At 48.4% G+C, this 71,741-nt stretch overlaps 2 protein-coding genes across 2 annotated transcripts; both read right to left on the bottom strand.

The window, feature by feature from the left end:
* Window positions 1-15,306: 15,306 nt before the first annotated feature.
* Window positions 15,307-34,706, bottom strand: LOC136486807 (protein transport protein SEC23 E-like). Its single transcript, XM_066483830.1, has 12 exons — window positions 33,747-34,706; window positions 33,498-33,671; window positions 33,046-33,207; window positions 31,671-31,813; window positions 19,121-19,196; window positions 18,863-19,035; window positions 18,711-18,792; window positions 17,692-17,769; window positions 16,756-16,917; window positions 16,413-16,676; window positions 16,027-16,131; window positions 15,307-15,802 (listed from the first exon to the last, which is right to left on the bottom strand). Exons 1-12 carry the CDS (start codon window positions 34,596-34,598, stop codon window positions 15,656-15,658), a joined length of 2,418 nt encoding a protein of 805 aa, XP_066339927.1. The 5' UTR covers window positions 34,599-34,706; the 3' UTR covers window positions 15,307-15,655.
* Window positions 34,707-58,807: 24,101 nt separating this feature from the next.
* On the bottom strand, window positions 58,808-59,392 carry LOC136488957 (uncharacterized). The gene has a single exon (XM_066485722.1). The coding sequence runs from the start codon at window positions 59,390-59,392 to the stop codon at window positions 58,808-58,810; it is 585 nt and encodes a 194-aa protein (XP_066341819.1).
* Between the last annotated feature and the right edge of the window lie 12,349 nt (window positions 59,393-71,741).

The following is a 71,741-nucleotide window of genomic DNA, read 5'->3' on the forward strand; positions in this document are numbered from 1 at the left end:
GATGAATCTAATGGCTCTCAAGTGGAGCAAGTTGATTCAAGTGTTGTAGGAAAGGAGGATCCACCATGTGAAGCAATCAAGCAATTGGCCATTGGTGATATTAGACCACAAGAAGATATAGTCACTGAAGTGGAGGTTCCTTAAGTTGCTGCTGCACCTATTTTTGCTGACGTACCTGATGTTAAACAGCAGCAGACACCTGCTGCAACACATGCATGCGACAGTGCCGCACTTGAGAGCGGTAGTGTCATACCTACACAGTCAGTAGCAGCTAATTTGACTCTAGCTCATGGACAAGACCTACAACCCATATTTGAGCAAGAAAATGATGAAGGTATAGAAGATGAACAAGAGGCCTTTGAGCATCCAAGGCTAAGGTAAATAATACAATGGGATTATCCCATTGACAACATCCTTGGGAGTCTTTAAAAGGGGGTAACAACTTGTTCATATTTAGCAATTTTTTGCTAATATTACTCGTTTGTTTCATCTTTGGAACCTCTTAAGGTAGAACAAGCACTTGGAGACCTAGATTGGGTGATGGCCATGCAAGAAGAGCTCAACAACTTCAAAAGAAACCAAGTGTGGACCTTGGTGGAACGACCCAATACCAATATCATTGGCACCAAGTGGGTCTTCCGCAACAAGCAAGATGAGAATGGAGTGGTGACAAGGAACAAAGCAAGATTGGTTGCTCAAGGTTTAACTCAAGTAGAGGGCTTGGACTTTGAAGAAACATATGCACTGGTGGCAAGGCTTGAAGCAATCTGAATGCTTCTAGCCTATGTCGCTCATCACAATTTGAAGCTATATCAAATGGATGTGAAGAGTGCATTTCTCAATGGCCCTATTCAAGAACTTGTCTATGTTGAGCAACCACCGGGCTTTGAAGATCACAAGTTTCCCAACCATGTCTACAAACTCCAAAAGGTGCTCTATGGGCTTAAGTAAGCACCAAGAGCATGGTATGAATGCCTTAAGGAATTCTTGCTTAAACAAGGCTTTGAAATAGGCAAAGCCGATCCTACCCTTTTCACTCACAAAGTCGACAAAGATATATTTGTGTGCCAAATATATGTCGATGACATAATATTTGGTAGTACTAATCATTCTTTTTGTGAGGAATTTAGTAGGATCATGACCAAGAGATTTGAGATGTCTATGATGGGTGAATTAAAGTTCTTCCTTGGATTTCAAATCAAGCAAGTGAAGGATGGAACTTTCATTAGCCAAACAAAGTACACCCATGATATGCTCAAGAAGTTTGACATGGTGAATGCCAATCCTATCAAAACTCCCATGCCAACCAATGGACATATAGATCTCAATGATGAAGGGAAAACCGTGGATAATAAGGTATATCGCTCCATGATTGGCTCTCTACTTTATTTTTGTGCATCTAGGCCCGATATTATGCTTAGTGTGTGCATGTGTGCTAGATTTCAAGCTAACCCGAAAGAGTGCCACTTAGTGGATGTTAAGAGAATCTTGAGATATTTAGTACACACTCCTAACCTTGGCTTGTGGTATCCTAAGGGCTCTAAGTTCGATCTACTTGGGTATTTGGATTCTGATTACGCCGGTTGCAAAGTAGATCGAAAAAGCACCTCAGGAACATGTCAATTCCTTGGACGGTCCCTAGTGTCTTAGAGTTCTAAGAAGCAAAATTATGTAGCCCTTTCCATCGCCGAGGCCGAGTATGTTGCAGCCGGTGCATGTTGTGCTCAACTACTTTGGATGAGGCAAACTCTTCAAGATTTCGGATGTCACTTCACCAAAATCCCACTCTCGTGTGACAATGAAAGTGCCATAAAGCTCGCCAACAATTCCATAAGCCACTCAAGAACTAAGCACATAGACATCAGACATCATTTCTTGAGAGACCACGAAACCAAAGGAGATATCAAAATTCACCATGTGAGCACCGAAAAGCAACTAGCCGATATCTTCACTAAGCCGCTCGATGAGTCAAGGTTTTGTGCTTTGCATAGTGAGCTAAATATACTTGATTCTCGTAATGTGGTTTGAACTATAGCACACCTTGATTGATGAACTAGCATGGATAGGAGAAATGAATTGGAAATGTTTAAATATTGTGCTTCAAAATGATTTATCGTAAGAAATAAGTGCATTATGGTCATTGTTTGTATTGATTATTTGCTGCTGATCATAGTGTGCTTGACATATGTGTCCATATCCTATATGTATATAGCCATTTACTAGCTAAATCTTGCTATTCTGGGGAGTGCAGCTGTGCCGCGCCTGCCTTGCGGCAGTGCCGCACTTTGAATTCCAACTAGAATTCGGCCCACAATAGCCTGTTACCGTGGGGCCTATCTCTCCTTATCTTTTCATCTAGCCCTAGGGTAACCCTCTCCTCACTTTTCACCTGACACCATCGCCCTTTTCTTTCTCTCACGTGCGACAACGCTGCCGTCGCCGCCTCTGGCCAGCACCGCCACCACCTCTGGCAATGTCGTGCGCCGTCAACCGGTTCTCTCCCGTGTCACCGGTGGCCGCTGAAGCTCTTGGGCAGAGCCGTTTCATCTCTTTCCTCCTCAATCCGCGTGAATCAAAGGTGAAACCCTAATCCTTCCCGATCTATGCAATGTGTCGATTCTAGTTGTCTTGGATGGTTGATTGGAAAGTAGATAGTAGTTTGGATGTTGCTTTAAGGATTGATTGAAGTAGAAATCATGATTCAACCTTGGAGCTAAATTAACTGCTACAGTAGTGCCACACCCTCAGCGTAGCAGTGCCACACCTCTGTGGCAAAGCAGGCAGTGCTAAACTCTTGGTTCGATGATTGACTCACTTTATCTATTTCACTCAGCTCCCAATGCTAAGATTCATGATTACTAGGCTTTCTCTCAATCATATCTAGATGAATCGATGGCATAGACATGTTTATGCTTGCTGAGATTGTATAGTGGGCTAGGAGTTAAAATATGAAGTAAGTTTAGTAGACAAGAAGATGCAAAATGCAGTCTTGGTGAAACAGCTAGTGCGGCAGTGCCGCTCCCAGGCGTGGTAGTGCCGCACGTCTGGGGGCAGTACCACATCAGCTTCTTCCCTCGCTTGCACATTGACTCTTCTTGAGTACTTAACTTGCTTTATAGGGTAACTTCTACTCTCCATTTGTACAGTTTCTCATTTTGGTCTATGTTTTTGCGTAGATGGCCTCCGGAGGTGAAGATGACCGGAGGGGGAATAGGAAGATGACCGAGCCTCATGACAAGCAAATGCCTCATTGTGGTCGTGGTAGAACCACAAGGGGTAGCAATAGTGTAGTAGGCAAAGGGGATGCTAGTGACATGGGGAGAAGGGATCAGTTGATCCAGAAGGACGAGAACTTGGAGAGGGCTGGCCGCACCATTCCTCCAGGTGCTTGCCCTGATACTCCACCTCACCTTGAGGAGTTTGATAGGAGCTATATCAGAGAGTACTCTAAGGAGGTGATCATGAGGCATCCCATTGACACACGTGCTCATCCCGTGCTCAACTATGCGGGAAAGCTGAAGATGGTGGAAGAAGCACGTGAGAACAATCCTTATGAGCAATGAAAGGATTTGGAGGTAGATTACAAATTTTGGAATGAGTTTCATTCCAACTTTTATGCCTTAGTGATCTTCAACTCTAAGAAGTCCAAGATTGTCAAGATACAGTATGTTGACTAGGAGGAGATGAAGGGGAAGAATGAGCCTGAGTTTAACAAAGTGATCAAGGCTTGTGAGCTTTTTGGCCTCACTGACATCATGAGCTTCAGGTATAATTGGAATGAAGAATTGCTAGCCCAGTTTCATGCCACCTTCTTCAATGATATTTACACTGATGAGATACACTGGATGACTGAGGGATGGCACTATAGGATTGACTTTGTGACTTTTAGCCAGATCCTTGGTTTTGGAGAGGAGGAGCAGGGCTTCACTTATATACATGATGAGGCTAGAGCTAAGATCTATGACATTGCCTATATGTGGATTGACAGGAGAGGTGCAGATGGCAATGTTAGTGGCTTGAAGAGCTACTACTACATTCTAAACAATTTGATCAGGCACACAATAAATCCCAAAGATGGAGCAGCTTCAGATCTTAATGGCTATGTGAGGAATGTGCTTGCTAGGTTTGCCCCTGGAGGTGACAGGTTCAATGTCCCTCGCTTCATGTGGCATGAGCTGAGGAATGCCATGGAGGATGGGAGAAAGGGGATGCCCTATGCCCCTATCTCATGTTCATGATTGAGAGGGTCATCGGTTATAGGTTTGATAAAGATGGTCTCCACACCATCTACAAGATTGAGAAGACCCAAGCCTTAGGTGCTGACAGGGCAGTGAGACGCTCTCCATCAGTGGAGGACGTGCCTGAGTCCTCTCGCTCTAAGCCTTGCAAGGACAGGAAGATGGAGAAGTTTGGAAGACGGATTAAGGCCATTTTCACCACCGTATGCAGCGAGGACCGCATATGAGGACCGGTTGGAAAACCGTGAAGACAATCGAGAGGCTAGAGAGCATGCAGGGCTGCCATCTCTTTCTCCTATACAGTCACCACCGAGGTTTGACAACCTCCCTAGCCTCTCTGACATAGATTCAGAGGCTGATGAGGAGGAGGTGGAGCAGGAGCAGCCAGAGCTTGACCCTCACATGAGGTTGAGCTCTAGCTTGTAGTCCATGAGGAGGAGAACCAGGCATGAGCACCACACTTCGACCACCCATCGCCAAGGGAGGGCGGTGGTGCCCTCTTCCTCCTCCGACGATGATGATGATGGTGGTGGTGAGGAGGATGTTGCAGGTGCTAGTGGAGATGCTAGTGGGGATGATGTCGATTGGGCACCATCCAAGAAGATGAGGAGTGAGTGTTGGTCTTTCTTTTTTTCTTCTCTTTTTGGTTCTTTATGCTAAAGGGGGAGAAAATTAGAGGGGTCAACAACTTTTTCGTCGCCATGGAGAGGAGGTTGCTACAGCTGGAGCTTCATGTTCTTATCCGTTTAGAGTAGACTTCATTAGGTTGAGAGTTTGAGAGATGATTCAAAACTCTATTTATGTAATAATGCTATCTAAGTACTTTATATGTGGGATATGGACATGAATTAATCTGTGATGTAGCTTGTGATAATATTGTGCTAGAATGTACATCTTATATATGTTACATGTTGTGTGGTTCCTGTTCTTATCTATGCTGTTACAGCAAGTGCGGCAGTGCCGTACCCAGCTGTTACAGCAAAACTTGTTGTGCATGAATTGTCACTCGCATCACGTCTACATATCTGACACAGTGTGCAGCACCCCACAGGAGCATGGATGTAGGGGCAGCCCCATCACTTTCACTAAAATGTGAATCTTGGCTTCTTATGCCAATTTGAGAATTCAATTCTCTATTCACACATTAAGGGGGAGGCTCTACACCCATGGTTCAAAAAATCTTAGTATTTATTTCATATCTTTTGTAAGCTCTAATTGGGTTGTCATCAATCACCAAAAAGGGAGAGATTGAAAGTGTAATCAAGCGCTAATTGTGGGTTTTGGTGATAATGACCACGCAATTACAGAACTAATGAGATTTATCGAGATAACAAGCAGGGAATTTATATTCGAGGATGTTACACGAAATGGAGGAGCCCCCAATTACAAATGTTGATGGCTTAAAACTCAAAGGAGGTTTAAATTCTTTTATATTTTAAATTTGAGTATAGGAAAAGTTGTACTATAAAGGGGGCGCAATGCTTAAGATAACATGTGCTACCATGTGCTCAAACCTACACATGCATCCTCATATTTACATCCAAGATAGCCAGCACTTCACTCTTACCCTTGCTGTCTTGCCTGGTGCGGTAGTGCCACACCTATAGAGAGGCACTACCGCAGTGTGGCACTGCCACACTTGAGCCATGGCACTACCGCGACTTAAGTGACCATTGGGGCTGGGGGGTATTTATACCTTTCCCCTTCCTCCCCAACGTCACTCCTCTCTCTCCCACTCATTTAGCTCATCCAAGAATAGAAGAGTGCCCTTCTCTCTCTCCATTGGTGACCTTGAGCTCCCAAGCATTTTCCCTTGATTTCTCCATTAATCCTTGAGAGAAAAAGGTCCCAAACTCAATTAGAGAGCAGATCCTTTGATTCCCCAACTCAAAAGAGCACTTGGTTCTCGTTTTGGCCAGCGGTTGTGTTTATTACTCTTAGAGCTTTTCTCCTAGCCGGCTAGAGCATCGCCCGTGGAGCTTGCCAACTTGTGTGGCAGCCTTGGGAGGTTTGTAACCACCTCTTGAAGCTAGTAAACTCACCCCTCATCTCAAGAGTTGAGTCTCTTGACTTGAGAACGAGGAAGGGTTGCAAAGCCCTAAGCCTTAGTGGCTAACCTCAACAACGTGGACGTAGGCAAGCCTTGGTTGCGAGCTGAACCATGGGTTAAATCATCATGTCACCTTGTGCTTGATTTACATCATTTGCATTTCATATTGTTGTTGAGGTGATTTCTAGGGTTTGTGGTTGATCTACTTGTGTGTTGTGTTCCTACCACTTCTAGCTCTAAATCTGTGAAGCTCATACCTGCAGGAAGCTAAAAAATTTCTCTGATTCAAGTTTACATTCACTGATTTTGAACTGTGACTCGAAGTTATCTGCAGATGCGGCAGTGCCGCTGTTCTAGCCCAGCTGTGCCGTTGTCCGGTAGTGCCGCGAGCTCAGAGCGGTAGTGCCGTAGGTTGAATTTGATGAAAGTTTGAGTGTTTGTTTTCACAGGCCTATTCACCCCCCCCCCCCTCTAGGCTAACCAGAGATCCTACATGGAGTCATGTGACTAAGGTGGAGAAGATCAAGACAAGACTTGGCTTGACGGACCGGTTGCAAGCGTGAAGGGCAAGTTGGTGGCTTTGGAGCGATGGACCACGTGGCGGTGATGCTTGAGCAAGACTTGGCGCCGATGGACGAAGGCAACGGTGAAGAGCAAGTGAAGTCAAGATCGATGAACCAATACGATCACGTAATGATATGAAGTGGATCATATCATTTGTGATTGGTTGGTGCATGTGTTGCATCAACATTGGAGGAGATGGAATAGAATGCGCAAGGCAAAGGTATAAGCTATATAGCATTTCATTTCACCGGTCATAGGTGTGTAGAGAAGTTTATGACCGGGTTTAGGATAGATGGCCGTACTATCAAGAGGGGCAAACTTGTTTGCATATCGGTCATCTAGTGCCACTTGAGCGATCTAACTTTGCATACGTGTTAGGATCAAGTGGCGTGGTGGAAGAAGTGACTAACCCTTTGGGAAATGTTTGTGAAAAACTAACACACGTGCACAAGTTGGTGAACACTTGGTGGTGTTAGCACATTTGTAAAGGTGAAGAAGTTGGTAAAGAAAAGGAGGCGAAACCGGGCTCGGGGTGCTGCCTGGGTGGCACCGCCACCCCCTGTTTGGTGCACCGCCACCCCTACGGTGGTGACCGGCTAGGAGGCCAAGAGTAGCGTGTTGCCCTGAGGGCACCGCCACTGGTTGTCCGGTGGCACCGCCACCCCTAGGGCGGTGCCCACCTAGACTTGGCCGAGCGTAGCAGGAGCCGGGGTGAAGGGTCGAGATGGCGGACTAGAGGGGGGGTGAATAGTCTTTTCTAAAATTAATCGCGTCGGCTAACCGATATAAATGCGGAATAAAAACAATCAGTCTAGCCAAGACTACACCCCTCTATATATGTTCACTAGCACCTTGCAAAGATACTAATTATGCAACTAAGGTGCCGGGCTAGCTAGAGCTCTCCTAAACAATTCTAGGAGCAAGGTCACACAAACCTATGCCACTAGTACTTTAAGCAACAAGGAAGCTCCTACACATGCTAGTAAGCAAAAGCACAAAGCCAACTAAGCTCACTAGTAAAGCTCAATAACAAGGCAACCAATGCCTAATTAGAGAGCGCAAATACTTAGCTACACAAACTAAGCAATGTGACTAACAAGGTTACTAAAACCAAATTAGCCACGCAAGGGAGCTACTTCTATGCTACACAAGCAAGAAGGTAACTTAGTAAGCTACACAAGCTAACTAATTACAAGAGCAACTACACAAGCTTAATATGTATAAAAGTAATTGCAAGCTTGTGTAAAGGGGATGCAAACCAACGGGAAGAACAAGGTTGACACGATGATTTTTCTCTCGAGGTTCACGTGTTTGCCAACATGCTAGTCCCCGTTGTGTCGACCGCTCACTTGGTGGTTCGGTGGCTAATTAGCATCACCCGCTAAGCCCGCACGTCGGGCGCCGCAAGAACCTACCCCTTGAGTGAGGGTAGCTCAATGACACGCTTTACTAGAGTTGCTCTTCACGGCTCCTGCGGGGCGAGCACAATGCCCCTCACAAGCACTTCTCCGGAGCGCCGCACAAGCTTCTTGCGCGCTTCGACGGAGACCACCACCAAGCCATCTAGGAGGTGGCAACCTCCAAGAGTAACAAGCACCACCGGCTCGCAACTCGATCACCTAGTGCCACTCGATGCAACCTCATGATGCAATCGCACTAGAATCGCTCACTCACACAATCGGATGATCGCTATCAAGTATGTGTGTGATGGAGGGCTCCCAAGCACTCACAAGCATGGACACTAAGTCCCTTGAGGTGCTCCGCACCAGCCATGGCTGAAAGCCACTTCTATTTATAGCCCCAAGGGCTAAACTAGCCGTTACCCCTTCACTGGGCAACGGTCGGGCCGACCGGACGCTCCGGTCGTGTTGACCGGACGCTGGACCTCAGCGTCCGGTCGCCCACAGACGACCACGTGTCCAGATTCCAACGGTCACTTGACCTGACCGGATGCAGCAGCTTCAACTAACCGGACGCTGAACCCCCAGCGTCCGGTCGTTTCCAGTAAGGTACCGACCTCGACCGGACACGTCCGGTCACACTTGATCGGACGCAGCCAGCGTCCGGTCACACTCCAGCTTCTGCGTCATCGTACGTCAGCCTGACCGGACGCAGCCTGCCAGCGTCCAGTGCATTCAGATCTAGCATCCGGTCAGTTGACCGACGCCAGCATCTTCGCGACTAACTTGTTCTCACTTCTAACTTCTTCATCCTTGCTCCAAAGAGCCAACCACCAAGAATTTGCATCCGGCGCAATAGAAAATAGGCATACCATTTTCCCGAAAGCGCCGAATCCCGCCTCGCAAGCTCGGCGGGAGGGAGAGAGGGACCCAAAACCCATCTCACCCCTGCAAACACCACCTCCTTTGTAAATGTGCCAACACCACCAAGTGTACACCATCATGTGTATGTGTGTTAGCATTTTCACAATCATTTCCCAAAGGATGTTAGCCACTCAACTTGCCACGCCACTCGATCCTAGCAACAATGCAAAGTTAGATCACTCGAGTGGCACTAGATGACCGATATGCAAACAAGTTTGCTCCTCTTGATAGTACGTCCATCTATCATAAACCCGGTCATAAACTTCTCTACACACCTATGACCGGTGAAATGAAATGTCCTAGGTTATACCTTTGCCTTGCGCATTCCATTCCATCTCCTCCAATGTCGATGCAACACATGCACCAACATGATCAACAATGATATGATCCACTTCATATCATCACATGATCATATTGGTTCATCGATCTTGACTCTACTTGCTCTTCACCATTGCCATCGTCCATCGGCGCCAAGTCTTGCTCAAGCTTCACCGCCACGCGGTCCATCACTCCAAAGCCTTCGACTTGCCCTTCACGCTTGCAACCGGTCCATCAAGCCAAGTCTTGTCTTGATCTTCTCCACCTTGATCACATGACTTAATGTCATGTCTCATGTGCATTTAAGCTCCTTCATCATCACATGTGTGAGCTTTGCAACATCTCCAAGCCATTTTCACCTTCATGGCATATGTTGCTCATACACATGTACCTGTGGACTAATCACCTATGTATCTCACATAAACACAATTAGTCCACCTAGGTTGTCACTCAATTACCAAAACCAACAAGGACCTTTCACAGGGTGGCCACCAGAAGTGATGGTGTACACCGCCATACTGAGGGTGGTACACCACCAGGTGTTGTCCGATGCCACTGCCATTTTTCGGTAGAGACCGTGGGAGTAGGGCTTGGTCACCGCCTGGGCACCGTCGTGCCTAGGACGGTGCACTGCCATATTTTTCCTGAGGGCAAGGGTTTCACAGGGTTGGCCTGGGTGGTCACCGCCACCCTTAGGGCGGTGCCACCGCCACCCCTGTCCGGTGACCAATGGCTAGTAACCATTGGAATTTGACCGTTGGGGCCGGTGCCCTCGCAGAAACCAGCAGCTTTGCTCCAATGGCTCTATTTGGCTTGGGGGCTATAAATAGAGGTGGAGCTCAGGCTTGGGCTGGTTGCTAAGCACCCTTAAGCCTTGGGGCTTGTGTAGGTATGCTTGGATGCCCTCTAATGCACTTGTGCTTGCAATAGTGCGATCCAATTGCGAGTGAGTGTGATTCTAGTGCATTGCATCGTGAGGTTGCATCGAGTGGCACTAGGTGATCGAGTTGCAAGCCGGTGGTGCTTGTTACTCTTGGAGGTTGCCACCTCCTGATGGCTTGGTGGATTGTGACTCCGTTCAAGCATGCAAGAAGATTGTGCGGTGCTCTGGAGGAGGATTTGTGAGGGGGATTGTGCTCACCCCGCGGGGATCGCGAAGAGCAACTCTAGTAGAGCATGTCATTGAGCTACCCTCACTTTCGGGGTAGGTTCTTGCGGTGCCCGACGTGTGGGCTTGGCAGGTGATGCCAATTAGCCGCCGAACCACCAAGTGAGCGGTCGACACAATGGGGGCATAGCTTGGTGGCAACCAAGTGAACCTTGGGAGAAAATCACCATGTCAACATTGTCTTCATCATCTTCTCGGTGGTTTGCACTCCGCGCAATACAAGCTTGTATTTATATTTCATATATTGTGCTTGTGCAGTTGCTCTTGTGACTAGTTTAGCTTTAGTAGCGTGCTAGTTGTCTTCTTGCTTGTGTAGCATAGAAGTAGTTCCCATGCGTGGCTAATTTGGTTTGAGTAACCTTGTTAGTCACATTGCTTAGTTTGTGTAGCTAAGTAATTTACGCTCTATAATTTGGCTTGTGTAGCCTTGTTATTGAGCATTGCTAGTGAGCTTAGGGGCTTTGTGCGCTTTGCATCACTAGTTGTGTAGGAGCTCCCCCGTGCTTGAAGTACTAGTGGCATAGGTTTGTGTGACCTTGCTCCTAGAATTGGTTTGGTGAGCTCTAGCTAGCCCAGCACCTTAGTTGCTTGTTTAGGATCTTTTCAAGGTGCTTGATAACTTAGATAGAGGGATATAGTCTTGGCTAGACCGATAGTTTTAATTTCTACAATTGTTACGGTTAGCCGACACGATTATTTTTAGAAAGGACTATCCCCCCCCCCTCTAGTCCGCCATCTCGACCCTACAACCAATTGACCCAAATGTTTTTGACCCTACTATGAATTGACGTGCCTTTGTTCATTGAGGCTCAACATTACAGTCCAAGCACATATTGTGGGCTAGCAAATTTAAAAGCATCACATATTACCAATTACATTTAGGTTCTATTTCATTTTTGTGAAATTTTTCCTTGCAATTCTAACATGGGACTAGGAGCTGACGTGGACGGGAAGAGTCCATCTAAGACACATGATGTGTGGACCAGCAGCCACGTAGGATAAGAAAATATTTTTTAAAAAAATTATAATAGTTCTATATTTTATGACGATCAACTATTGTCACGATCTATCATCGCAAAGCCGATGCAGAGTATACTGTGACGATGTTTATGACAAACACACAGCTTGGTCATAGACAGTTGTCATCCTATGAACAATCGTCATAAATAGCCTATGTTTATGACAGATAGGTGCTATGTCATCTGGCAATCATCATAGAAGCACAGATTTCTTGTAGTGATCCTTTATTTGACTTAACAATATATGCAATGCAAGTATGCCTTCATATTTTTCCCTACCTAAAACTCCACATAAACCTTTTAGAAGTAGTTTGACACAAAAAAAAGAAAGACATTACTATGATGTGCCTTGGTGAGGAATCATACACCATTGAACGATTTGAGAGTACCATTTGAGGAGTATAAAGTGAACTATGTTTTTCTTGTGAAAACTTTAAAAACTCCAAGTTACTGAGATGTGAATTTAGGAAGATGACTTAGCTTCGAGAGTTGTTCCACTTTTCAACCACTCAAGGATATATGTTAGACACTGCCACATATCCCACCTGTATAAGGAATGTGTTGGAATAAATCATTATGTCAGCTACATGTCTTAAGATGTTATACTCATGTTTACTTTATTTTGAATCTTTACTCGAGGACGAGCAAAGAACAAGTGTGGGGGAGCTTGTTGACGGTCTCTACCGCCAAAATAGACCATCATTTTTACCTGCTCAAATCCCTAAAATCAAACATCACCATAGGTTTAGAAGCTTTAAACTAACGAATTCCACATGGCTTGGTGGATTTTGCATGCAGGTGAATTTAGCCATTCTACGGGTCAAAATGAGACATAACACGTGAAGTAATTTTGATTATCTGCGATGGACTCAACCAAAAAGGGCTTCAAGACATTTATTCCAGACATACTGCCAAAGATTAGGGTGAAAGGCTGATAAGGGGGGCGGCCAGCCCCACCCCTTGGCCGGCTGGCCTATGGGGGCCACCTGTTAGGCTCTCCTTCGAAGTGTAGCCTTCACCACCTATGAGGATCAATCTCCACCGTGTATGAAGGTCAGTTTGATGTCGGTTCATCCAACGATGATTGAGGGAGTTGACGAGGATTGATGACGTGGCAATGCCTTCCCCCCTACTCCATCTCCCCCTATAAAAGGACCCCTGACCTTCTCCAGAAGGCCATCCTTTATCCTTCAGGATCATAGATAGCAATTGAAGAGAAGAATAGTCCTCTAGGAGGATCTATCCCTTGTACATAATAGTGAGCTAGAGAGTCAGGAAAGAGTTTGGAGGAAGTACCAGGTTTGTCGGTGCTACTTCTACGACTTGTACCTTGGCGGATTCAGGATCTATTTGAGCCTATATTCAAGATAACTCTGGTAATTGATTTCTGATTTAAAGTAGTTTTGTGCTTTCGTGTTCATCAGGATCACAACTCGTTTGAGTGCTTTATCTTGCTAGCAGAGTTAAAGTAGTAATCTATAGTGTAAGCGTGGTGCTTAGACTCTTGGTTGCTTGCGGATGCACCCTGCAGGCCGGAACGTGTGGTAGACCAAGTAGAGTAAAAGCTATGAGGTTCTCTATAATCCACCTCCCATTTGTAGGATTAGTAGGACCCGATTGCGGGGGAAGAGGCATATTTAGCTATACTCTTCTTTAGCGATGTCCCTTGGTGAACACTAGAATACAACGCTAACTTAAGTTATAAGTTAAAAACCTTAGAAGTCCTCCCTACACTCCTATTTATCCTTAACCTTATTGTTATCTCTAGTTAAGTTAGACTGTAGTTAATCTCACACGTTTCCCTATGGATACGATACTTGGAATACTACGGGTGAAAAGGTACTACGATATCCGTGCGCTTGCGGACCTTTTCTGCGTGCACCCACAGGTGTCAACAATGGGCCATGGGTCCATTTTCCTTAGAACAGCTATCATTCAACCACATACTCCTGATGATATGCTTCAAAAAATTCTAACAACTCTGTGGCATATTTGAAAAGCTAGAAATGACAAAAGATTCAACCGCAAATCTTGGAGTGTCTGGCGGGTCCACAAGGAAACACAACTCTATCATATTTGGAAAGCTAGAAATGACAAAAGATTCAACCACAAATCCTAGAGTGTTTGGTAGGTCCACAAGAAAATACTCCCTTCGTCCCAAAAAAATGATGTTCTGTGATTTGAAATTTATCCTAGAAAAAACGATGTTTTGAGCTTTAGACATGATGTTGTTCCACAAAAGAATCTATCCGACTCGTGCATGCGCAACAAATCCGGTCCTTTCCTTATCTAACACCAATTGAAATGCCCTACTCTTGGTTGCTAACCGTGGATCTCTGCATGGTTGCATGCATCGCGTGTTAATTAGGAAACTAAGCCACGCAATATTTTTTTTAAGGGAATCAAGGGTAACAAACTAAGGTTATTATGGACATTTCTCTTCTCCACTAATCTATTCATCGCTTTTTTGGGACAGAGGGAGTAGCTGCTTACATCTCTATGAATTCCACTCCCCACCCAACTTCTCCAGATGCCAACAATAGCAGCATGACTTCCAATGCTCATCCACCAAACCAAAACTACAATCTCACCTATGCAGGAACAAACTTTTCTACACATGACCTACCTAATCCAGATCACTCACACTTATGCATCAAGATCAACAACAAAGGCAACCATCCAATGGAAGGCTGCACAATGGCAGCACCCCTTCACAAGGTACATCCTTTTCGATGCAGGACACAACCAACTACGACAAATTCAGGAAGGACCATCGACCTACAGGGTCAACTTTCCTGCGTTGCTGCCAGGTCCCATATGCTTCACGGATGCCTCAATAGCCCCAAATCAAGGTACATCACAACAAAGAGCCGCAAGTCTTGGAGTTCTAATCACCAATACACAACCAAATGAAACACAAACTATCACCATTGAAGGCAACATTGGCAAAATGTCATCAGTGATAATGGCAGAAGCTGTTGCAATGGCCCTGGCTGCAAGAATTACCCGAGCTCTAAATCTTCAGTAGGCAAAGTTTTTGACAGAATCAACTCCTTCATGAACTTCAACAACAATAGTCACTCCTGGAGAACAAGGCCTCTCACCCAAGACTTCATCCAATCTCTTAGAGTGAATCCAATCAAGGTGTACAAGATTGAAGAGAAATGAATATTACGTCGCACTCTAGCAAAACAGGTTCATAGACTTATGTCTCAGCGTCTTGCACAAGCTGCTTTCTGCTCTCTTGTACAAATCCTGCTCATGTAAACCAGTGCCCAATCAAGAACGCACTGGCTTCTGTAAATATGCTGCCTTTCTGTCTGCACACAGCTCGTTGTGCTTAATGGAATGTGGTTTGTTATCAAAAAAAGATTATGTCTAGAGTATAAAAGCTATATATCTTAAAAAACAAGAACTGACTTACAATTTGAAATAGAGGCAGTATCAATTCAAATCTCAATATTTGTAAAAAAATTTATTTTTCACGAAAAAACTTAAGTCATGGTGTCTAGGCATAATACATAAATTTTACAAATGTGACATTTTTTATGTATATAAGTTAGCTGTAAAATCAAATGTTGAAGAGCATGTCAAGTGTCCAGAATGTCACATTTACAAACTCATGTGCTTCAAGGGACAATTGCATAAGCTGCTCAATTGTATGCACACTGCACTATAATGCCTTGCGAATAGCATCTTACATTTCTGTAAACTTAACTTGACACAAACCTCGATTCATGCAACCACCTTACAGAAGCTGGGTGATGTCAACAAGTATAGACTATATGTAGATAATAGACCTCTGGGGCAACTTACACATTCCTTGGGATTATTTCCCGAAAAAAATGTCTGATCTCAAAAAATTGTGGCCAAAGAGAAACAGAAAAAAGAAATTTTCTCACAACTCCAACCTAAGAACCCAGTGAATTATCAGCAACTATCAAATAGGGTGTACAACTTTTGCATACATTTCCTTAAGACTGAACAGCCAGCCTTTGTAGGTGCTCACAGAAGACCTGGAAGCTAACATCATCGGTGAAAATGATGTCAGAACCTGGAGCAACATCATGAGCTGAATTATATGTGGCCGATGGATTCAGCTTAGCCAACAAAAACCTTGCCTGCAAAGATTTGTATAGTATGCAATGTTAATAAGTTGAAGGCACTTTCTTCACAATGTGGTATGATGTCAAGGAATTTTGCACAAAATACTATCACGTGGGAAGAATCCAAGTAATTTACAGCTAAGAAGGAAAAGGTATTAATTTTCAAAGCATTTGTTGAATGTTGCAACATGAAGGTGGCAGAAAGAGAATTTGATATAAAACATGTAAAGATCACAAACCTGCGAGCCATGTTGGTCGCAGACAACTAGTCTTGGAACTGGAAATCGACCTTTTATTATCATCTGCGCATCCTCATGTGGTGCTTGTAATAGTTGTGCAAATTGCTGAAAAAATGAACAGAAAGCATCAGAATGTGGGAACACTTAGATTGTGTGCATATCGGCCCTCAGAAAGAATGTAAAACAATACATGCAACCACAATGTGTTCTCATAAAAGACACCACGTAAGGCCATTAGTGTGAAACCAGCACAACAGTGGCTACCAACTTCTAGCAAAAATGTACTCCATAAAGAAAAAGAGGAACAACATAGCTCTCTGCATCAAAAGAAGATGGGCTAGGGCTAGTAATGAAGGGAAGAAATTGTTGTGGATTATTCTAGTTACCTCATGCTCAGGTTGGTTCTGATAACCCATGTTTCTCCACTGAGCAATTGTCATACCGTGGAAAATAACAACACTAAAGTACGCATCAAGTAGCAGTATACGATCTGCTGCTATTGATGCCACATCTAGAAATACTGGAGATGGAGGTGAATCAAAAGAAAATGATATCAAGGAAGGCTGGATCATGGCAACCGAGTTAGTGATACTCTCACGATTGAGTAACATCCTGAAATACGCTGTCTCATCTGGACTGTTATTGAAAACCTGTAACATAAAATCTGATAGTATTAATGAGGCAAAAACATTTTCCAGTAAATAAGGGTGAAAATGCATGTCAGCTCACCTGAACAAATTGTGAACGCCGCAGATTAAACATAAACTGAGGGAACAATGAGAAATTTGAATGCAGGCTAAATGAAGAGGGATCATCCTTCCGATAATCCCCAAATCTTGAACAGAGACGTATGAGAGATCTATCAAGCCACCGTGTTGCATCGAACTCTTCCTACAAATATGAAAATAAAAGGTTAATGCCATGTCTCAATTTTTAAACATACATTTTTTATCAATCACAAAAGGAAAAGGGCCAAAAAAAATATCATTACAACAAACAGATTTGAAATGTCTTAACCAGAGTCCCAAGTGGCAATCAGTCAGATATTGATGAGAAGTGATAACCAATTTCCCAATGCACAACAGAACGTTCCCAGCCATGGAACAAGTAAATACAGTTCGAATAGAAAACAATGAATAGTAGTTCCAGTTGGCACATTCATGATGATAACAAGGTTAAGAATTGGTTATGTTCAAATTTATCAAACAAATTCACCAAATCAAACCAGCTTGAGTAAGAATCATTCCCACTGGTTAAAGACTGCGAACTGGTGTCAGCCATGGTCTAACAGTGTTTGATAAATGGAAATCTGGATCTCTGGTCTTAATTCAGAGGCTCTATAGAATGCTCTAAAAGCTACCTCCTTGAATAATAAAGTAATATATAGCAAATAGAGTGCAGTGGAACCATGTGTACTGTTTAAAGAAAAGATTGTAGTCCATATTCCTAGACTGCGCTAGTCTGTAACTCATAGAAACATGCCAATATACATTTAAACCAAAAATAACACAGAACAAAAAAAGAAGACTAATATGTGCATAGTAGAATGACGATTAGATAACAAAAGAACCAATACATAACTGTTACTGTTTTATAACAGCATTTAATGTTGACAGTTCAAGTGACAAGAACACATTGCTCAATTCAAGTGCACCAAAAGTTTACCTCCATCTCCATTTTCAAAGAGATGTATCTAGCCAACACAACAGCTGCAGTTTCCTGGTCAAAACCTTCAACTAATTCCTATTTGAAAAGAAAAAACTGTCAAGTCAAATGCACAAATGCTGGCACTAACCACTTCCTGGCATATCATCCAAGGAAATCCAATATATTCCCAAAAACTGAATCTATATTCGACATGAATAAGCAGGTACAGATTTGTTTGCATAAAATATCATAACAAAGAAAAAAAAAAGAAACAATGAAATCGTTGTATGCATAAGTAGTAACTTCATACCTGACCTTATATCACATGCTTCCCCACCCAAAAAAAAAAAGATATAAATGTAAATGTAAAATGTAAAAGTAAAGTACTATCTACCCAGCATGAGCATAACACTTAATGAGTACAGACTAGGATATTATAACAAAGGAAAATTGCAAAAAAAAAACAACAACACCTCGCATGGGATAATTTGGGCTGCGCAAAATGCTAGTGAGGCCTTGCATTAAAGAAATGCCAAGAGCCAAAGTCTTTTCATTTGCAGTTGCAGCGTGCGTTTCATAAAAATACTACTTCTATAGTTCATGTTCAAACAACTAAAACATTATTCACCAAGTATGTTGCATTAAATATTGAGCTGTATTTATAGAAAATAATGTACCACAAAACTAAATATTCAACGTGAACACTCCAGGTTAAAGCTAGTTGATGCAAGTTTGTTCCGGCACTTGGATTATGCTTATTCACCATGTGCTGTGAACAAATATTGACCGTGTATAAAGCTTGTCATTGGTGATTGCTTTGGTGGAAGCTCTAAAATTATTGGGTTTAAACTTTTAGAATACCTCTGATAAAGAGTTAAAGACTACATTATCAAGTCCTCATTGCCGAAAACAGGTGGAATCGGAACCTCAAAACCAGAGTGATATATGAGGAGGGTTTTGCAATTCCCTAGTAACAATTTGATCTAGAAGAGAGTATACCATCACAAACAAAGCAGAAAACAAAGTTTAAAGCTAACCTCGGTATTAGTGGATCCGTCTACCCATTTCCTGCATATTGTAGTAACTCTTATCCTCATTTGACCTTCTGGGTGTTGGTAACTACAAAAAGAATCAGAACATTTAGTATATTGAGCCATTCTTACACCAAAGGCAGCAAAAGGGTAAATACCTTGTTACAAATTGTATATACAAATGGGGATTTTGGTGTCCTGGCTGGCTCGATCGTTCACTCGGTGAGACATCAAAAAATACTGTCAGAGAAGTATTTCTATCGAGACCACACATTTTCCATGCTGCTGTATTTCCTTGACCAACAACTGTGTCAGCGCACACAGCTCCTTTCTGTGAGGTGCAAAAATCAAGCCAAATTTCAATATCTATACCTCCAATTTAAAGAACACCGAGAACACAATACAAATAGGTGTACCTTCTCCAAAGATGTGCATGGTCCAATAATACCTTGGACTTTAATATCTTTTGAACAGTTTATTTCAATTGTGCCACTGCAGAACAAGACAAGCCATGAATAATTGCATTTTAGGAGTTATTAGAATGATATCACAAACACAAAATGAAAAAGGAGGTGTTCTGAATTTGTATGTAAACTAGTATGCGAGCTTATAAGACTAATAGAAACAACATCCAGTTTATGGGCTCTTATGGTTCTCTACAATTATGGATTTGCTGGCTTTTGAGAAGCAATTCTATTGTATGTGTTTTTACTTCTAGCAGTTGAGTGTTGTTTCCTTTATGAAAGCAAAACGTATGATACAAAAGAAACATATTTGTGGCCACTTCAACTTCTCCAAGGAAATGCTTCAGGAAAAACCCCCGAAACATTACCCAACATGCTGTAAGGGTTTATGTCAAATGTATTGATTTCGTATTGTCAAGGGCAGTGAGCCCGAGGGTAGGGGGACCTCGGCTACGTAGATCGTAGCCGCTGTCCGTGATGGCCGGCCGGGTTATACCCCCTTGCCGCCGTTCTTCGTCGGTGGGTTATTCCCCCTGCCGCCGGCTTAGGTAGAAGAAGAGAGGGGATTAGATGGTAATATCTTTCTTAATTGCCAAGCGTTTGATTACAGCATATCTATAGCCTCCGGCTCAACAAAAAGAGTAACAAACTCCACTAATTAAGGACTAACCAAAAATAGCTAAAAGATCTCCTACTTTCCCTCCTAGCCACTGCTGGAGGCCGTGCCCTGCGTGCTTGCCATGCGTGCAGCAGCGCGTTCCTGGGCTCGGCGCATGTCACGGGCCCTATGGCGCCTCGTGTACACTTGTTTGAACATGACATCTCCCTCCCCGTCGAGAGCCAGCTCGTCCTCGAGCTGGAATTGGGGGAACTTGGTGCGGAACGGCGCGACGTCTTCCCAGGTTGCTGATGCCGCCGACGTGCCCTTCCATTGGATGAGCACCTGATGTACGCCGCGAGCCAGGCGGTACCGCACCGCGCGCTCGGGTTCTGGGCTAATGGCGCCATGATGCAGGAGCGGCAATGGTGGAGGCGCGGTTGGCGGCGGCCCGTGATACTTCTTGAGCAGCCCCACATGGAACACATTGTGGATGCGGGCGCGGGAAGGAAGCTCCAGCCGGACGGCGACCTCGTTGATGAGTTCGACGACGCGGTACGGCCCGAAGAAGCGCGGCTTCAGTTTGCCGCCCACAGCCTGAGGAAGAGACGACGCCGCGCGCTGACGTAGGCGAAGCAGCGCCCAATCACCGACCTGATAGGTGACGTCTCGGTGCGCACGGTCGTAGTGGCGCTTTTGGTACGCCTGTGCCTGCTCCAGACGGTAGCGGATGTCCTCCAGGAACTCCGCGCGCTCCTCCATGCTCTTGGCGACGGCCAGCACCCTGGTTTCCCCGGGTTCATAGGACCGGATGGAAGGAGGATCACGCCCGTAGACCACGCGGAAGGGGGTGTCCCGCAGGGACGTCTGGTAGGCCGTGTTGAAAAGGAACTCTGCCCACGGAAGCCACCGGAGCCACTCGCGCGGCCTGTCTCCTGCCAAGCACCGCAGGTACATGAGGATGACGCGGTTGGCCGACTCGGACTGCCCGTCGGACTGGGGGTGAAACGCCGTGGTCATCTGCAGCTTGGTCCCCATTAGCCGCATCAACTCCTGCCAGAACGTCGACGTGAACACCGTGTCCCGGTCGGAGACCATGGACTGTGGAACACCGTGGAGGCGGACAATGTCGTTGAAGAAAGCCTGGGCGACGGATTCAGCGGAGTACGGGTGTGCCAATGGGATGAAATGGCAGTACTTGCTGAATCGATCCACCACGGTGAGGATCACCGACTTGCCGCGGACCCGTGGCAGCGCCTCCACAAAGTCTAGCGCGACATCAGTCCACACGCCCTGTGGAACCGGCAGTGGAAGAAGGAGACCCGCAGGATGCTGGTGCTCGGACTTGTAGCGTTGGCAGACTTCACACGTGCGCACCCGTTCCTGCACAACTTGCTTCATGTTAGGAAAATGGAAGTCACGACGCAGCCGGTGGAGCGTCCGCTGTACGCCTTCGTGTCCGTCCTCATGTATGGCCCCCACAATTTCTTGTAGCAGCGGGGAGTCGGCCGAGATGTACAGGCGCCCGGAAAATTGCACCATGCCGTCCACCCGCGCCCAGGGAGCTGGTCGGGTGCCCGCTGTGATCTCGCCATGGAGAGCAACAAGGGCCGGGTGGTCCAGCTGGGCCTGCCGGAGCTTGGCGATGAAGTCGAAGCGCGGAGCAGAGAGGGCAAGGAGCTCTCCCTCCACGGTGTCGCGCCTGGACAGCGCGTCGGCGACGGCGTTCGTCGCTCCTGGCTTGTACTCGACGGAGAAGTCGAAGCCCAGCAGCTTGCCAACCCAGTGGTGCTGCGGAATGGTGGCCAAGCGCTGGTCCAGCAGGTACTTCAAGCTGTAGTGATCCGTCTTGACGGTGAAACGGCGCCCCCAGAGGTATGGCCGCCAGTGGCGCACTGCCTGGACCAAGCCAATGAGCTCACGCTCGTAGGCTGCCAGGGCTTGATGTCGAGGCGCCACCGGTCGGCTGAAAAAGGCGATCGGATGGCCCTCCTGGATGAGGACAGCACCAAACCCGTGGGACGACGCGTCGCACTCGACGACAAAGGGCTTGTCGAAGTCCGGCATAGCGAGCACCGGTGCCGAGGTGACCGCCTCCTTGAGGGCGAGGAAGGCCGAGGCAGCCTCAGGACCCCATGCGAAGCCCTCCTTCTTGAGTAGCGCGGTGAGCGGCGCGGCGATGGAGCCGTAGTTGTGGATGAACTTGCGGTAGTATCCCGCGAGCCCAAGGAAGCCACGCACCGCCCGCGCCGAACGAGGTACCGGCCAGTCGTGAATGGCCTGCACCTTGGCGGAGTCCATGGCCACCCCCACCTCCGAGATCGTGTGGCCGAGGTAGGCGACAGAGGCGACCCCGAATGCACACTTGGAGCGCTTGACGAAGAGGGTGTGCCGACGAAGCGCGCTGAGGACGGCGCGGAGGTGACGCAGGTGGTCGGCCCATGACTTGCTGTAGATCAAGATGTCGTCAAAGAAAACAAGTACAAACCGGCGAAGAAACGGGCGCAAGACGTCGTTCATGAGCGCCTGAAATGTGGCCGGGGCGTTGCAAAGTCCGAACGGCATAACCAGGAATTCGTAGAGGCCGTCGTGTGTACGGAACGCCATCTTGTGAACATCCTCCGGTCTCATGCGCACTTGGTGGTATCCCGAGCGCAAGTCGAGCTTGGTGAAGTACTTGGTGCCATGGAGCTCATCCAAGAGCTCGTCGACGACGGGGATCGGAAACGCGTCTTTGACCGTCACCGCGTTGAGGGCGCGGTAGTCGACGCAGAATCTCCACGAGCCGTCCGGTTTCTTGACGAGAAGGACCGGCGAGGAGAATGCGGAGTCGCTGCGCCGGACGATGCCATTCTCGATCATGGTCTCGCACTGCTTTTCCAGCTCAGTCTTGTGGGCGGCCGGATATCTGTAGGGCCGCACTGCCACTGGCGCGGTGTCCGGCTTGAGGATAATGCGGTGCGCTCGGCCACGCGCGGGAGGCAGGCCCTTCGGCTCGGCGAAAACGTCGGCGAAGGAGGCAAGCAGCTCGTCGAGGAGGGGCTCCGCCACCGAGGCAGAGTGGAGGCGCGGCGGTGTAGGCGGTGTGACGCTGCGCCAGCAAACCTGCTGGTCCGCCACCCTGAACTCCATGGTCCCGGCGGCCACGTTCCAGACAATATCACCCAAGGTAGCCAGCCATTGAGTGCCTAGCACCAGGTCATATCCGGCCAGGGGCATGATGTACAAGTCGACCGCGAACGGCCGGCTGTCGATGACGATGGGCGCCTGGCGCAGAACGCCCGGGCAAGCGATCCGTTCCCCGTTGGCCACGGTCGCAGTCAGCCGAGGCCGAGGCTCGACAGCCAGGCCGGCCCGCTGTGCGGCCACCTCGCTGATGAAGCAGTGGGTGGAGCCCATGTCGATGAGGGCGATCATCGTGGCCGCGCCCACCTGCACCTCGAGTTGGAGAGTACCGCACACTGGAACGCCGGCGACTGCGTGGAGGGAGTAGACGGGTGCCTCCTCAGCGGGCGCGTCCTCAGCCAGCTCGACGCCGTCGATGTAGAAGATGCGGCGACAGACTCTGTTGTGGCCGCGTGAGTATGGCTCGTTGCAGTTATAACAGAGGCCGAGGCGGCGCCGTTCCGCCTGCTCAGTGGTGGTGGCGCCGGTAGTGCCAGGGGCTGCGCCTAGGGTGCTGGCAGCGCCTGGACCGCGAGTGCCGGCCGGATGGGCGCAGGGAGGGCCGCCAAGACGCCTGGACGTGGAGCGGGCGGTGGCCCGAGCGCGCGCTGCGCCGCCTTGCCGGGGGTGGAGTTGAGACGGTCGAGCTCGACCAGTTCCAACGCCCGTGCCAGACTCATGGCTGCCGCGAGGGTCTCCGGCGCGTGGATGCGCACCTGGTGGCTGAGCGGGGGCAGCAAGCCGCCGGTGTAGAGCTGCACCCGCTGGCCTTCCTCGAGCCGGCCCGCGCGAGGGAGAAGCGCCTGGAAGCGGTTGGAGTACTCCTCGACCGTCCCCGTGCGGCGGCACTCGGAGAGCTCGAACAGCGGGGCGGACCGCAGCACGGGGCCGAAACGCAGGTTTAGGAGTTCCTTGAAGCGCCCCCATGGCGGCGTGCCCTCGTCCTCCTGAAGTTGGATGAACCACAGTTGGGCCACATCCTCCAGGTTGTACGACGCCATCCACACCTTCTCCTCCGGCATGGTGCGTTGCTGGCGGAAATACGACTCGCACCGATTGATGAAAATCAGTGGGTCGGACTTGCCGTCGAAACGCGGGAAGTCCATCTTCTGGAACCGCGGGGGGCGATCCGTGTGGTGCTGGCCGTCGTGGTGGGTGCTGGAGTCGGTGACGAGCCGACCTTTTCCTTCATGCCCGCCATGTCGGTCTGCATCTTTGACATGTCGGTGGTCAGGGACTGGAGCATCTGCATCACATCGGCCATGGTTGGTTGATCGCCATCGGCCATGGTTGACGGTGCGGACGTTGCCGTGGGCGAAGAGGAAGGAGATGGAGGCGACGGTTGGGATGGTGGTGAGGCTGCGGTGGAAGATTGGGTGGAGGTGGTGGGAGAGGATCGACGAGACTGAGATACCAGGTTGTCAAGGGCAGTGAGCCCGAGGGTAGGGGGACCTCGGCTACGTAGATCGTAGCCGCTGTCCGTGATGGCCGGCCGGGTTATACCCCCTTGCCGCCGTTCTTCGTCGGTGGGTTATTCCCCCTGCCGCCGGCTTAGGTAGAAGAAGAGAGGGGATTAGATGGTAATATCTTTCTTAATTGCCAAGCGTTTGATTACAGCATATCTATAGCCTCCGGCTCAACAAAAAGAGTAACAAACTCCACTAATTAAGGACTAACCAAAAATAGCTAAAAGATCTCCTACTTTCCCTCCTAGCCACTGCTGGAGGCCGTGCCCTGCGTGCTTGCCATGCGTGCAGCAGCGCGTTCCTGGGCTCGGCGCATGTCACGGGCCCTATGGCGCCTCGTGTACACTTGTTTGAACATGACACGTATGCACAGAATAGACGATTCAGTTCCACCCCGATACTCGACTACCAATGTGTAATAAGCACAACTAATTTATGTTAGGAAAACTATCAATCAATCACTTAATCCATGTACCTAGTTAATTGAAGAAAATAGCAGGCTCAAATAATTTATGCAGTTCACATAACCAGCTGTTTCTCTTTGGCATGGACAAAGAACCAAAAATAGAGCACCTGGATGTTATCTTTGGATATAATAAACCCGAAACATATACAGTGACACACTATCCAGTACTCCAGTATAATCAAGTTCGCTAGAAATCTCATTGCTGCTCTTCTTTTATATAGTTTGCATTATTTCAGCACCATTTGCACTCCTAAAGACACTATTTTGTTTGTCCTGTTAGTCGCTGAATTCTCACTCTTGGTAGTAGGAGAATTCTTACTCTCATCGAGAGAGGATGACACTAGGAGTTGGGGCAATTTTCTTGTCTATTTCTTACTCAAATGCCATGCCAACCTGAGGGGTTGGGGATACATATTTATAGGCTGCTAGCCAGCCAAGCATATGCCAAGATGCTAGTCTAAGATGCTAGTCTAAGATGCTAATATGCTGTCCTAATATGCTGTCCTCTAAGATGCTGTCCTAGCTGCTGCACTCCAGTCAAGGATGCAGCCAGACCACCATGCTGCTGGGCAGCAAGATGCTGCTGTCCTCCGGTCAAGGTACTGCTGGGCAGCAAGATGCTGCTGTCCTCCAGCCAAGATACACATGCTGCTGCAGCCCCACAAAGACTGCTGCAGCCCCACAAAAGACTACAGAGACTTATCCATCATTCTCCCCCTAAGTCTTGTGCGTCGTCTTGTGGGAAAGTTGAACCATCCCGGTCCTGGAGCAGAGCTCAAGGAACTTGATCCTCCCAAGGGGCTTGGTGAGCAGGTCCGCAAGCTGGTCCTTGGTGTTGATGTAGCTCGCCTTGATGCTCCCTTCCTCCAAACAGCCTCGGATGAAGTGGTACCTCACCCGGATGTGCTTGCTGCGTTCGTGGAACACGGGGTTCTTTGCCAGGGCCAGAGCGGACTTGCTGTCCACCCTGAGCTCCACCGCTCTAGTGTCTCTGCCGAGGAGATCACCAAGCAGTCGAGCGAGCCAGAGCGCCTGAGTCGAAGCGGTGGAGGCCGCTATGTACTCGGCCTCGCAGCTGGACAGGGCCACCACCTGCTGCTTGACCGACTGCCAGCTAACGAGGCACTTGCCGAGGAAGAAGAGGATCCCGCTCGTGCTCTTGCTGGTGTCGATGTCGCCGGCGTGGTCGCTGTCGCTGTACCCGACGAAGTGTGCCGCCCCAGGGCACCTCGGGTAGTAGAGGCCGTGGTCGAGAGTCCCCGCAACGTAGCGGATGATCCTCTTCACAGCCTGCTGGTGCTCCGTCGTCGGTCGCTGCATGAACCGACTAACGTAGCCGACGGAGAATGCCAAGTCCGGCCGTGTGTGGGCGAGGTAGCGAAGGCTCCCCACAAGACGCCGGTACTGCGTAGCGTCCACCTCCTCCGTCGTGCTGTCGCGGCTCAGCTTCAGCCTCTCCTCCATCGGAGTGAGAGCTGGGTTGCAGTCGGTGAGCCCAGCTAGCTCAACGACGCGCTTGGCGTAGGCGGTCTGTCGAAGCGTGATCCCGGAGTCATCCTGGTGCACCTCGATTCCCAGGTAGAAGGAGAGAGGCCCCAGGTCACTCATCTGGAAGGTGGCCTTCATCTCTTCCTTGAATGCCGCCACCTCCGCATCCTTGGTGCCGGTGATCACCAAGTCGTCGACGTAGACACCCACCAGCAGGGCATTTCCTCCATTGCCCCGTCGGTAGATGGCCGCCTCGTGCGGGCTTTGCTCGAAGCTCATCCCCTTTAGCGTGGAATCCAACTTGGCATTCCACGCCCTCGGTGCCTGCCGCAAGCCATAGAGGGCCTTGCGCAGGCGGAGCACCTTGCCCTCCTTGCCGGGGATCGCAAATCCCGGCGGCTGGTGCACGTAGACCTCCTCCTTCAAGTCGCCGTTAAGGAACGCCGACTTGACGTCCATGTGGTGAACACGCCAGCCCTCCTGGGCAGCTAGCGCAAGGAGGAGTCGCACGGACTCCATCCGTGCCACGGGAGCAAAGGCGTCGTCGAAGTCGACCCCCTCCTGCTGCACGAAACCTCGTGCCACCAAGCGAGCCTTGTGCTTGACGATGGCACCGGCTTCATCCCTCTTCAGCTTGTACACCCACTTAAGGGTGATCGCGCGATGACCACGAGGAAGGTCAGCAAGCTCCCAGGTGCGGTTCTTCTCAACCGCATCCATCTCCAACTGCATCGCGGCGCGCCATGCCGCGTGTCTCTCGGCCTCTGCGAACGACCGAGGCTCGCCGTCGTCACACGCAAGGTGCAACTGCGCCTCCAGGTCCTCCAGGTCGTGAGGCACCAGTCCCGGCACCGGCTGGTCGCCGAGAAGATTCTCCACCGTACGGTACCGCAACGGCTCACCGTCGTGGTACGCGTCGACGCGCTCCTCGTCGTGAGAGAGCGGAGTAGCGAGCTCAACCGGGCCGTGCTCGACACGAGCTGGTGGTGGAGTAGACGTGCCCGGAGTGGTGCCTGTCGGTGCTGGAGTGCGTGGCGTTGTCGGCTGTGGTGGAGCCGGCGAAGAGCTCATCGCAGCCGAGGTCCTGGCTGGAGAGCGTGGTGCTGTCGAAGTAGCAGGTGCCGGGGTCGGTGGAGGCTCGGAGACTGGGGTAGACGCGCTCGCCAAAGAAGAACTGCCTACTCCCCCAGCTCCCTCGAAGTGGACGTACTCGACAGTGAAGTCGTCGTACGTCGGAGCTGAGCCGTCGTCCACTGCCTTGTCCCACGCCCATCCTCGCCCTTCGTCGAACACAACGTCGCGCGCCGTGCGCACACGCTGTGTCTTCGGGTCGAGGATGCGGTAGGCCTTCGAGCCCTCCGCGTAGCCGATGAACACTCCCGGAGTGCTCCTGTCGTCGAGCTTGCTGATGTGGCCAAGCTCCTTGGCGAATGCGAGGCAGCCGAAGACCCGCAAGTGGGAGACCGCCGGCTTGCGCCCATGCCAAGCCTCGTACGGCGTCCTGCCGTCGAGCGCCTTGGTAGGCGAGCGGTTGAGGATGTAGACGGCCGTCACCACCGCCTCTCCCCAGAAGATAGCCGGCATCCCCCTCTGCTTGAGGAGGGCCCGAGCCATCCCCACAACCGTCTGGTTGCGCCGCTCGACGACGCCGTTCTGCTGCGGGCTGTACGGCGCGGAGTAGTGGCGCTGAATGCCCTCGTCAGCGCAGTACGACGCGAATTCAGCCGCCGTGAATTCGCCGCCGTTGTCGGTGCGCAGCACGCGCAGCTTGCGGCCGCACTCCGCCTCCGCAGCAGCCTGCGCGCGTCTGATGGCGTCCGCAGCCTCTCCCTTGCTGCCGAGGACCATCACCCACATGTAGCGAGAGAGGTCGTCGACGAGCAGCAGGAAGTAGCGTCGTCCTCCCGGTGTGGCCGGTGTCACCGGGCCACACAAGTCCCCGTGCACGAGCTCGAGCCTCTCCTTGGCTCGAAAGCTCGCCCGCTGGGGAAAGGGGAGTCGCCTCTGCTTCGTCAACACGCAGACGTCGCAGAGCTGCTCCACATGGTCGAGGCACGGCAGGCCTCGCACCATCTCCGTGGCACTGAGCCGCTTCAGGGCCTCAAAGTGAAGGTGCCCGAAACGCTCGTGCCACTGCCACGCCTCGTCGTCCCGACGAGCAGCGAGACAGAGGGGTTGTGCCACCTGCACGTTAAGGACGTAGAGTCGATTTGCGCTTCTGGATACCTTGGCAAGAAGGCGACGGCGACGATCCCAAATCCTCATGACTCCGTCCTCAACCACCACGCGCGAACCGTTCTCATCCAGCTGTCCCAAGCTGATGATGGAGTTCCTCAACGCGGGGATGTAGTAGACTCCGGTGAGCAGCCTGTGCTCACCAGACACGGTGGTGAAGATGACGGAGCCGACGCCCTTGATCTCCACGCCGGAGGCATCCCCAAACTTGACGGAGCCTCGGACGCTAGAGTCAAGCTCGGTGAAGAACTCCCGTCGACCGGTCATGTGATGGGTGGCGCCGGTGTCGAGGCACCACCCGTCAGTCTTGTCGTTGCCGGAGCTGTCGCCGAGGAGGGCGTGTGCTTTTGGCTCGTCGAGGTGGAGGAGAGCCGCTGCGGCCGGTGCCGCTGGAGGTAGCTCGATGCTGGCATGTGCCATGAACAGAGCCGGCTCCTCCTCCTCCGCCTGTGCGACGTGGGCCTGGCCGCGTCGTGGCTGTCGACAGTCCTTGGCCCAATGGCCAAGCTGGCCGCAGTTGCGGCAGGTGTCGTCTCGTGCCGGCTTGTGCCTGCCGGCGGCGCCGCCCTGGGCGCCTCCGCGGGCATCACCCTCGGCACGTCCTCGCGCCCCGGCCTGGGCGTCTCTGCGCGCCTTGCGCGGCTTGCCACGCTTGCGGCCGCCTGTCGCGGAAGAAGGCTCCCCCTTCCTCCGGTCACCCTGGCTGGCAAGCCACTGCTCCCGAGTGAGAAGGAGCTTCCCGCCAGTGGTGATGGGCCCCGAGAGGGACTGTGGCTCATCACTATCGACGACCTTGAGGCGACCTATCGCCTCCTCGATCGACATCGTGGAGAGATCCAGCAGCGACTCGATCGAGCGAGCCATCTGCTTGTACTTCTCGGGGACGCAGCGGAAGAGCTTTTCGACAGCTCTCTCCTCGCCGTAGGTGTCGTCGCCGAACTGCACCATCTTCTGCAACAGAGTGTTGAGACGGAGAGCAAAGTCATCAACGTCCTCACCTGGCTTGAAGGCCAGGTTCTCCCACTCCTTGCGAAGTGCCTGCAGTGTGGACTTGCGGGCGCGGTCGCTGCCGATGCGTGCCGCAGCGATGGCGTCCCAAGCCTCCTTGGCAGTCCGCTTGCTGGTAAGCGAGAACTGCATCTCGGGCGGGACTGCAGCGATGAGAGCATCCAGCGCCCGTCGATCTAGGTCGTAGTCGACGTCGCCGTACCGGACTGCCTCCCACATGTGCCGCACCTGGAGCTTTACCCTCATCACCGCAGCCCACTCGACGTAGTTGGTCTTGGTGAGGGTGGGCCACCCACCGCCGGGACCGACGTCCCTGACAACAGCCTGGAGCCCGTGGTAACCACGGTACCGATCCGGGGAGAGAGAGCCATGCTGCCTGTGAAGGCCGCGCTCTCCATCGACCCGTCGGTACCGATCCGGGGAGAGAGAGCCACGCTGCCTGTGAAGGCCGCGCTCTTCATCGACCCGTCCGCCACCGTTGCCGTGCGCGCCTCCTCCAGGAGCGCCACCGGCGCGTCCGCGCCTGTCTGGGCTGCCGCCGCGCTCGTGGGCGTGCGCGGCTGCCCCAGGAGCGCCACCGCCGTGCGCGCCTCCTCCAGGAGCGCCGCCAGCGCGTCCGCGCCTATCTGGGCTGCCGCCACGCTCGTGGACGTGCGCGGCTGTCCACTGCGCCGCCCGCGCTCGCGCTGCCTCCCTCTCTAGCAGCTCGAGGTCCGCGTCGGCGGTGTCGTCAGCGGAAATGGAGCTGCCGATGCTGCCGCGCAGAGCCTCGACCTCCGCCGCCGCCGCACGCGCTGCATTCGCCGCCGCCGCTGCTTCCGCCTCCGCTCTGGCTGCTGCCAGCTCCGCCGCCGCTAGCCTCGACGCCCTTGCCGCCGCCGCAGCGGTCTCTGCCGCCGCTCGCTCGCGTTCCTCTGCCGCGGCAAGTTCGGCCTCCTGCCGACGCCGCGTGCTCGAGGCGACCGAGCGCTGAGACTGCCCTGCGGACATGACGCGCTACCGGGGGGCTGCTGCGTGGGGAGAGGGCTGCTTCAGACGAGCTGGGAGAGGAGTGAACAGGAGCGGCCGGAGCTGCTGCTACTCTCAGCTGGGGCTGTTGCGAGGCTGGGCAAGGGGATGAGCAGGAGATGCTCAGGCTACAGGATACTACGGCTCTGATACCACTTGTTAGTCGCTGAATTCTCACTCTTGGTAGTAGGAGAATTCTTACTCTCATCGAGAGAGGATGACACTAGGAGTTGGGGCAATTTTCTTGTCTATTTCTTACTCAAATGCCATGCCAACCTGAGGGGTTGGGGATACATATTTATAGGCTGCTAGCCAGCCAAGCATATGCCAAGATGCTAGTCTAAGATGCTAGTCTAAGATGCTAATATGCTGTCCTAATATGCTGTCCTCTAAGATGCTGTCCTAGCTGCTGCACTCCAGTCAAGGATGCAGCCAGACCACCATGCTGCTGGGCAGCAAGATGCTGCTGTCCTCCGGTCAAGGTACTGCTGGGCAGCAAGATGCTGCTGTCCTCCAGCCAAGATACACATGCTGCTGCAGCCCCACAAAGACTGCTGCAGCCCCACAAAAGACTACAGAGACTTATCCATCATGTCCCACATTCCAAATAGGCAAATATTAATTTCTATTTCTATTTAAACAATTTTCTGAATTTAACAGTTCAAAATAATTTAGATCTCAAACAACGAACCCAAATTAACTCAAAATAATGAAAAAACTTGGCCAGTGGGGAAAGATTGCCCCCGCAGTATTGCACTAAGAAGAAGTTCTCAGTCAAACCAACAAACAGAACCCCCGAAGCCGGCTTCACCCTACAGGGTCACACAACGTAACCTGGGCCGACCACAACCTTCTGGGCTAGCAACCATTGCAGCTACCCCCTGGTAAGAGGGCCCAAACCAACCATGAGTGTCAAAGGCTGGTGCCTTACCACTATCTTTTCGCTTGCTAGCTATGCGATCTACTGTAATTTTCCAGGGTAAAAGTAAATATTGATAAATCATGATACAGATCTATGACACCTATATTAACTTAAGAAAGATATGTAAACACGAAAGAAAAACGTACTTGAATGAAAGGCCTAGAGACTGTTCACCTCCCTCAAAAATGCGTTTGAAAGAATCCTTGAATACAGAATGCCCAAAACTTTCAGACAAGACAACAAGGCCACCTGTTCTCTCAATAGCAACCTTCATCTCAGCTAGCCCAACCTGTTGGCATTGCAAACATTGGCAAAGATATAAAAAAAACACCAGTTCAAGCAAACATGTCTAGCAGTAGCAGGAATAAAAAATAAGAACCAGGTGTAGAACAGAGGAATCCGTAGTATAACCAGCACATGGAGTTAAAACTTTGTTAACATTTTATATTAGATATTATAAATTGTGCATTTATGCTGACAGAACACAGAAGCTCCCAAACACACCAGCAAACTTATTAATATAATTTGATGACTCATATTGTCTTGCTTAGTTGGATTCACATAGAAATTAAACAAGCACTAACAGTTGGATGTCAATGAACAATTGAACATACATACATGAAAAGAAAACAAGAGAACCATATCTAATGTCAGTGCTATAGGCTTATGCATTGTTGCTTCGTTAAGATAACCATATATGCCATAACAAAGGGGGAAAAAAATCCACTTCTATTTTTCAGATAATGTTTGTAAAATATTTCTCTCCCTAATGACATTTTTCCTTTTTAATCTCTCATATAAGTCATGTTTTAAGGTTGCCTCTCCCCGTCCAGGGGAGTTGGCACTTTCCTCGTTCTAGTACTGTCTGTTCTGCATTCCGTCAAACTTTTGTAATGTCGTTGCTTCTAGTAATGAAATTTGGTTTCAACCATGATGGAAAGAAAGTCATGTTTTAAGTCTTAAAATCTTGTGACGATAGAAGAAATTGTACCCTATGTTATGAAATATTTCCATTTTTTACGATTTGCAAGGATTTTTCATATGTCAGGAATTAAACTAGCTTCAGTTGACTCCCAACATAAAACTTATTTAATACTTCCTCCATGCCAATTATAAGACGTTTTGGCTTTTCTAGATACATAGCCCTTGCTATCCACTTAGATATATACTATGTCTAGATACATAGTTAAAGCAAGGTATCTAGATGTGTCTAGAAAAGCCAAAATGTCTTATAATTTGGGATGGAGGGAGTAGAATCTTTATGGAATTAAAAATCTGTTGAACAAGAACATATATTCATCGAGATTAACACTAAATCAAACATTGTCTAGTTATCCATCAATTCAGTGCACGACATCAATTCAGTGCACGACCAGAATCCAAATACCCAACATTCGATCTAATATAATCAAAAATCACTGGAAAATAAATTCAGGATTTTCTCTGTTTATGAAATAATGAAAATAGAAATCTTGATGCAAATGCAAGCATAAACCGTGCTAAACAATGTGCTATACAAACCTGATCGAGAGCAGATGCAAAAACATCTAACACGTGGCCTTGACTGACCAACTGCTTAGCAAGACCATCATAAAATTTAATGGCTTTCTGGAAGTGAGGAGCTGCGTCCTTGTCAAGATCCTTATGTGATCTAACTGGTTCTGACAAATCTTTTGAAACAATCTGCACTCACGAATACAGTATTAGAAAGATTTTAAAGGAAATATGAGCATTAAATAGAGAAGAATCTGCTATGAACGGGGGAGCATGATAAGTCCCGTATTTGCCTACAGAAGCTAGGCTAAGTGCACTTCAGGCATGACAACCCATACAGCAGCAATATTTTTCAATTTTTAACACATCTTAAACAAGCCAACATTCATGTACTTGAAGACTTCACAAGAATCACAAAATCGTAACACAATCATGTTAACGTAGATTAATATAAGGAGTAAAACAGGAGTGATCTTTACCATTCCAGGGCCCTCAGTACATGGACCACCTAGCAATGCAATGATCCTTGCACCTGTCCCAGGCATGCAAGCACCAAGCAACCCAGCAGCCACACTGAGCGCAACACCGGTGCACCGGATCGCACGGTTCCCGGCCTCCACTGGCCATTGGTCAGGCTGCAATTCGTCCAGCAACTGCATGGGACAAGGAACTACATCAGCTTCCAGTAAACCGAAGTCCAACGAGATCAAAACCGAAAAATCCCTCACCGTGCTGAGTGCACACTCGCACTCTGACACCGGGAGCAGGAACCTATTGACCCCGGCCGTGGACGGCGGATGCATCCCATTCACCTGCGGCCCGCCCGGTTGCTGTGGCATCTTGGGGAAGCCCGGGCGCCCAGCACCCGCCAGCCCAAGCTGATCCAAAATCTGGTCCTTGGAGATCTCCTTGGTCCCCCGGAAGACGTAGATCTTGCTGAGATCAGAGAATCCGAGCTCGTGCAGATGCACCTGCGTGCCGAAGGTGACGAGGCCCACGAGTGCGTGCTCCGGCAGAAGCGCGACGGCCTTCCGCATGGCCATCTTGACGTACTCCAGCTCCTCCTCGATGACGCAGGTGTCGATGACGAAGAGAAATACGGGCGGCGGGGGCGCCGGCGCGCCGCCTACCCCGGGGACGCCGGCTCCGCCAACGATGTACTCGACGGTGGAGCACTGCGGGAAGAGCTCGGCGGGGACGTTGGACTCAGATATGGCAGCGTAGTGCGGGGGAAAGTGGTTCCGGGAGAAGCAGAGCGGGCAGATCCAGATCTTGGCGGCGAAGTCGACGCGCGCGAAGGGGTTGAGGAGCGCGGAGCAGGGAGGCTTGCAGCGGAGCGGAGGGTAAGGGAGCGGCGGCGGGGATGCCGCCGAGGGGTCCGGGACGCGAGCGGGCGAGATGGTGGCGGCGAGCGGCACGACGCAGCGGCTGGCCTCGACCTTTGACCGTGGCCAGGTGTTCCAGGTAAGCCGCACGGCGTCAGGGCCATCCGGGTCGGCGACCGCGGCCGCAGCCGGAGCCGCGGAGGGGTCGGCGACCGCGGCCGCAGCCGGAGCCGCGGAGGGGTCGGCGGCCGACATCGGGGTGCGGCGAGCGGCGGGGCGTGCGTTCGGTGGTGTGTGGCGTTGGCTTCGTCGTTCTCGTTCGCCTGTTGCCTCTTCGGTGTGCGCCTATGTGTTTTTTTTTTCCTTTTGTTTGATTGAAAGGGGACTCCTATGTGGAGTGATGGCAATGGCCGTACGGTGAGTCCATGGCCAACTATGGGCCTGCTTGCACGTGTTTGGTTCCGAAGTAGGGAGGGAAACCAATCGATTTAATTGAATTCCGATATCACCTTTTATCATATTTTAATTTAAGTATGAATACGGATTTATATATATTTGAATATACAAAACGGATATCTTGGATTCAGATTTCTATTTGAATATTTACTCACGTCAACTCAAAATGTATAGTGTTAAATTTAACATACACCAATAAAAATTTACTACTAAGTACATAGTTTATAAAAGGGAACTAAATGAAAGTACACTTCTAATAGTCTCCAGTATCGAACTAAACTAAATTATGATGGATAATATTGAACAAAATAATAGACAAGTGAAGAAATTAAAATAAAATGGTAGAAAACAAATAGCCATTTTACTTTATCAATAGTATTGAAATTACTAAATTATCACACAAGTAGAGATTAAAGCATTTGTGTATATAACATAGACAAAGGATAGCACATAAAAATAATATAGTTATCAATAAAAATTAATAATTAAATATATCAATTAATCAATCAATATTATATTTATATAGATATTTATCATGAAATTATAAATTTATAAATAATTTACATCAATAAATAAATAAACTAAAGTACTAAAAGAATTTAAAAGAACAAATATATTAGGATTAAACTAAATTAGAATTAATTTAATCTTTATGTATCCTTAATAATTTTAAAATAATACTAAAAATTATTTATAGATGTACTATTAAATGGGTTCAATGCATTATTAGTAATAATATAAAATTAAATAATTGGTCACTTGTTATGGAGAGAAAACTTTTAAGTAGGTTCATGATACCTCGTTTTCTTCGCGGATACAGATACTGTTGGATATTGTCGAATATGGATCTAGAATCGACTAGAAAAAACACTCAAAAAACAAATTCGGATGACTCCGGTCCCTCTAAATCGAGGGGACGGAGTCGTCCCCAGTCGACGTCATGTGCTTCCGTTTTGGTGTGGCCATGGGTGACTGGCTGCTGCGTCTTCGGGGCTAGGGAGCCATAGCGCCGACAAGGTCAAAACCGGTGGGTAGCCACAACATTGGCGACCATGGGGTCGCAACCAACATGGAGGCTAGGCGCCGGCGGGAGCTGCTATGACGACAGGGAGATGCAGTGCTGGTGGGAGCCGCAGCGACGACAAGAGCTACAGCACCAACGCGAGGTGTGCAAGGGGCAAGGATGCATGATTGAGGATGGGAAGGTGCAACGCCGACAAGGGGCGGGGCGGGACCGGCCATGGGTGAGTCGCACCTCTGAGGACGAGTGGCCGAGGACAAGCGAATGGATGTGGTTGGGAAGAAGAAAAGTGATGGATCAGGATCCTATGGGTTCCCCACTGGAACGGCTACTCGGAGGATTCCTGCCCCCCCAAGGTTCGCTCGAAGACACGGAACAAGGTGGCGTGATCTCCAAGTACTCAAGAACCGACCTAGTCGAACACTTAGGGAAATTAGTCTTTAGTAGAACTAGGACTCTCCAATTATAACCGACTAGGACTAGAACAATCGCCCTGCCCTCTACACTATATAAAGAGAGGCAGGCGGCACCCCTTGTATATCAAGTCAATCATACAATCCAACACAAAGGCATGACGCCAAATTGGACGTAAAGGCTATTACTCGGTCATGAGGGCCTGAACTAGTATAAATCGTTCATCTTCATGTTCATCATCGAGTTTTGCATACGCCGAAGCCCATCAAACTTTGTCCCGGGTAACCCCGTGATAGGTTGTTGGTCGTTAAACACCGACAGCTAGCACACTAGGTATGGGCTTTCGGTGGCTTTGCGATCGAAAGCTCAACGGACCTCGACATCAACATGATTTTCTCGCTGGGTTCCGAGTTTGTTTTTGGCTCCTGGGTTTGCACGGTGGACGACAATGACAAGCTTCAAGGCCACCTCGTAGAGATCCAAGCTGATCAAGCTCTGCCAACTCAATCTAAAGATGCGCTGGACAATCTCATCGAGAAGATTCAACATTTTTCAATCTCCGATTCTACTACGATTCGTTTCGACAAGTTCGAGTCTTAGATTCGATCATTGGTGCCCTACCTCGACTCCCATACAGATTAAGGAATTCAGCTTTCATCTATCAAGAGTCACGATTAGGTATGCTTGCTGTTTACACCAAAATTTAGGAAGAAGAACGAGGGAACTCGAAGCTTCCATGATTGTGTCATCAAGGAATCGATGGCGTAAGGATCGATATTAGCTGATTGAGATGCGGTACTAGGATCAGCTATTTTATAGACAACATCAGTAGACAATGTCAATGGACTACGTACGAATGGTGTCGGAGAGAATATGCCGGACTCTACAAAAAGGAAAAGATGAGGGTCCAAGTTATCTTAAGTTAGGAATGTTCTCTTTTATTCCAAGAATTGTAATGAGTCGTATTTGAGTAGGATTTATGTTTAAGTTCCGGGTATAAATATGAGAGAATTCCTTATTTGACACCAAATAAATGACCCGTTCCTTTCTTGGCCCTCAAAAAAATTATGTTCCCTATTTGACACCGAGTTCATCTTTCATTCCTTATACGACACTCCGTTCGATTTTCCATCCATGAACCGTTAACTGCCATGCAAAAAGACGATTTTGCCCCTATGGGCCCCACCACCCTTCTCCCTCCTCTCCTCCCTTTCTCCCTCTATCCATGTTGCCCCTGTGGGCAGCACGCCCCTTCCTTCCTCTTCCTCCCTCTCTCTCCTCTTCCTCCAGATCTAGCGGTGCCCTCTGGTGCGGCTAGACCCCGTCGGTGCCAGCAACCGTGGGCCCGCGGCTGCTATCCTGCCTCCCCTCCCCCCGTCGTGCGCACATCTCTCTCTCTCTCTCTCTCCTCCCTCCCGACGTGGCCACCCACGCAGGAGGCACATCAACGCAGGCATGGCCCCTCTCGAGCGGTGCACCGGCATCGCAAGGGAAGCCTCGACGCGGCCAGCCTTCAGAGTGGCAACCCTAGCACGGGCGGCCCGAGCGCGTCGAGCCCCTGCGCATGCAGCGCACTGCCGTGGGCGGCCCCCCAAAGTGGCACCCCTAGCACGGTTGCCTATGCCGCCGTAGGTATGGTCACCGGGAGGAGCTGGTACCCGGCTTGCTACGCCTCCGCTGCTGGGCCCCTACTCCTCTCTCACTACGCCATGTGCGCTACTCGCCGCCGTAGCCCCTTTGCCATGCGTGGTCGCCTCTTCCTCTTTCCCGCCTATGGCTCCGATCCGTGGCTGTCCCTGTCGGCGGCGTGTCGCCTCTTCTTCTCTGGCGGTGGCGGCGGCGACGCACCTCGGCGGCTGGATCTGCCGGCAGCTCACCCTCTTCTCCTCCTCGGGTGGCGTGGCTCGTTGGAGGAGGGAGGGGGCTCCAGCCGTAGCGGTGGGGGCCGCGACGCGACAGGAGGGAGAAAGGGAAGAGAGGAGGGAGAAGGGTGGTGGGGCCCATAGGGGCAAAATCATCTTTTCACATGGCAGTTAATGGTTCACGGATGGAAAATCGAACGGAGTGTCGTATAAGGAATGAAAGATGAACTCGGTGTCAAATAGGGAACGGAAATTTTTTAAGGGCCAAGAAAGGAACGGGTCATTTATCTGGTGTCAAATAAGAAATTCTCTCTATAAATATTGGACCCCGGTTATTATAAAGAAAAACTAATCAATCAATACAAATTACTTTTTTTGGCTTTACGCCAACCCTTAGGAGTAGGAGTACTATAGATCTCGACGAGTTCTTCAATAAGCAGGGCTGCATCGACCAATCGACCTTCGGCTTGTCTATGAGTACCGTCATGACTTGTATTATTACTTATAAGGCTGCATCAGCTGATTGATCTCTTATGAGTTGTAATATAAGTTAGTTATTGATCTGTATCATAGTTTATAAGGCTGCATCTGCTGATTCGTCTCTTACGAACCATAATATAGATCAAAGTTATCGATCTTGTGTTAAATAACTTGTTGTTTAATACAATATCACCCATTATCGAATCTGCTAAGATTAGTAAATTTTTCTTTGCTATTTTTGACTGATTCACCAGTTATCGATCATGTTATAATTAATGTTTCATTAATCATAACAAATCATCTTATTGAGATAGAGATAGATCGGTATCATATCGTCATAATTGGTCATCTTCTAGTCTGGTCACACTTTGAATCTCATAATTGACTGCTTAATTCTGCTAGATCGACTGTTTTATCTCTATTCCAATCAAGCATAGTAGGCATTCAAAGACATGTTTCAATCTTGGATAAACTCGCTAGTTAATGAGATCTAATCTAATGACACTACCATAGCTGCATCGATCCAGTCGAACCTCACTGGTAAGACTTTAGATTAGAGATTATCGATTAGTGGTTTTGTTCATGATCGAGATATGTACTCTATTTGTTTGCTATGCATGCATCGGCTATTTTAACCAATTTGCCTATACTTTCACACATATAGCATGTTTTTCATGAACCTATCAATGTATAGATGGTTTTATGGATTCTTTGGCTTTAGTTTGTCATCATTATCATAGCTATAAAGATCGGTTCAAACCTCACTGTTGATGGAAACAAATTAGATTCAGAGCGTTTGTAGATCCATTTGTACTAGACAGTCGATTTGTCAGTATGTTATATCCTTTCTCGTTAAACTCATCGGCTCAATACGTTACACTAGTTATATTCATCCAGCTGATGATGTTTCTTTATATTACTTATATCTAGGTGCATCGTACTTGTTATCATAAATCAATCATGACCCACGAGCATCACAGTCCTTAACAGTCGATCTCTCCTCGTATCGGCTATTTAGTCGATTCCCCTGTTTGGCTATTCTCAATGCAGCATACTTGGAACTGTTTGGGCAAAACCGGCATGTTCCACTCTAAATTACTAATAAAACTTTCTCTGCTTGTCAATTGCAGATCAAATTGACTAGCACGCCTTCGGGATTTTTAGGATCGACTGGTCATATGTTGAAGCCAAGCAGATCTCCGAGCTGACTCTACCTAGATCGTTTCAGCTTGCAGCTTGTCAGGCGCATCACCCCATTTTTGCGTCGACACGCGTTCTGACACGTTCGGTGGGACCCTACAATCGTCATGGCAGCTCACAACAACAGGGACATTCTTATGGTGCCTTATGAAGACTTACCTAATGAGGATAAATATGTCATTAGTAAAGCTATAGAATATTTTTTAGAACAAGTGTTTGTCGTCCTACACCAAGATAAGTGACAATAAAGTTGGTCAGAAATATCCACTACCAAGAGTTCTGATACATGGGCAGTCAGATATAGATAAAGCTAATGATAAATGTTTCTTTGTAGATGTTGTTAATAAATCTATTCATGATGTCATGTTGAATCATAATACAACTTTTTTGAACACATTCCATAATACCATGGAGGAGGTGTTTCATGGATATCCAATTGATCAGATTGAACTGACTTATTACAACATTCCACATTCGTCGACTCAGGGGACTAATCAAGCTAGTACTAGCCATCAAGAAACAGCACTAGCTGGCAATGATGATGCCGAGGTAGTTCAGAGCTTATCTGAGCAAGTTTAGGGTACCACTACTAATCAAATACAGTATAATCTTGGATCATCAGAACAATATGTGCAATAGCCGACGGGGCAAGTTCAGAATCAAATGGTTAATTTTGGCACATCAGGCCAAATACCGCCGTTGGCTCAAAAAATAGCACCATCAGTTCAAAGGATTCATAGAGATACAGATCCCAACATTTACAATTAGAGACTTCAAGTAGCAAATCAGTAAAGGACCCAATAGATAGAGATTCCATAAGGATGTCATTATGGCATAGATTATAATACCCTTCATATGATTTCGAATCCAGGGTATCAAGGTACCCAAAATTTTAATCCGTAGATGGGTCAGCGGTTGCAAAAAAATCTAGATTCAAATGCTGATGAGCTATTGCTCAGAGTAACCAAAATGATGAAGAATCGGTTCGGTTTAAAACCAAAAGGGCAGACCTTTTTGTACAAACGTCCATATCCAGAGTGGTATGATTTGGTTGCTCTTCCTACGAATTACAGGCTTCTGGAATTTGCTAAGTTCACTGGTTAAGATAATACAAGTACAATAGAACATGTCAGTCGGTATCTTACTCAGTTGAGCGAAGCATCCATTGAAGAAGCTCATCGGGTTTGTTTCTTCTCCTTGTCCCTATTAGGACAAGCTTTCACCTGGTTTTCATCGTTACCGGTTAATTCTATTGCCAATTGGACTAACCTGGAGAAGAAATTTCATACATATTTCTATGCTAGGACAGGAGAAAGGAAATCATAGATTTGACGACCATAAGGCAAAGAACTACTGAATTAGGTGCTGAGTTTCTTCAGATGTTCCAAGAAACAAGACATTTGTGTTTTTTATTTAATTTAACTGATGATCAGCTAGCTGCTTTACTTGTTCAAAGAATGTTGCCAACATGGAGGGAAAAACTGCTTGGGTAAGAGTTTGACAATTTGGGTCAGTTGGCTCAATGGATGACGGCACTTAATAGCCAATTCCAGAATATGCGCAGGAATACCCGATTCTAGAAGAATGCCACAATTGCTAAAGCTTATAATCCATATTTAATTGATGATGATGATGAGGATGATGAAGAAGAGGAGATTGCTATGGCTGAATAGAATTGGGGTAAGAAGATAGTGACAGTTCCAAATCCTTGGGGAAAAGGAGTTAAAAAAAATTGTGATTTTGTGTCACAAAATCGGACAAGCTCTTTGATTTCTTGCTTGAGAGAGGACAGATCAAATTATCCACCAATCATGTTATGTTACCTTGTGGCAGAACCACCTAATCTAATGCATCCTAAGAGTACTTATCTTCCATTAGACACTAATTACTCAAGGGAGAACACCAAATTACACAATTCCGTTGGGCACACCCCAAGGGAGAACCCGAAAATCCATATTTTTCCATCAGGATCACAAATGAGAGAATAAAGCTTACATCATTCTTAACCATTTCTTACATCACCTTTAATACAACATCAGAGTATAATATTTATTGTTATAATAGCGAAATGTAATTATATTATCAGAGTTATGAATAATTGAATTGAACAACGGGATATAAATATGTGAACAGAGTTATAGCGGAATTAAACATCTATTTATGACATGATGAAATATTGATATATAAATTACGACAATATATTATAAAACTTCCATTTAATAAAACATTTGGTGAGTGTTATAAATAAAAACTATGATTGCAGCATAAAGAAAATCCTCTCTGAGCCCACCAGGAGGAATCCACACACAAAGGTCAGCTCTAGCCTCCACCAGTCACCTGCAATAGGGGGAAATAAAATATTGAGTACTCAATTATACTCAGCAAGACTTACCCGACAGGAGGAAAGAAAAGACTCCAAAGATATGCAAGTCTATCTGGCTTGTGGGTTTACTGCATTTGCAGGAAGCATTACTAAACGTGCATCCTTATATTCATTTTTTATTAGCAGTCACATTAGTTCATTAACTAACCATTCTATGTAAGCACCTATGCTACTTTCAAGCAGGTGGTAAGCAATCAGATTTCCTTTTCTTCACCCTTCATCTTTCAGTTCTTACTACGATGCTAGACCGTAGACAAGCCGTACCGGATCGCCCGGCGATTCGTGAATCAATGCCCCCAACTGGGTACCCTGAAAACACATGCTCCGCTTGTACCCTAGGCATAAGCAGGACCAACCCACTACCCTCCTTTCATGGGGTCTAGGTCCCCATCCAAACTGGGACTCTAAGCCCCCGCCCCTGAGTCCCAGACTCAGTGCGGTGCAAGGACATCCTACCCAAAAACCACCCTAACAGTCGGTTCGGAAAGAGCCAGGACCCATGACAAGAGAGTAACAAATCTTCCCTATGCCCATAACCAAGTATGTGCTCAGGATAATAAGTCTGTGACTTGCCTAGAGCCCAATGCAACGGCCGGTCCTTAACCGATATAGACAGGGAAAACAGTGTAACCAAGCTATGCCCCGTTGGCCATAGGACACAACCTCTTACACCCACCAATACCCCAACCATATCCCTGCCCGATCACCATTTTTCCTTTTCACCATTTATATTTTTAAGTGATAATAATACAGTAATATATTTCCTATCTCTCGTGAGTGACAGGTAATCACTCGACTTCTACCGGAGTCCTGTAGCATAGCATTCTACATGATCCTGTTATACTAGTAAGACTCATAGGATAAAGATATATATATGCAGGTGAGTTTCATTCAACTCCTTAAAACTTAATGCACAAATATAATTTAAAGTGCAGAAAAGTAGGGGTTATGTATCGGGGCTTGCCAGGGTAAGATATATACTAAAAAGTTAGTATCTGCATCTTCAGATCATCTACCATCAACTGAATACAAAGCCCATTGCATCATCTCCTAGAGAGAATACCATTACACCATCTTCATATTCCCAATCATCCTACAATTGATCCGTTGATCCTGAAAGCATCTAGGCCCCTTGTTGGATTTCAGTGATTAATGATAATACGTGATTACTGTGACTAATGTGTGTTTTGCAGAAACAATTGAGTTAGGTCACGGTAATGGAGATCGATTGGGCAATCATGGTTGTCATGCCCCTACGATGGAAATCATTTTGGTTTTCAAAAGATGGATGACAAGGTTAAGGATGGACTAGTTCTAAGTGTCGATTGGAGTTGGAGAGACACTTAGAGTAGTTTAGGATTTTATTTTTCCTTTGGCCATACTATTAAGGGGGTATGAACGGGTAGCTTGACCTAGGTGAGTCTAGTGAGTTAGGTGTGGTGCACACTTGTTTAAACTAGCACTAGGTAGCTCCACAACAGCACTATGATCCAATGGAGCAAACTTCATTCACATATGTTCAAGAGTTGGAAGTGAATGGAGGGTCAAATACTGACCGGACGCTGGCTCCGGTGTGACCAGACGCTGGCTCAGAGTCCGGTCAGTTCATTTGACCAAGGTGAAAGCATGTGGAAGTGACCAGACGCTGCTAGGTCATGGTACCGGACGCTGAGGGCCAGCGTCCGGTCGACTCCAGTAAGGTTCCAGAGAGGGAAAATCACGACCGGACGTGTCCGGTCAGTGCTGATCGGACGCTGGCCAGCGTTTGGTCACACTGTAAACACTGGAGTTCAGGGTATACTGACTGGAGTGTCCGGTCAACATGACCGGAGCGTCCGGTCACCCCACAGAGGCACATAACGGTTCGTTTTTCAGCCGGTGTTATAAATATCACCTCCACTCGTGTGTGGGGGTACTTTTGCTCATTCCAACAGCTGAGAAACACCTTAGAGAGTGCCAAGAAGAGCAAGGTCCTAGTGAGGTGATTGAGATTTGAGAATCCAAAAGAGAGACCTCATTAGTGAAGATCAAGAGTAGCAAAGTGTGCATTCACCTTCTCATTAGGCTTGTCATGGTCAAGTGAGAGTTCGTGCTTGTTACTCTTGGTGATCGCCATCACCTAGACGGCTTGGTGGTGATTGGGAGTTCAGTGATCACCCGGTGGAGTTTGTGGGTGACCCAACTCAAGTTGTGAGCGGTTGTGGGTGATTCACCGCGATGGAGTGTCGAAGAATAAACCCGTAGAGAGCACTTGATCCTTGCGTGGATTAAGGGGGAGCTACACCCTTGCGCGGGTGCTCCAACGAGGACTAGTGAGGAGTGGCGACTCTCCGATACCTCAGCAAAAGATCGCCGCGTTCCTTCCTCTCTATTTACTTTGAGCATTTACTTTGAGCAATTCAATTCATGTCTTTACATTCTTAGAATTGCCATGCTAGAGTAGGATTGGAACTTAGGTTGCAAGTCTTTTGTGTGGTAGAACAATTAGGAACACTTTCTAGGCATAAGGGGTTAATTGGGCTAGCCATAGGATTTAATTATTGCAAAGAAATTTTGAATTAGCCCAATTCACCCCCCCTCTTGGGCATCTTGATCCTTTCAATTGGTACCGGAGCCTCATGCTCACGTATTTAGGCTTAACCGCCTAGAGCAAGATGTCTCACGGGGATAGACCTCCTCCTATCTTTGAGGGAGATGACTTTCCTTATTGGAAAATCCGCATGGAGGCGTATCTAGAGGCTCTAGATGTTGGTATACTTAGAGCCGCCTCACAAGGCTTCCCAAAACCTTGGGATGCTACTAACCTACAAGGCGATGAGGTTAATTATGAGAAGTGGAATGCAAAGGCTTGAAACACCATCTTTAGAGGCCTTTGCAAAGATGTGTTTAATCGGGTGAGGAACCACAAAGACGCCCATGCACTATGGTCGGACGTTTGTGCGCTCCATGAGGGAACTAAGAGTGAGCATGAGGAACGCTATCATCTTGTCATGGAAAAGCTCAACTCTTTTGAAATGCTTCCTAAAGAATGTGCTAATGAAATGTATTCACGTTTGAATGTTCTTGTAGAGGAAGTCAATGGCCTTGGACTTACTCAAATGCAACCATCTGATGTTGTAAGAAAGATCTTGAGTGTCCTCCCCATTGAAAAATATGGGCATATTGTGACCGTGCTACATCAAGGTGATCTTTCCACCGCCACACCGACACAAATCTTGGGAAAGATCAATGCTCATGAGATGTACATGCACATCACGCCACAAGATGGCTCATCCTCTACCAAGAAGAAAGATAAAGACTTAGCATTCAAAGCTAGCCAAGAGAAGGGCAAGGCAAGACTTGAGTATGAGAGCTCAAGTGATGATGAAGTTGATGATGAAAGTCTTACTCTCATGGTGAAGAAGACCGCCAAGATGCTAAAGAAGCTCAACAAGAGTGGCATCAAGTTTGACGGCAAGAAGAAGAAGTTCTTCACTAGCTCTAGAAGGAAGCCAATCTCCGAAATGGATTGCTACAATTGTGGAGAACTTGGTCATCTAGCTCACCAATGTACAAAGCCCAAGAAAGACAAGTTCAAGAACAAGAACAAGGGCAAGAAAGATGACTCAAGCAATGAAGATGAAGATGAGAAGAAAAAGAACAAGCCATACAAGAAGAGAGATGGCAAGAAGGACTTCCACAAGAAGAAGAAGAGTGGAAAGGCTTACATCGTCGGTGATTGGCTCACGGACATTGATTCATCTAGTGGATCATCCGATGATGAAAGTGACAACGAGAAGGTGGCTACCATTGCTATTAACTCATCATCTTCACCGCCACCACCGCCATCATCCTCTACACACCTATGCCTTATGGCCAAAGGTGAACGAAAGGTATCACATGATGATGATAGTAGTGGTGATGATCATGCTCATAATGATGATAGTGATAGTGATAGCGATGATGAATATGAGTCACCTACTTATGATGATCTTGCTAAATTACTAAAGAAATACACTAAGATCATTATAAAGACTAGAGCTAAAAATGAAAAGCTTGAGATTAAGAATGATTCTCTTTTAGCTAAATATGAGATAGCCGAAAAGGCTAGTGTTGAGCTTAGAGAAGAAAATGATGCTATCTCATCCAAACTCAAGGAGCTCAAATCTTCTAAGAAAGAGCTTAAAGATAAATATGATAAACTTGAGTGGGTGCACAAAGAGCTCATCACTAGCCATAACAAGCTAAAAGATGAATACATTACTCTTAAGGTTAATCATGATACCCTTGTTATTGCTCAAGAATTCTTATCCAATGAGCCACATGATGCTACTAACGATGTTGTTAAGATTGATGTAGCTACATCATGTGATGACTTGATTATTGAGAGCATTGAGCAAAGTTCTAGTAGCAAGGGCAAGCAAGTGGTTGAAGCCAATGACTATGATGAGTTTGTCAAGCTCAAGAATGATAATGCAAAGCTCAAGAAGGATCTTGAAGAACTCAAAACCACTAAGCCTATTGTGCTAGAAACTATTGTTCATGATGATGGTTTGATCCTTGAGAATGAGAAGCTCAAAGATGAGAACAAGAAGCTCAAGGAAGAAAAGAACAATGACGCTCTCAAGGAAGAAAACAAGAAGCTCAAGTTGGAGAAAGAGCATCTTAAGATTGGATTGAGCAAGTTCACTAGAGGCAAATATCTTCAAAGTGAGCTCCTAATGAACACCGTCATGAAGATGGATAGAAGTGGCATTGGGTACATGGCAAACAAAGAGAAGAAGGCTCAAGCTCAACAACAACAATCAAAGCCAAAGCCAAAGCCAAAGCCAAAGAGATGCTTTGAGTGTGGACAAGAAGGCCACTTTGCTCATGAGTGCCAAACTCCACCACCACAACCCTTGCCCAAGCATGCTAGACCTTTTGCCTTCAATGCTCACTATATGATTAGAAAGAATTCTAGTAGAAAGATGAAAGTGATGTTCTTAGGACCTCCAAATAAGAATAGGCCTAAGAAAATTTGGGTTGCAAAGTCACTTGTTGAGAAGGTGAAGGGCCCTCAACAAGTTTGGGTTCCTAAAGCTTAATCTCTTGTGTGTAGGTAAACTACAAGACCGGTGGAAGTGATGTGGACAAGGATAACTCAACCTCAACTATGATTCAATAGTTTGTTACAGCTTGTTGAAACTTGTGGTTTCAAACTACGTGGAAGTGGCCAAGGCCTCCGCCTGATGGACGGTCGGCCTCGGGCGGAGGCTCGGGAAGGAAATGACAAAGGGGGAGAGTGTTGAGTAAGGGAATGGCTCGGAAAGCTAGGGTTTCATTAATTCATCCACCAACCAACCGTCTCAGTTACAAGTGTCCCATATTTATAGGGCTCAACTACTACCTTACAGAATTTATTACAATGCCCCTCAACTGCTACAGTACATTCCTGGAATATTCCGTCGCTAGCCTCTTGTTCGCGGGGCAATCCTGCCATACCGTCTTCGAGTGATGGGCTTCCACCAGCATCCGGCCCACTGTAGCTCGATCTTCGGCCCAAAGGCCTGAGTTCCCCAGCGCCAGCCTTCGTCTCCAGGGGTGCGCCGCTGCCTCGGCGGGTCTCCGCCGGACGGTCGGAGGCGTTACCCGCGGGTCTTTGCCCGGCCGCGTGGGCCATGGTTCTTGCCGTTGTCCTCCGCCTTCAGGGGTGCGCAGTTGCCTTGGAGGACCTCCGCCGGTCCGGGCGGAGGCGTCATCTGCTGGTCTCCACCTGTCTGTGTGGGGCCACGGTTCTTGCCGCTGTCCTCCGCCTTCAGGGGCGCGCAGTCGCCTTGGAGGACCTCCGCCGGTCTGGGCGGAAGCGTCATCCGCAGGTCTCCGCCCGGCCGGGCAGGGGTCATGCTGGCGCGTTTGCGCAGACTGCGAGCGCCTGCGCTTGAGTACCTGCGCACACTTAGGCAAGATCGTCTGTTTGATTAGTTTGGAGATAAGGCAGCCTCCGCATGTGATACCAGAGACGCCCGCCTGAGCGGAGTCCATGATGAGAAGGAGATTCGGCACCCTTCGAGCATAGCCAGGAAAACTCCTTTGGTCAGTGCCGAGTCTCCGCCGTAAGACGGTCGAAGACGCCTTGGCGACACCTCGCTGTCGGGGGCCTTCGCCACCTGCCAAAGCCATGTTATAACAGTTCCCCCCTTTTGAGGCCATGGTTCGCCGGAGCGTGCCGTGAGCTCAAAACGCCTTGGCCGAAAGCGCCCACGGGGGCGGAGGCCGCCTTTGGTGTCTTCGACCGAGGCCCTGCTACTTCCCCCCTGGCCCGCTCTAGCGCAGCCGTTGGTCTCGTTGAGAGTAGCTATTGGGCGGCATATCTAGCCGTTGCCCTAAGTTGCGGCCGTTTCTGCCACGTCAGTGTCCGTTGCGTTCCTCGCGATTTTTTCGGAGGTGACCGTTGCGCAGCGGGCGGATTTTTCGGAGGCAACCGTTGCGTAGCGGGAGTCATACCGCCTGCCCGCTGCCTATATAAGGGTGCTCTTGGTGGTGGGGCCCCCCCACACGCCGTTCATTCGCTTTCATCGCACTCGAGAAATCGCTCCTTGCCCTCTTCGCTTTCGCGTCTTGCTGCCCTCGCGCGTCCCGTCTTTCTATTCGCGCTTCGCTTTTAGGTTGCTGTCGTGGTGGCTTTTCTTTCCACCTCCGCCCAAACTTGTCGGCCCGCCTTCTTCGGACCCTACCGCCATCTTCTCGGCGTTAGGGCCGTCGGCTGGGGTGCGCACTTTGAGGAGTGCATGCTTGCTTATGCCTTCGTGCTAGAGCTGGAAAAGGTGGTGGAAGAGGATTTGGGTAGTGTCTCTGCTTCTATCGGAGACTTAATCGCCGCGGGCCCCGGAGAGATGGCGATAAAGTCTTGGGACTTTGGCCCGTCCTCTATTACTGAGGATGCAATTGCGGAGATGTTGAAGGAGTCATGTTTCCCTTCTTCTAGGGTAAAAATCCCTCCGCCGGGTCAGACTATTCCGGAGCCAGAGGAAGGATATGCGGTGGTCTTTCGGGACTTCTTCACCTGCGGTCTTCGCTTTCCTTACATCCCCTTCCTTCGCTGGCTGTTGGAGACCTTCAATGTCTAGCTCCATCATCTGACGCCCACTGCTTTCCTGATGCTTAGCAAATTCTGCTGGGAGTGCGTCTCTTATGGTGCCGAGCCGGACGTGGACACCTTTTGTACTTACTATGAGCTGTAGAAGCAGCCAAAGAAGAAGAAGGAGGTGTGGGATGGCAAGGAGGTGGAGGTGACCTACCAGTATGGTAGTTGCACCTTCATGTCTAAGAGGAACCAAGGCGTGGACCGCTTGGAGATCTCTTTTTGCTAGAAGGGCAAGTGGGACCGCGGCTGGCTAGAGCAGTGGTTCTACGTGAAGACTTACGGGGTCCGCAACATGACTGAGGATGGCGAGGAGGTCTCCGAGTACCCATTGACTTCTCGGATGGATGATATGGCGCCGCACACGTGCGTGGACCCGCCGGAGGCGGTGTCTCCGACTCGGGAGGCCTGTGATCGGGCCTTTGCGGCGGCGTGCCGCTACTCTGGCGACCGCGATCTGGTGGAGGAAATCATGGCCTCCAACTACTAGCCCTTGGGCAAAAACAACCCAGTTTTTTAGCTGGAATAGGTCAAGGTTCCCATTTTCGGGCCGGAGGCCGGGATTCCATTCCCTCGCTTCGGTCAATCTTTGGGGGAGGGAGTAACGGAGGACGGTTTCATCTCTGAAGTCGAGGAGGCCATGATAGGGTTGGTCGGCAAGATTTCCGAGCGTGAGTACACGTCTCGGATGGCCGTGGCAGGCACCATGCCGTGGCTTAATCAAGTTTTTGAGGAGGTCGGGATTATCTACCAGGAGCGCGAGGTTCCCGCTGAGGTCCTGGCCTTGATTGAGAAGAAAAAGAAGAAGGCCTACACGAAGAATGTTACGGCGGAGGCTGAGTCTAAAAAGAGGAAAGGCGTCGTCGGCTCTCGGGCGCCTGTGAAAAAGAGGAAGAAAAGCGGAGCTCCGTTGATCGCGCCGGCCTTTTCTTCTACTAGCAGCGCGGGCGCTGCCTCCGCCGGCAATGAAGACGTCGAGAGCTCCTCCGCTCCATCAGCGGATGCTCGAGTTGCGAGCGAAGGGGATCGCGGCGCTCTCGCAGCTCTGGTGTGCCCAGTGGGCGGAGCCATGAGCGGTGTCGGGTGGCCGAAAACCGGCGTTGCCCCGGCGCGCTCCTCGCATGGTGCTACGAGCGTCGGTGAATAGCCGGAAGGTAGCACCATCGAGCCTATGCCCGACGTTCTTGGTGGGCTGTGCTCGAGCTCTAAAGAGGACACAGAGGCCATCTCGCGGCATGATCCTTCATCCCCTACCGCTGTCGCGCCTTCGCCCGTGCCTGTGGCCGACGTCGAGCGGCTGGATGCCGCTCCTGCCGAGGAGGCCCTGGCAGCTCGGGCTTCCTTGAGTCCTCCGTCCTCCGGGCCGCTCGCTGATGAAGTCCGGCTCCTTGGGCCTTCGCCGTACGATATGACGGAGACTTCTGCTCAGAGGGCGCAGGAAGCTGCCCTACCAGGGCTTTATATGTGTAGGTCTATCTGGCGCACACCTTTGTGTTTATTGTCTTCGCCCGTCTGATTCCTTTGCATGTTGGGCTAAGTACCACTACTGTGCGTCTGCTGCTTTGCAGATGATGTCATGGCCGGGCTTCTCACCCCGGAGGAGCGAGCAGCCGCTAGGGGCGCTAGGTTCGGTCCGGGGCAACCGGGGCCGACGGAGCCAGGTCCGAGTAAGTAGAAAATGTTTTTACTTTGGTCATCATCTGGCTTGTTTTTGATCTATTCTCTGACCTGAGCTGTTGTTGTTGTTGTGTATTTTTTGTGTAGGTTCCTCTGACACTTCTATCTCAGGTTGGGGGGAGTGTTATCTTGCCGTTCTTGGAGACGTCGGAGGTGGTCTTTGGTTGTTGGTGCGTTTATCGTGAGATCTGCTTCTCACCTTATTGTTTTGTGTTTGTTTCTTCTTGTTTGGACAGATCGCTTTAAACGACGTCTGAGGGATATGGATTTCTTCCAGCTTCTCCGCGTTCACCTCGAACACCAGTGCCTGGTTCGTCTCCGGCGATTTTGCCCCTTTCCTTCTTTTACTATTTTTCGTGTATGTTTGCTTGTAGACTTGTTCTTAATTTCACCGCTGTTTGCTTTGGTTTTTTTCTCTGGCCACAGGGGTATCACACGGGTGTTGTTATGGAGGAACGCTGTACCCATGAGGTCTGCGACCGTGACGTCGCGATCGAGGCACTCAAGGCGGAAGTCGAGCGCCTGGAAGGTGAAAAAGGTGGTTTGACGGACTCTGTCGCGGCTCTCCGCCTGTCTCTTATGGAGAAAGAGCGAGAAAAGGATAGCTTAAGGGCCGATGCCACGAAGGCCCAGGAGGCGGAGGCATTGTCCGCCGAGCAGGCCCATAGGGCAAGTGAGCTGACCGAGGGTCTCCGCCGAGAGCTTGCCTCCGAGAAGGAATCCGCAGCGGCGGTGAGGGAGCAGCTTTCTCTAACGACGAGGCATCTAGACTCGATCAAGGGGGTCCTCACTGCGATCGTTGGTCATTACCAGGCCACCGTCGCTGAGGTCGGAGGAGAAACCTCCGCTCTTCCGGAGGAAGACAGCGTGTACGCCCTCGCCTCCTGGCTAAAACGTCATCTTGCGAAGCTCCCCGGTCTGATCAATGGTTGCACGGACTACGGGGCACTGGCGGGAGTGACGAACTATGCCAAACTTTTGGCACGCGGTGGGTGTATGCACACCGAAGGTATTCTGGAGGGGGCGCTGCCTGGTCCGGAGGAACTCGGTGAGACTTCTCTTGGTTTGCGAAAAACCTTGAGAAATTTCATCGGGCACTTTTGGGCTCCATTTGGGAGATCAGCAGCCCGGAAACTGGCGGAGGACAAGAGGGTGAAGGTATTTATAGTTTGTGTAGTCGGCCTTCTTTTTTTTGTGTTTCTTGACATTCTGGCCTGTGTTGCAGGATGCGCAGAAAGGTCTTGCGGGCAGGCCTCCATCGATTCCGCGCTCGGCGACTGCGGTTGTGGCCTTCGCCGCCGGTGGTGTTCCGGGGGGATCTACGATCGGCGGAGGCGGTGGTCGGGGGCCGTGCCCGCCCACCGTTGATACGAGCTCCGCTCCAAAGACTTCTGCTGCGGCCGATGTGCCGGAGGTCTAGGCCCTTTGTAGCATTTAGTTGTGCTAGCTTGTATCTTGCAGTCCAACTGGGCTTTTTATGAATAAAGTATATTTTTTCCTGAATGTTTTTGTGGAAAATTTTAACCTTGCGCAGGTTCCGAACCGGGAGCCTGCGCAAGATGTTGCTCCTTTGACTCTCTACAACGACGGTCTTTACGTGAGCAGAGAGCTCTGGGAGTATTGGCGTTCGGCCTTTCCCCGCAGCGTTGCGCACGACGTTTTTGAGTCAGTTAGGTTTGACATAGACGACGAGCGTGCTGAGTTTACTCATGCGCTTGCTTGGCGTGGACCTCCGCCACAATAGTTAGTATTTTATTTCAAGTTGGTGTCCTATAAGAATGTTTCTTGACACTTTATGGAATACAAGACAGGTTGACTTTCTTGATTGTTTGTGCGGTGGCTTGATCCCGTCGTGGTGGTTTACATATCTCGTCTAGTCCCGAGCTCGCGCACCGTTGTCCTTCACCTTGGCGATCGAGCGCGATACAGAGGTGGTGGCTAGGACCTTCGCCCCATTTTTTCTCCTTCTCTGTGCTTGCTTGATGGCCAGGGTAGAATTCTCCGCCGTTTTTCAATCGGCGGAGGCGTACTTGAAGTCCGCCTGGCGAGGCTTGCCGGATCGGTGTTTGATCCGACTAGAGGTTTGGCGCAGCTTGTGCAGACGGCGGAGACTTTTGATGTTTCTTTAGCTGGGTGTTTTAGCTGTCTGGAGGCATGGGTCTCCGACGCCGTACTCCCATGGGATATGGTTGATCTTTGGAGATGGCAGGTTAGGTCTCCGGAGTCAGGGGGATGTTACGAGTTTTCGTGCGATATCCCCCTGCTTTCGTAGGCCTTCGTCGGTCATCACCGTGCCGTAGGCCCTCTCTCTTTTCCCACTGTCTCTGACTATCTACCGTTGCTTCCGCCCTTACGAGTTTTCGTACAATATCTACAGTCGACTTGGATATTTAAGGAGACCCCTGCCTCCATGGCTATCGCTATGGCTTTTGCCTGTGCTGCGCCTTGCTCCCCCCTTGCGCCCTTGCGCCTTATGCCAACTGAGTTTCTTTGGGGTATGGGGGGAATCCATTTTTATAGTGTGGTGGTTGCCTTCGTGGGTTAACATTTTTGTACGTTGTTAGTTGGAACATATCTTGGCTTTGATGGCCTGTATCTTGCCTTATTTATTTGTTCCCCTTGAGATCTTTTCGAAGTAAAGAGGTCTGGCGCCGCATTGGTGGCAGTGTTTTGTCGGGCATTTATTGGTTTTCCTGTTTTGGATGGCGGAGACATTTTTCCTGGGTTGGATGGCTATTTTGCCAAAAGAGAATTTTGCCTGGATGCCTGACTTTGGTCAGGTCTTTGTCAAGGGTCGGAGGCCTCTTTGACCAAAAGAAATTTTGCCCTGATGCCTGTCTTTGGGCAGGTCTTTGTCAAGGGTCGGAGGCCTTTTTGGCCAATGGAAAATTTTGCCCTAATGCCTGACTTTGGTCAGGTCTTTGTCAAGGGTCGGAGGCCTTGTTGGCCAAAGGAAAATTTTGCCCTGATGCCTGACTTTGGTCAGGTCTTTGTCAAGAGCGAAGGCCTATTTGGCTGTAGAGGTCGTTTCAAATTGCCCTTGCCTATGGCTAGCGCTTTGAAAGGACCTGTTGTTTTTGTTTACCGAATATTGCGGTGCCATAGCTGGCCGCTTTTGGTTTTGTGTTCTTTGAGGCGTCATTTTGGGGAATTACCTCTTTATACTTTTAGAGGATTTTTACACTGAGCCTGCCTCGTTAAAAACCTCACCTCCTCTTGGAGTTCCCCTGTGAGGAAAAGAGTGCAGGCTCTTTTACATTTTGTTTTGATTTAAGTAAAAAAAACTAAGGTAAATGCATGTAGGGGCCTCCGCTTATATTTTGCGGAGGTTGCCCTTTGGTACATTGCCTAGATGTAGTATCTGCGAAGGCTGTCAATATTCCATGTGTGGGTTGTTGTGACACCTTCGCTGTCGGTCAAGTGGAAGGAACCAGGTCGGCCTGTTGCCGTTGCTGTGTATGGGCCTTCCCATTTTGGTTGCAACTTGCCGACGAGCTGCGCGTTGGGTTTTCTCCTGAGTACGAGGTCTCTGTGGTTTATGTCTTTCCTTACTACCTTAGAGTCTCTCCACTTCTTGGTTTGGGACTGATATTTTGCGATGTTGTCGACTGCTTCCAGTCTGGTGGCTTCTATTATTTCTTTTGCATATTCTTCATCCTGCAACATCAGCTGGCTTGTTGTGCGGAGGCTCTCATGCTTTATTTCTTCTGGCATCATGGCCTCTTCTCCATAAAGCAGTTTGAATGGTGTGAATCCTATTGTTCATGAGATGGATGTATTGTGTGACCAAATAACTCTTGGTAATTCATCTATCCATTTTCCTTTGCGTAGGCCCAACAGTGTTTTTGATATTGCTGAAAAGACTATTCTGTTTGCTCTTTCCACTGCTCCATTGGACTCTGGGTGGTATACCGAGGCAAAGGCTAATTTTGTCCCTATGCTTTTGCAGAATTCTTTGAAGTTCTCTGAATTGAATTGTTTCTCATTGTCTACTGTCAAGATCCTAGGTACACCGAATCTGCAAACAATGTTCTGCCAGAAGAATTTTCTGATGGTTTCTGAGGTTATCTTCGCCAGCGGCTTTGCCTCTATCCATCTTGTGAAGTATTCCACTGCTACTACTGCGAATCTGTTTCCTCCTTGGGATGGGGGTAAAGGGCCAACCAGGTCCATCCCCCATCTTTGCAGTGGCCATGTTGGAGGTATAAGCTGGGTCTCCGACGATGGCTTCGATTGTCCTAGAGAGAATGTTTGGCATGCTTTGCATGTTCTGACTGTCTGCTCTGCGTCTTGTATGTGTGTTGGCCAATAGAAGCCTTGCCTTATTGCCTTTGCTGATAAAGCTCTGGAGCCAATGTGCGACCCACAAATTCCTGAGTGTATTTCTTGAAGCAACTCTATGCCTTCGCTCTGCGATATGCATTTGAGGAGTGGCTGGACTACTCCCTTCTTGTACAGTACGCCGTTTATGATTATGTAGTTTCTTGCCCTGGCCTGCATTCTTGCTGCTTTTGCTTCATCTTCTTCGGTGGCTTTGCCTTCTAGGAATTCTGTTATCACCTTTCTCCAATCTTCATTGTGCAGTTGAAGTATTGGTTTTAGTGCCTTGGATGTCTCCGCGGTTGCCAGAAACTTCAATGTCTGGTAAAAAGTGTTGGGAGGCAGTGGTAGGTTGTTTGCCGTAGCCTTTGCCAATTCATCTGCCTCTGCATTTTCTGATCTTGGAATGTGCTTCAGGGTGAAACCCTCGAATCTCCGCTCCAAATTTCTGACTACGGATAGGTATTTGATGAGTTCTGGCTCTCTTGCTGTGTATTCTTTCTCTACTTGGCCGGTGACCACTTTAGAATTTATTTTGACTGTCAATGTTTTTGCCCCTAAGGCCTTTGCTTTGCTCAGCGCTAAGATCAGGGCTTCATATTCTGCTGTATTGTTTATTGATTTGAACTCTAGCCTTGCTGCGTATTTCAGTTTGACGCCAGAGGGTGCCGTTAGGATAGCGGAGGCTCCTGCTCCGGCTTGGCCCTAGGCTCCATCCGTGAATGCTATCTAGCCTTGAGTTGGTGGTTGTACCTTAGGCTCTGTCGGAGGTGTCCAATCTGTTACAAAATCAGCTAATGCTTGTGATTTGATTGCTGTTCTGGGGACGTATGAGATTCCAAACTGTGATAGCTCTGTAGCCCATTTGCCTATTCTGCCAGAGGCTTCTTTGTTTCTGAGCAAGTCTTGTAGTGGCAGCGATGTTGGAACTGAGATTTCATGGGCTTGAAAGTAATGCTTTAGTTTTCTTGATGCCATCAGCACCGCGTAGGCAACTTTCTCTACCTCTATATAGTTTAGTTTGGCTCCGGACAATGCTTCTGAGATGAAATAAACTGGTTTTTGAGTTTTGCCTGCTTCTTTTTCTAGCTCGTGGATTAAAACTGCGCTGACTGCATGGTCGGAGGCCACCACATACAACAATAGGTGGCTGTCTGCTTCTGGGACGGAGACCATCAATGAGTTTGCCAGATACTCTTTCAAGTTGTGAAATGCCTCCGACTGCTTGGACCCCCATTCGAAGTTGTCTCCGCCCCTTAGGGCTTGGAAGAAGGGTAGGCTGCGTTCTGCTAATTTTGAGATGAATCTGTTGAGCGCAGCTATTCTTCCCGTTAGCTTTTGTACTTCCTTCTTGTTTTTGGGCTCTCCCATTGCCATTATTGCTCTGGTTTTGTCCGGGTTCGCTTTGATGCCTTCGCTGCTTATGATATAACCGAGCATCTTCCCTTTTGTGACTCCGAATATACATTTCTCTGGGTTGAGGTGGAGGTCAGCTGTCCTTAGGTTGGCGAAGGTCTCCTGTAAGTCGGAGACGTGGTCGTCCTTGTTCTTGCTCATGACCACTATGTCGTCGACATAGGCTATGATGTTTCTATCTAGCTGTGATCCCAAAACCTCCTTTGTCATTCTGGCAAAGGTTGCTCCGGCATTCTTGAGTCCCTCCGGCATTCTGGTGTAGCAGTATGTCCCAAATGGGGTGGTGAAACTTGTTTTGTCTTCATCTTCTTTTTTCATCCAGATTTGGTGATACCCAGAGAAATAGTTGAGGAGAGAGAACCTCTGGCATCTAGCTGCTTTGTCGACAGAGGCGTCTATTCTTGGCAATGGGAAAGGGTCTTTCTTGCAAGCTTTATTCAGATCTGTGAAATCTATGCACATTCTCATTTTGCCATTTTTCTTTGGTACCAAGACTACGTTTGCAAGCCATTCAGAATACTTGACTTCTCTGATCACTTTTGCATCTAGCAGTCTTTGCACCTCCGCCTTTGCTGCCAGGATTCTGTCCTCCGACATTTTTCTCTGTTTCTGCTTTCTTGGTCTCATGTTTTCGTTGATGTCCAGTTCGTGCTGTATGATGTCCCTGTTGACTCCCTGGAGGTCAGAGGCTGACCAGGCAAAGATGTCCTTGTTTTTGACTAGGGTTGCCATGAGCTCTTCTTCTTCTACCTTGCACAATTTTGAGCTGATTGTCACTTTTCTGTCTGGTAACTCTTTTTCTAAAGGGATCAGCTTTGTCTCTTCCTGTCCTGCCATATCTGTTTCTCCTTTGGGCATGTCTAGAGGCTGTAGTTCTTTGTTCACCGACTCGACTGCATTGATGTTTCTTTGGGCTCTGTAGATAGCTTTCTCTATGTTTCTTGCTTCTTTCTGGCTACCTCGGACTGTGATAATACCATGGAGTGCTGGTATTTTCATGCACAGGTAGGCCATATGCAGGGCTGCATTGAATTTGGTTGTGAATCCTCTTCCCAAGATGGCATTGTATGGATAATACAAATCAACGATGTCGAACGTTATGTACTTGGTTCTGGCATTCACTTGGGTTCCGAACGACACTGGGAGTGAGATTTTTCCTAATGCTTGTATCTGCTTGCCTCCGAATCCTATTAAGGGGGATTCGGAGGGCTGTAGTTGATTTCTGCTGAGCTTCATTTGGTCGAAGGTATTTGTGAAGATTATATCTGCTGAACTGCCAGTGTCGATCAGTATTCTGCTTATCTCCCATGCTGCTATGTTTGTCCTGATCACCATTGCGTCTGTGTGAGGGTAGCTCTCTAGCTGGAGATCTTCTGTGAAGGTGATTGGGACTCTGGACCAATCTGTGTGTTTCGCTGGGCCTTGGACTGCTACATTGTTTACCAGGCAGAGGTGATCCTTTTTCTGCTTTTTTGTTTGAAACTCCATTGATGATCCTCCGGCGATTGGCAATATCATGCCAATTGTTGGCAGTGCTCCATGAGGGTTGACTTGGTTTTCTGGGTTCGGCTCGTTTTTTGGTGTTTGGGGTTGGTTGTGCGGTGGTGGCGAAGGCAATTGTTGCATGTGGTGCTGTGGCTGCGAAGGCTCGAACCTTATTCGGTTTTGCTCTGGTGTGTTTGTTTCAAGGTAGGTTATATGGGGAGATTTTGGGTTTATGTAGGTCAAGCTTGCGTCCAACCTATAGTTGCCTGCCGGAGGCTGCTGCGAAGGTGATGACCGCCATGCTGGTAGGAAGTTTGGGTAATAGGCAGAGGCCAGTGTGGAGGGATGTATTTGGGTTGCGTTTAGCGCTGGGTACATTGGGCAGTACTGCTGGTGGCTAGTTGTGTATGTGGTGTTGACCTCTCTTGCACTCTGCTGTGTCGGAGGTTGAGCAGTTTGCTTGTTCTTTATCCTTTCTTGTGTTTCTTTTGTCTTCAGACAATCTTTGGTGCTGTGCCCTGCGTTTTCGCCGTGAAAAATGTAATATGGCCTGCGTTGTTTCTGGCTTTGGTTTCTGTTCCAGTTTTTGCCTTGGTAACCTTGCCGATCTTGGTTCCTTGTCTGGGTCTCCGGCCGTGTTGGCGCTGTCTATTGCCATTGCTCAGTGTGGGGTTGACCCTCGATACTGAGCACTTGCCCCTGGCCTGGCTTCTGATTTGATACATTCTGGTTCGTATAGGTTTTCTGGGGATTTTTGCTGCTGTTTTGTTGTCTGTTTTGACCTTGCTCCTCCAGCCTCTTGCGCAGGTCATTGTTTGATCTGTAGTACTTCTCAAATTGGTCATACAATTGCTGTATGGAGGTTGGTTTCTCTCTTGCTAAGTGTGCTGCGAACGGCCCAATTCGGAGGCCTTTGATTGCTGCTTCGATGGCGATCTCGTCTGGGACATCTGGTGCCTTCGCCTTTAGTTGCATGAATTTCTGGAAGTAGTCATGGAGTGTCTCTCCCTGCATTTGCTTACACTGAAACAGATCTGTGGAAGTCAGCGACTGTGCTGTTAGGCCTTTGAAGTTTGCCAATATCTTGTCCCGGAGGTTCTCCCAAGAGTAGACTGTACTTGGTTTGAGCATAGAATACCAAGCCAGTGTGTCACCTTCGGCTGCAATGACAAATGACTTTGCTAAGACGGCGTCGTCTCTGCCGGCGGAGGCTACTGCTGCTTCGTAACTCATGATGAACTAATGGGGGTCAGTCTTTCCGTTGAACTTGGGTAGTGTGATTGGCTTGTACGCTGTTGGCCATGGCGATTGTTGTATGCCTTCAGATAGTGGTGACTTGAGATCGATAGGCCTCCGCATCACCTGAGATGGTATTGTCGGCTGGCTGATCACTGGCGTAGAACCTTGAAGCATGGTTGCAGTTGGTGTTGCTACGGAGGCTGGGATTGCGGAGGTTGTTGCTGGTACTGCATGCTGCATACTTAGCATCTTAGCATATAGGACTGCCAACTGCTGCCTTATTTCTGCTGCTTGTGCTGATGCTTGAATAGCTTGCTGATTAGCTGCAAATGCTGCTGCCATTATGTCCCTCTCTTGTTGCGCTCTTTGCAACTGTGCTTGCAGCTGTTGCAGTTCTTGCTCGGGTGCCGTGGCTGAATTTGGTTGGGCCTCCGGATCTTGAATCTCTCGGTCTTGGGGTTCCGGTGGTTGACCCTGGGCATCTGCTCTGGTGTCATCCTCCGCTGGCGAGGTTGCGTAGGCGCTACGAGTGTTGCGCCTAGGCCTTCCTCGCTGACCCATGGTCACTGCTGCTCTGATGGTGGTCTTTCATTTCCCTGCCATCGTTGGTTTGCCTTGGCCTAACCACGGTGGGCGCCAATGTTGAAACTTGCAGTTTCAAACTACGTGGAAGTGGCCAAGGCCTCCGCCTGACGGACGGTTGGCCTCGGGCAGAGGCTTGGGAAGGAAATGACAAAGGGGGAGAGTGTCGAGTAAGGGAATGGCTCGGAAAGCTAGGGTTTCATTAATTCATCCACCAACCAACCGTCTCGGTTACAAGTGTCCCATATTTATAGGGCTCAACTACTACCTAACAGAATTTATTACAATGCCCCTCAACTACTACAGTACATTCCTGGAATATTCCATCGCTAGCCTCTTGTTCGCGGGGCAATCCTGCCATACCGTCTTCGAGTGATGGGCTTCCACCAGCATCCGGCCCACTATAGCTCGATCTTCGGCCCAAAGGCCTGAGTTCCCCAGCACCGGCCTTCGTCTCCACGGGTGCGCCGCTGCCCGGTGGGTCTCCGTCGGACGGTCAGAAGCGTTACCCGCGGGTCTCCGCTCGACCGCGTGGGCCACGGTTCTTGCCGTTGTCCTCCGCCTTCAGGGGCGCGCAGTTGCCTTGGAGGACCTCCGTCGGTCCGGGCGGAGGCGTCATCCGCTAGTCTCCGCCCGTCCACGTGGGGCCACGGTTCTTGCCGCTGTCCTCCGCCTTTAGGGGCGCACAGTCGCCTTGGAGGACCTCCATCGGTCCGGGCGGAGGCATCATCCGCAGGTCTCCGCCCGGCCGGGCAGGGGTCATGCTGGCGTGTTTGCGCGGACTGCGAGCGCCTACGCTTGAGTACCTGCGCACACTTAGGCAAGATCGTCTGTTTGATTAATTTGGAGATAAGGCGGCCTCCGCACGTGATACCGGAGACGCCCGCCTGAGCGGAGTCCATGACGAGAAGGAGATTCGGCACCCTTCGAGCATAGCCGGGAAAACTCCTTTGGTCAGTGCCGAGTCTCCGCCGTAAGACGGTCGAAGACGCCTTGGCGACACCTCACTGTCGGGGGCCTTCGCCACCTGCCAAAGCCATGTTACAACACAGCTATACCTGCAAAATTGGGCCATGTTTCTGCATCCTTATTCCATATGCAATGGTTGAATAATTTCGGGACAGTTAAGGTTTCAGCCATGATTCATTTGTCATTTTCCATTGGTGATTATCATGGAGAGGTGGATTGTGATATTGTCCCCATGCAAGCATGCCATTTGCTGCTTGGTCGGCCCTGGCAATTTGATGTGGACTCGGTGCATTTTGGACGGTCTAACAAACACACTTTCATTCACAATGACAAGAAGGTGGTTCTTATTCCATTATCTCTAGAGGAGATACATGCTTCAGATATGGCTCGCAAGAAAAGAGAGGAATCTGACAAAAGAAAATTGAGTGAGATCCCCAACACAAGTAAGGGAGAGAGTTCTAACCCATCCAGCCACATAAAGACTCATGCCAATCCTAAACAGCCACGACACACTGAGTGTCTCTTTGTGAGCAAGAGTGATATGAGAGAAGTGAGAAACACCACAGCCCCATTCTTTGTGCTCTTGCACAAGGAGGTCCTACTTTCAACTAACGATTTACCTTCATCGCTGCCTAGTGTTGTTCTTGATCTCTTATAGGACTTCGAAGATGTTTTTCCCGATGAGATACCAGCTGGACTTCCTACACTCCATGGAATTGAGCATCAAATTGATTTGGTACCAGGTGCTTCTCTTCCAAATCGTCCAGCCTACCGCACATCAGGAAGTCATTAGGTTATTGATAGTGGTTGCACACAACATATGACTGGTGATCCTCGTATGTTCACCTCACTAGATGAAGAAGTAGATGGACAAGAAAGAATCACATTTGGAGATAACTCAAAGGGCAAGGTCAAAGGATTGGGCAAAGTGGCAATATCAAATGATCATTCCATCTCAAATGTGCTATATGTTGCTTCATTGAGTTTCAACTTGCTATCCGTTGGACAATTGTGTGATCTTGGCTTCCAATGCTTGTTCACCGAGAAGGAGGTTGTTGTATCCAAGAAGGATGATGATCATGTGATATTCAAAGGATTTAGATACAACAACCTATATCTAGTGGACTTCACCTCCGAAGATGCAAACTTGAAGACATGCCTATTCACCAAAACAACACTTGGGTGGTTATGGAATAGAAGACTTGCTCATGTTGGGATGAGCTCACTCAAGAAGCTTATGAAGAATGATTTAGTGAGAGGGTTGAAGGATGTGAAGTTTGAGAAGGACAAGCTTTGTAGTGCATGTCAAGCCGGCAAGCAAGTTGCAAATACCCATCCAACAAAAGCTTTCATGTCAACCGCAAGAGTGCTAGAACTCCTTTACATGGATTTATTTGGACCAACAACATACAAGAGTTTGGGAGGAAATCTTTATTGTCTTGTGATTGTTGATGATTATTCAAGATATACATGGGTATTCTTCCTTCATGACAAATCCGAAGTTGCATCTTGCTTCAAGAAGTTTGCCAAGAGAGCACAAAATGAATTTGAAGTGAAGCTCAAGAAGATAAGAAGTGACAATGGGAAAGAGTTTGACAACACAAACATAGAAGCTTATTGTGATGAAGTTGGAATCAAACATGAAGTCTCCGCAACATATACTCCTCAACAAAATGGTGTAGTTGAGAGGAAGAACTGGACATTGATCACTCTTGCAAGAACAATGCTTAATGAGTACAACACCCCCGAAGCTCTATGGGCGGAAGCAATCAACACCGCATGCTATACATCCAACCGCTTATTCCTTCAAAAGTTCCTTGGCAAGACACCTTATGAGTTGCTCAATGGGAAGAAGCCGAACGTCTCCTTCTTTAGGGTGTTTGGTTGCAAATGCTACATCTATAAGAAGCGGCAACACCTAGTGAAGTTCCAAAGACGTTGTGATATTGGTTTTCTTGTTGGTTACTCATCAAAGTCCAAAGCATATAGAGTATTTAATCATGCCACTGGCTTGGTTGAAGAAACATATGATGTGGAATTTGATGAATCTAACGGCTCCCAAGGAGCACATGAGAATCTTGATGATGTAGGTGATGAGCCATTGAGGGAAGCTATGAAGAACATTCCAGTTGGAGACATCAAGCCTAAAGATGATGAAGATGATGTACAAGTCATTGATCCACCTTCTTCATCAAGTGTGCCACAAGATGATGAAAAAGATGGGAGAGTAGAAAATGAAGATACTCATGTCTCCCATGAACAAATGGTGGTACAAGCACAAGATGTTGATGCTCCACAACCTTCCCCTCAAGTGGTCAATAGAAGAAATACACCCCTACTTTAAGATCATCCACAAGATCTCATCATAGAGAGTCCATCAAAGGGTATAATGACTTGATCTAAAAAACTTGCTTCATTTATTGCTCATCACTCTTTTGTCTCTTGCTTTGAGCCTACTAAGGTAGAAGAAGCTCTTCAACATCCGGATTGGATAAATGCCATGCATGAAGAGTTGAACAACTTCACTCGCAATGAAGTTTGGACTCTTGAAGAGCGGCCAAAAGGTGCAAGAGTTATTGGAACAAAGTGGGTGTTCCGAAACAAGCAAGATGATCAAGGTGTTGTTGTGAGGAACAAGGCAAGACTAGTTGCAAAGGGGTTCTCTCAAGTTGAAGGTTTGGATTTTGGAGAGACCTTTGCACCGGTTGCAAGATGAGAAGCCATCCGTATCCTCCTTGCATATGCATCACATTATGAAATAAAACTTTATCAAATGGATGTGAAAAGTGCATTTTTAAATGGCTTTATTAATGAACTAGTCTATGTTGATCAACCTCTCGGGTTTGAAGACCCTAGATATCCTAACCATGTTTATAGGTTGTCCAAGGCACTATATGGGCTTAAGCAAGCCCCAAGAGCTTGGTATGAGCGCCTTCGGGACTTCCTCATTGAGAAGGGCTTCATCATTGGGAAGGTCGACACCACACTATTCACCAAGAAGCTTGATGGGCATATCTTCATTTGTCAAGTGTATGTTGATGATATTATCTTTGGATCATCAAATGAAGATTCATGCAAAGAATTTGGTGAATTGATGTCGAAGGAGTTTGAGATGTCAATGATTGGAGAGCTTACATTCTTTCTTGGTTTTCAAGTCAAGCAAATGAGAGAAGGGATTTTCATATCTCAAGAGAAATATACTAATGATCTTCTCAAGAGATTCAAGATGGATGAATGTAAGCCAATCAAGACTCCAATGCCAACCAATAGACATCTCGACCTAGATGAAGGAGGTAACCCGGTTGATCAAACTCTCTACCGCTCTATGATTGGTAGCTTATTATATTTGACCGCATCTAGGCCCGACATCATGTTTAGTGTGTGTATGTGTGCAAGGTTTCAAGCTAATCCTAAGGAAACTCATTTAATTTCCATAAAAAGAATCCTTAGGTATCTTAAGCACACACCAAGCATTGGCCTTTGGTATCCCAAAGGAGCTAGATTTGAATTAATTGGCTATTCCGATTCGGATTATACCGGGTGCAAAGTTGATAGAAAAAGCACATCCGGAGGGTGCCATTTGCTTGGTAGATCACTTGTGTCTTGGTCCTCCAAGAAACAAAATAGTGTGGCTTTGTCCACCGCCGAAGCGGAATACATTGCCGCGGGTGCTTGTTGTGCACAAATACTTTACATGAAACAAACTTTGCTAGACTATGGCGTAGTTCTAGATAAAGTACCTCTTTTGTGCGACAATAAAAGTGCGGTCAAACTTGCAAATAATCCAGTTCAACACTCTCGCACCAAGCACATAGATATCCGCCATCTCTTTCTTAGAGATCATATTGCTAAAAATGATATATCACTAGAAGGTGTAAGGACCGAGGATCAACTGGCGGATATCTTTACTAAACCGCTAGATGAGGCAACATTTTGTAGATTGCGGAATGAACTAAATGTGCTTGATTTTAGTAACTTCACTAAAAATTGAGCTTGTGTTGTCCCTTGCATTGCATTGTAATATACAACATGTTTAATGCTTTACAATGCATATAGGGCTTGTCTAACATGGTTAAGATAACCACTGAAAAGCGTGTGAAGAAGCTTAACCTTGGATCAAACTTGACAAGCGACTAGATTTGCATTCAAGTATTGCATATGCATGAGTGTTGTTTTGTCGTTTATCTTAAATTGCCCTCTTATTGCCTATTTTCTTAAAAAGAATTATAGCCTAAGGAAAAATATTCTAAAAAACTTGAGGGTTTGAGAGAGGTCACTCACATCAGTCCTAATTGGTGTTTATTTGGATCTTATTGGAGTTGGGACTTGATTGGGAATAGGCAGCACAAAGGAATTTGAAGATTAGCTGAAGAAGGAGTGACCGGACGCTGCATCGGACTCTGATGTCCAGCGTTCGGTCAGTTCACAGGAGGTGAACCTGCTGCCGAAGGAGTGACCGGACGCTGAAACAGTGTTTTTCTAGTGTCCGGTCAGAAGGAGCTTTAGCGTCCGGTCGATGATGAAGACGTCAAGGCTAGGTGATCGGACTCTGGCTGCGTCTAGTCGGTGTCCATCGGACGCGTTCGGTCATGATTCTAGAGGATTTGGACCTCTCTAGAATCGACTGGACGCTGGGTGGTAGCATTCAGTCGCTACCACTGGAGTGTCCGGTCAGTAGTTTTTGTGCGGTTTTAGAACTCCTTTCCTGTTTCCTTTTCTAACTTGTGGGGGCCACCATAAAATCCAAGAGCATGACCTAATCTTTGACCGCACCGTCTTTCTCGAGCTCTAAGCCGCCGCGCACGCCATAGCCGCTGTCTCACCATTGTGCCACCGCAGTCATGTGCCCAATCCCTGCGCCGCCGCCGTGCTCCCGAGCACCACCGCACCAGCGACCCACTACAATGCCACCATGTGCCTCGCCGAGCTCCACCGCAGCAGAGCCACCACCGTCGACGAGCTTCCAGCGCTGCAGTACCCTAGCTCCACCACCAAGCAAGCCTGCAGTGCTCTTCATTGGATCCTTGCCGGTGATTTCAATCGCAATCCAGTGCCACCGTTCCACCTCTGCCAACACTAGCCAATTCGGTGTCCCCCGATCCGTTCCTCCTCTCGCCGCTTCGCCGTTTTGACAGGTAGCAAGTCCCGCGTCTCAATTTCGTATCTAAATTGCTTGCTTCCTAGGGTTTTGCATCTATTAGATATATCATATTTATCTATATATCCTTCTATCCCATCATGCAGTGAGTTGGTGCCATTGAGGTGTCAATTGCAGTTGACAGTCAACTCAGAGACAAGCTCGCGAGTAAGGATCGAGGCCAAGCCTCGGAAGCATCAGATTGACAGTTGATCTTTGTCAGGGTAGTTTTTCTTTAGATTATCAGATGGCTCGCACAAAGAATGTCGGTGGTGGTCCCGGTGATGAGGATCCGAGGCCCCCGCCTCGCCAGCCTACAGAACCTAAAGGCAAGGCAACCAAGAAGCTAGCAGTCAGGATGCACAAGTATCTAGATGCAAATACAACGAGAGCCGCCGCAGTTGCAGAGGCCGCAGAGCATGCCGAGAGAGGAGGCACTCGTAGTGGAGTCCGGATTGTCGATCCACTCTCACCAGAGGCAATGGCTACACTTCAGCGTGTTGAGCATCTTCATGGTGGTCCAGCTGGGACCCTTATGATTGGAGGACGGCGAGTTGCCATTAACGAGGTTTAGCCTTAGGGGGAGCCACAGCAGCAGCCTCAGCCAGCTCAGCAGACATAGGAGGCACAACCGTCACAGTAGTCTCAGGAGGGTGAGCAGGTCCAGTAGGCCAAGGAGACAGAGGCAGCACCACAGCCACAGTTACGCCGCTCTAGTCATACTCGTGTCCTAGTTTCACCTAGGCCAGTCACTCAGCGGAGGGGTTCTCGTCCACCGCCTCGACCACAGGGTTTGCCTCTAGTGACCCATCTTGACCTGAGGGCCACCACGGCCAAGCAGGTGTAGCAATTGAGGTTTGTTGACTTTGAGGTATGGTTTCCACCCAGGAGGGATGAGAGAGCTTTAGAGGGATTCTATACACCCCTGCAGGAGGACTTCTACAATGCCTATCTGAACAGTGGAGCAGTCTTTAGACCACAGAGAGTATGCAACATAGAGTCTATTGTTGCAGCCGCTGGAGAGCACATTCGCCCCTACCTTGCATATCTACCGGGGCTGACAGATCTGATTGGATGGACTGGACTATATGTTCCATCTTGGGTTCGGCAGTTCTATGCTTCTCTCTTTATTGACCCGCACCATAACTTTATTCACTTTGCATTCGGTGGCAGAGACTATCGGTTGATGAGCACCAGGGCCAGGGAGATTCTTAGGCTTCAAGAGTAGCCAGTCAGGCTCCATGAGGTATGCTATGGATAGACTACATCCCCCAGACATCCTCATGGTGGCATGGTACCCCCTATAGACTTGGTACGTCACTACTTTACAGAGCCTTTTGGCGAGGGTTTGAGGAGGAACCCCTGTGATCTCACGCCCACTGCTCGTGTGCTTGAGGCTATCATGAGGACTTTACTCCTGAGGATGGGATACAGAGAGGGATTGACTCAGATTCAGCTTTGGCTTCTCAACTCTCAGATGCAGCAGATAGTCTTCGACATCTGGGATCTCCTTCTGTCAGAGATGGAGGATACTATAGCTGAGAGTTTCAGAGGACACAGGCAATTACCCTACGCTCACTAGGTCACTTTTCTTATCCACAGAGCTATTTCTGTGAAGTCGCCTAAGATGATTGCTGAGTACAATGGTGCCACTATAGAGTTCCCTTCTTATAACCTATCTTAGATGATCAGACACAGCATAGGCACCGAGTCAGCCGTGCCGTCGTCCAGAGGTGCCAGAGACTGCAGCCCAGCAGGATGATATCATCAGGGGTATTGCAGCTATAGAGGAGGAGCTTGCTCAGCAGGAGGGGTTGATCACTAGCGAGCCCAGTGATAGTTCTGATGATGATTACCAGCCCATTCCATAGATGCCTCCACGACGACATGATGCTAAGGCTGGTAGCTCCAGTTCAGCGCCACCTGCCCCGCAGACTGACCCTGCTCTTCTGGCTATACTTGGGCGGATAAGGCAGGACCAGGCCAGACAGGCTCAGGAGACAGCTGCTACACTTGCATAGTTCCAGACTCGGCAGGACGAGTTCTAGCGCCAGCAGCTTGTTATTCAGCAGCAGACACATGCTCTACATCAGCAGCAGCAGGCTATGCATCAGCAACAGATACTCATGCAGCAACAACTTCTTGGATTTATGCAGCATGTAGTGACAGCTATTGGGGCTCCACCGCCATAGCCTATGCCCCAGCTTGGTCAGCCTGCCACCACTTCCACGACTCTAGCGTTATAGCCTAGTGGGCTTCAGAGTCAGGGACAGCCACCAGCATAGTTTGCTTCTCCTACAGAGCAGGTGTTCCAATGGTTTGCTACGTCAGTACCAGCCCTGCAGTTCACACCGTTTTGTACGGGCTTCACATCGGCTGAGATGTCATCGCTGCTAGAGCCAGAGACCACAGTGTCCAGGAGCCTTGGTTCTTCTTTCAGTGAGTTGACAGGGTAGCCCACTCCTCCATACCTGCATGTTCCAGGACCTTCTATGACTGCACCTATCACAACGACGACAAAGACGCTCCCCTCTTTAGTGGCATCATCTGAGCCAGCTGCTTTAGTTATACCATCTCAGCCTCCAGTAGCACTAGTTCCTGATCCAACCTAGATTGCTTCAGCCTCACTTCTAGCTTCAGAGGGTCAGATAGCCCAGAGCTCAGGATCAGATGATGATGGCACCAGTTCCACCTTACTCCTCGTACCTCAGCACCTGGCTCGTCTGCTGCAGCCTCGCCGACCGACCCGTAGGTTTTGGTGTTTGACGCCAAAGGGGAGAGGGTTCGAGTATGTTAGGCTTAGGGGGAGCTACTTATCTAGGGGGAGCTTAGTTATTATATTAGCTTATATATTTACATTTGGAGTTTTTATGTGTGAGATACATTATGCATACATGTTTACTATATTTATGTGACAGTGATATCTATGTGATCGTGATATATGACATGTGTGCTCTCTACTTTGAATTCTTTATATGTCATATCACTTGTGTTTTGCTCATTTGCCTTTGCTTCCGCATTTTACTCCGATGCAAACGAGCTTTATTACTTGTACTCATGTTTATTTCATATCTTTTGAGTACATCATGTTGGCTTGGATCACATAAGCTTGTCTAACACCTTTGTTCTTATTGCCTAAAGCTTATATGAACCAAGCATGTTAAAAACCTAATCTCTTTCACATACTCGAGGTAGTATTGTCATCAATCACCAAAAAGGGGGAGATTGAAAGCATCTAGGCCCCTTGTTGGGTTTCGGTGATTAATGACAATACGTGATTACTGTGACTAACGTGTGTTTTGCAGAAACAATTGAGTTAGGTCACGGTAATGGAGATTGATTGGGCAATCATGGTTGTCATGCCCCTATGATGGAAATCGTTTCAGTTTTCAAAGGATGGACGACAAGGTTAAGGATGGACTAGTTCTAAGTGTCGATTGGAGTTGGAGAGACACTTAGAGTAGTTTAGGACTTTGTTTTTCCTTTGGCCGTACTATTAAGGGGGGTATGAACAGGTAGCTTGACCTAGGTGAGTCTAGTGAGTTAGGTGTGGTGCACACTTATTTAAACTAGCACTAGGTAGCTCCACAATAGCCCTATGATCCAATGGAGCAAACTTCATTCACATATGTTCAAGAGTTGGAAGTGAATGGAGGGTCAAATACTGACCGGACGCTGGCTCCGATGTGATCGGACGCTGTCTCAGAGTCCGGTCAGTTCATTTGGCCAAGGTGAAAGCGTCTGGAAGTGACCGAACGCTGCTAGGTCATGGTACCGGACGCTGAGGGTTAGTGTCCGATCGACTCCAGTAAGGTTCCAGAGAGGGAAAATCACGATCGGATGCTGGCCAGCGTCTGGTCACACTGTAAACACTGGAGTTCGGGGTATACTGACCAGAGCATCCGGTCAACATGACCGGAGCGTCCGGTCACCCCGCAGAGGCACATAACGGTTCGTTTTTCAGCCGGTGTTATAAATACCACCTCCACTCATGTGTCGGGGTACTTTTGCTCATTCCAACAGCTGAGAAACACCTTAGAGAGTGCCAAGAAGAGCAAGGTCCTAGTGAGGTGATTGAGATTTGAGAATCTAGAAGAGAGACCTCATTAGTGAAGATCAAGAGTAGCAAAGTGTGCATCCACCTTCTCATTAGGCTTATCGTGGTCAAGTGAGAGTTCATGCTTGTTACTCTTGGTGATCGCCATCACCTAGACGGTTTGGTGGTGATTGGGAGTTCGGTGATCACCCGGCGGAGTTTGTGGGTGACCCAACTCAAGTTGTGAGCGGTGTGGGTGATTCACCATGATGGAGTGTCGAAGAATCAACCCATAGAGAGCACTTGATCCTTGCGTGGATCAAGGGGGAGCTACACCCTTGCACGGGTGCTCCAACAAGGACTAGTGGGGAGTGGCGACTCTCCGATACCTCGGCAAAACATCGCCGCGTTCCTTCCTCTCTATTTACTTTGAGCATTTACTTTGAGCATTTACTTTGAGCAATTCAATTCATGTCTTTACATTCTTAGAATTGCCATGCTAGAGTAGGATTGGAACTTAGGTTGCAAGTCTTTTGTGTGGTAGAACAATTAGGAACACTTTCTAGGCACAAGGGGTTAATTGGGCTAACCATAGGATTTAATTATTGCAAAGAAATTTTGAATTAACCCAATTCACCCCCCTCTTGGGCATCTTGATCCTTTCAGATCCATCAGCGTACCTATATGATATGCATTGATGCAGATGATGCAACAGATAATGAACAAGGCAACAACAACTCTTAAAAGAGAGTACATAGTACGAACTAACAAGCTATCTCTAATGGCTAACGTACTAATCTGCGTATCAACATCGTCGAGAAAGGCATCATCTCCCAACAAGTGTTTTAATTATAAAGTTCCAAGGTGTTTTTATTCCGTTCTATCGATTTAATCTTTTTTCAAAATAGGGCATCACTATTTATCTAGCATGCTAATTATTCTGGAGCTATAAAAATTACAGTGAGCAGCTAATAATATCAGTAATTTACTGTAAAATTTTTAGAGTCAACACTATTACCGATTTATCACGGAAATTCCTACAAGTTCACCTTTTAACAATATTAAGCATTCTAAATCAATTAGAGCAACCCTAGAAACATCTTAAAACTAGGTGAACAAATTATACTAACAAATAGATCCTGATTTTAGTAACCTAAGAAAATTGGTTTCATAATTTTTGGACTCCTCTACTATTTTATATTGATTTTAAAAGTATACCCAGCACGGCCTGGAAACCTATATTAAAAAAGCATTTAGAAAATAGAAAGGCCGCCGGCAACGACCTCAGCCAAACAGCCCAGCACGGCCTGGACCAGCGGCGAAGGCAGCCCAGGTGGATGGGCACGCAGCAGCCCAGGTGGATGGGCGTGTAGCGGCCCAGGCGGCAGGCAGGCCTAGGCAGGGATGGGCACGCGTGCGTGGCCACAGGCCGTCGCCCACGACGTGGCGAGCGTGGCCCATCACGACGTGAACGGCCTAGGCGACACGCGCGGACTGCGGCCCAACAAGCCGACCCACGCGCAGTGCAACGATGACACTTTAGCGATGAGGCAGCTGAGTTTACCTGAATTTAACTACGCCCTTATTTGTAAACCTATGAGTCTTGCGTTTTTGCAAAA

Source organism: Miscanthus floridulus, chromosome 10 (assembly GCF_019320115.1).
Source record: "Miscanthus floridulus cultivar M001 chromosome 10, ASM1932011v1, whole genome shotgun sequence".
Classification (NCBI taxonomy): Eukaryota; Viridiplantae; Streptophyta; class Magnoliopsida; order Poales; family Poaceae; genus Miscanthus; species Miscanthus floridulus.

Excerpts from the sequence above, each read along its gene's own strand:
- LOC136486807 (XM_066483830.1), bottom strand. The coding sequence starts at position 34,598 with ATGTCGGCCGCCGACCCCTCCGCGGCTCCGGCTGCGGCCGCGGTCGCC. Across the intron at positions 19,197-31,670 it reads TCTCTAGGCCTTTCATTCAA|TGGCACAATTGAAATAAACT; the intron begins GTACGTTTTTCT and ends CTTGTTCTGCAG. Across the intron at positions 15,803-16,026 it reads GCGACCAACATGGCTCGCAG|GCAAGGTTTTTGTTGGCTAA; the intron begins GTTTGTGATCTT and ends AAATCTTTGCAG.
- LOC136488957 (XM_066485722.1), bottom strand. The coding sequence starts at position 59,392 with ATGAGTTACGAAGCAGCAGTAGCCTCCGCCGGCAGAGACGACGCCGTC.